The sequence below is a fragment of the Oryza brachyantha genome, chromosome 9 (assembly GCF_000231095.2).
Source record: "Oryza brachyantha chromosome 9, ObraRS2, whole genome shotgun sequence".
In the NCBI taxonomy this organism is placed as follows: Eukaryota; Viridiplantae; Streptophyta; class Magnoliopsida; order Poales; family Poaceae; genus Oryza; species Oryza brachyantha.
The window spans coordinates 9,279,341-9,351,429 of NC_023171.2; the positions used below are offsets into that span (position 1 = coordinate 9,279,341).

At 39.6% G+C, this 72,089-nt stretch overlaps 4 protein-coding genes and 2 long non-coding RNA genes across 6 annotated transcripts in view; 4 read left to right on the forward strand and 2 right to left on the reverse strand.

Annotated features, from left to right (window-relative positions):
- The first annotated feature begins 13,546 nt into the window (after positions 1–13,546).
- On the forward strand, positions 13,547–15,447 carry LOC102706966 (putative CBL-interacting protein kinase 27). The gene has a single exon (XM_040527642.1). It carries the CDS (start codon positions 13,828–13,830, stop codon positions 15,151–15,153), a length of 1,326 nt encoding a protein of 441 aa, XP_040383576.1. The 5' UTR covers positions 13,547–13,827; the 3' UTR covers positions 15,154–15,447.
- Positions 15,448–18,736: 3,289 nt separating this feature from the next.
- On the forward strand, positions 18,737–23,189 carry LOC107304939. Its single transcript, XR_001550997.2, has 11 exons — positions 18,737–18,809; positions 18,893–18,949; positions 19,032–19,368; positions 19,460–19,546; positions 20,403–20,544; positions 21,367–21,483; positions 21,838–21,890; positions 21,998–22,094; positions 22,243–22,415; positions 22,490–22,539; positions 22,678–23,189. It is a non-coding gene; the product is annotated as an uncharacterized LOC107304939 (long non-coding RNA).
- An 18,910-nt stretch (positions 23,190–42,099) lies between these two features.
- On the forward strand, positions 42,100–49,362 carry LOC102714764. Its single transcript, XR_423789.3, has 5 exons — positions 42,100–42,224; positions 43,129–43,188; positions 47,958–48,038; positions 48,649–48,722; positions 49,116–49,362. It is a non-coding gene; the product is annotated as an uncharacterized LOC102714764 (long non-coding RNA).
- A 4,649-nt stretch (positions 49,363–54,011) lies between these two features.
- Positions 54,012–55,809, reverse strand: LOC102707242 (anthocyanidin-3-O-glucoside rhamnosyltransferase-like). Its single transcript, XM_040527330.1, is given in 3 exon segments — positions 54,012–54,798; positions 54,801–55,656; positions 55,777–55,809. Coding segments are annotated over 3 exon segments (1,533 nt in total). The 3' UTR covers positions 54,012–54,154.
- A 4,828-nt stretch (positions 55,810–60,637) lies between these two features.
- Positions 60,638–64,875, reverse strand: LOC102714947 (cinnamoyl-CoA reductase 1-like). Its single transcript, XM_006660566.3, has 5 exons — positions 64,600–64,875; positions 64,366–64,520; positions 64,077–64,265; positions 63,233–63,585; positions 60,638–61,310 (listed from the first exon to the last, which is right to left on the reverse strand). Exons 1-5 carry the CDS (start codon positions 64,784–64,786, stop codon positions 61,118–61,120), a joined length of 1,077 nt encoding a protein of 358 aa, XP_006660629.2. The 5' UTR covers positions 64,787–64,875; the 3' UTR covers positions 60,638–61,117.
- Positions 64,876–71,535: 6,660 nt separating this feature from the next.
- Positions 71,536–72,089, forward strand: part of LOC102707520 (probable E3 ubiquitin-protein ligase ARI2) — a gene marked incomplete at its 5' end in the record, with an annotated part of 2,037 nt that continues 1,483 nt past the window's right edge. Inside the window, 2 exons of the mRNA XM_040527331.1 lie at positions 71,536–71,617; positions 72,045–72,089. The exon at positions 72,045–72,089 is cut by the window's right edge and continues 991 nt beyond it. Of these exons, the coding sequence (XP_040383265.1) occupies positions 71,536–71,617; positions 72,045–72,089 (127 nt within the window). The remainder of the gene's footprint in view (positions 71,618–72,044) is intronic.

Sequence of the window (72,089 nt, forward strand, 5' to 3'; positions counted from 1 at the left end):
TGACAGCAGTTCATATGCGACAAATTATGCGACATGATTACGGTACAAAATACTACCTCCGTTTACATTTTCATAATGTAAGATGTTTGACTTTTTTATTACAATGTTTGACTATTCCTCTTGTTAAAAAGTTTAGTACAAATACAAAAAATGACAAATCGTGCTTAAAGTTATTTTCTTAATAAAATAAATCACAAGCAAAATAAATGATATTTTTATAATTTTTTGAATAAGACAAATACTTAAACATTACAAATATAAAAGTCAAACATTTTTACATCATGAAACGACGGAGGGGTATGAACTTAAATAATACCTTGTGTTGACAGCATACATCATGCATGACATGAAGTTGCCATAAGTGAAGTTAGCAGGCTACGGTCTCCTCTCGCTGATACCATATAGTATTGTTTGTACATGTCAATCAGTTCACTGCGAAGTTTAAGTTAATACAATATTTGTAGTTTTTTAATATAAACTGTTTTAAATATCTTGTTTTACAATATACAATATTTGTAGTATTAGCTTACACTTATAGTTTATGATAAATGATATGCTAAATCTATATTTTTGCAGTTTCATAACATAGACAGGTGGTTTGTAGCTTTGTTATAATTGTGTCAAAATACCTTTATTTATTTTTGTGAGATTCACTATAAAAATGGCACACCCTTGTCTTTTCACTTATAAGCCAAAATTTGAATTTTCAACCTCAAATTTGTAGTTGATTTTAGGATTTTTTTACCAAAGATTATTTTATAGCATTGACTTTTAGATTGCCAAGAATATATATATATAATTTTTATTTTTTATTTGCAAATATACCATTTTGCTTTTTTCATAAAACACCCAAACAATTGCCCCCTAATACTTCATATATTTATATAGCATAGCCTAATATCACAAAATATGTTGACATTAAAAAATGGTAGAGACTAAAGGACAGTAACCTATTGCAACGGTATAATATCTGAGTGAATACATAGATGATACCTAGTTATCAAGTTAATACGTACGTGCAGGTGTCATCATGCCTTGGTGCTAGGGCTCATATATATTGTTGGAACGAAATATATATAGTTACGTATAGTATTTTGTTAGAAAATCATAGCGTCAACAATAACGACAATGCAAAAACTATGCCTCTCCATGCTCAGATGTTCTCCAAAAGTCCAAAGCCACCGCACCATTACATTAGCCATGCCGACATGTATGTCCCTCTCTCTCTCCCCATGCTACCTAAGAATCTAAATAATTTGGTTTCTCGTCTTTTCATTTATATTTATATTTATAAATTAAAATTTAAAATTGTTTTAAGTTTTTATTATAGTTTATTGTTATTTGTTTTTACAGCTAAAAACATGTACATATAAAGGGTTTACTAATAATTAACTAATTAATCGTTAATAAGTGAGGTTTTTTAAGCAAAACTCAGGCTGCTACAGTATCCACTATCCAATTTGCCCCTTCTGCCACGGGTTCGATGGGCATCACACTGCGCACTTCCGTCCTGCCTAAGTATAAGTGAAAAAGACAAGGCTCTGCGAAAATCGTAAGTCTAGAGGCTATCTACGAAAAATCGTAAAATTAGTGTCCTGTCAAACGGTGGGTATTTGATAGAGCGTTGTCGAACCGACAGGGCTCATCACCTGGCGCCGCAAGGCCTGTGCCGGTCGACAAGGCCCTGTCACCAGTTCGACAGGCTTGTCAGTTCGACAGGTCTCGTCGAACTCGCAACCCCCCGATCTTCTCGACCGTCGACTGCTGGCCGTTCGATAGGGAGCCTATCGAACTACGCCAGTCTGGCATAGCGTTAATTTTACGATTTTCCATGAATGGTCTCTAATTTTGTGGTTTTATATTAAAGTAATATTATTTCTCATAAAAATTCGACAAACACGGTGAAGTGGTCCATTCCTAGCCCTCTGGCTCTTGCCCGCACGACGGTGCAGCGACCGTCGCCGTCGGAGAGGACGGACGCACTGGGAATTATTGTCCGGCGAGCGCGAGAGTACACGCGTCCTTCTTCTCTTGTCGCCCGGCCCGTGAGATTCCTCCGACGGCGACGACGGGGCTCTGTCACCTCCGGCCACACCCCCCCGGCTAGCTGCATCTCTGTCTCTGCCTGGCTAAATTGGCCGTGGAGGTTGCCAGTTGGCGATGCCCGGTTCTCGCACGAATCGTACATGTTAGTACGTTACTCGTTCGATTTGGAGAAACTTTAACCTATAAAAATAAAAAAATAGAAATCGCATATATTAGTTTATGAGCAGTTTTACGGTGCTCCATCTTACCTCTTGTGAGGTAAGAGCTCTCAATTAATCTTGGCCATTGAATTTTGTCCTTTTATTTTAATCAACATAAATGATCCAACAACTCATTCATTTAGCATGCTCAAATAAGTAAAGTGCTATTATAATAATCACGCTAATCGTGCATGCATGCTTACGGTGGAAATAACAATAACGCCAAGCACATTAATTCCATACTAAAATATTAGGCAAAATTTTGGTAGACCAACGTGTCAGTCAAACTAAAATTTTAGTTTATACATATTGCTAAAAATCGTGCAAGCTCCAATTGATTCCCCAAAGGATTCAAATTTAACATGAAATTTATTACAAATACTTTTCTTATTTGAAGCCAAATAGATATGACTGAATTTGGATACTAGGTTCTGTTAAAACAAAAAAAAATTACAAAAGTGAAAATTATTTTTTCATATATGCATCATAGTTATTCTGAACTTAGTTTATAAATTGAAAGTATAAAGATATTGAGAGTATTTCATATTTTTAATTTTACTAGTATAATTTTTATATTTAAGTAAGGATATATTGTCTCTTTCCTTATTACAGTGCAATTTATGATCATATTTAAATTTGAATGGCAATAAATGACTCTTACCACATCTGAGGTAAGAGTATTATCAACCCTAGGATCTATGGACAATGGATAGCTCGTATTAACTCGGTGCACCTTAAAAAAATCTATTAGTTTATATGTATTCTTTTCCTAAAACGAATAAGCCATGTTATATGGTCATGTTGCGTGGTGTGTGAGCTGCTGGAAAGTGTTCTCGGAGAAAAAAAAAACTGCTGGAAAGGAACAGATTTGCATTATTGCGATTCTCCCTGTGCTTTTGGAGTTTGGACCACGGAATTTCTGAAGCTACGATAGGTGATGATCTGCAATAGACCCTTCCAAAGTCAATACTGTGGCAGATCAACACACGTACGGCGTACCCTGGTGGTTGCTTAAACCTGCAGTCTTTTTAATTATTCGGATCAAACTGTGACAAGAAGCAACATGGAGACAGCAGCAGCTGCCATGGCGAATCAAGCAAAGATCACAACATGATCCTTGTCTTGGCAGCTTAAAAAAACCGTTTGCCTGGAGGCGAAGCTAGCAAAAACAGTGGATAAGCTAAAAAGACGTCATATAAATTGAAACCACTAATTAATAAGTATACTATTTCAATGCAAGTATAGCCTGGATGGACCCACGTAACTATTCTGCTCTAGCTCCTGCTTATTTGCGGTTTAGCCGTTTACAACTCAAGCTAATTGTGTTTACATTTTTGTTTCGAACCATTCAGGTAGCACCTCAACTCAGAAGAAAGAAATACAAAAGAGTCCAAAAGCACTGTTCTCTCTCCCCAAAATTTTTTATTTCCTCCGTGGATAAGGAATTATTGCTACCACCCCTAGCCTATCACTGCCAGCAAACCGCCACTACTCATGCCAACCAGCGTTTTGCCTTGTCACCAACCTCCTCTCTATTAGGCTAGTAGCCCACCACCACTCATGTGGGATGTCCTAGTGTCTCGCTACTAACGGCCTATCATTCTGTCAACTCCGATCTTTCTCCTATAGCATCAGCTCGATCACTAGGGCTAGGAGGAAGACTTCATCGACAACCTTGATTTGTGGTGGTACCTAGCTTAATGAGCCATCACCATGTGCTCTCAAGACTCCATGTGCACCACATGTTACCTTTCTCTTCCTTTTCTTTCTTAATCAACTTCTCTCTCCCGAGGCTCCATGATGTGTAGAGGTTATTGTGACACCCTGCGAAGCCACTCCAAGCCACCAATGTGGTATTCGAGCCTAGTTGGATCTTGAAACCATGGGCTATCATGGGCGTGAGGCACCTCGTTATTTCTGCTAACTTATAGTGTTGATTCCATTAGCAGACCTCAGATGACCACCCAACCAGATCGATAGATATCTCCGCTGCTACATTTAGTCACAAAAGCTGTTTGCATAGATAACCATAATAGCTAAGCCAATATTGATGAAATAGTTATAAACAAAATGTGCTAAAGTATTATTTTCAATTGATTATTCTACTTAGGCTGCGTTCGCTAAGAGAGGGAAGGGGGGTTAGTTATCTGGCGCGGAAAACGTACTAATATATTAGTACATGATTAATTAATTATTAATTATTAAAAAATATGAAATAGACTAATATGATATTTTAAAACAATTTTTCTATAGAAAATGTTTGCAAAAAATACACCGTTTAGCAGTACAGAAAGCGTGCATGCGAAAAATGAGGGGATAAGATAACATATGCCCCTTGCCAAACATGGCCTTAGCCGATTAGCCAAGGTGTTACTAAATATGGACAAGCTCGATATGATCGATAAACAAACAATAATATCTTGTTTCATATTGATGATGGATAAACTGAGGTTAGACAATTATTTAAATGCATAAAAATTAACTAAATATTAAAGATTGAAAAGTTGGTTTAAAAGTTTTCAAAAAAAATACTAATGATTTTTGGAAAATCATACCATAACATCCTCGCCTGCAAGCCATAAACCAAAAAAGAAAGCACCTGAATGTAGGGATGATCATGGTCTAAGATCCATATGCCTTTTCACAGCCTCGCACAACCTTAATTTATATTGTTTTAGCTTAAGAAGCTATAAAATTGTAGTGCACTCTTTTTAACTCAGCCTTTATATATATTTCGTATGCTACAAACTTAGACTGACCACCCCTGCATCTGCATGCATGAATGGCTATCCTTTGAAACCTGGTTGGCAGCTGATTTTCCCTATGGTGAATTGACCATGTGAGATGTACGTTCAACTGTTAAAACTGGATATCAACATCTTGACCGAGGTTGCCGCGACAAACAGGATATGGATGGATGGATGGCCACCGGGCACAGGGCCGTCGGATGAGGTGTCGCCGTGCCGTGCCGGGCCGATTCCGCTGGATCAGACAGCGAGAGGCTCAGCAACACCTGTCCACAGCCCATTGATATGCTGCAAGAAAGAGAGGGTCGCCGTCTAGCTTCGCCGCATGAGGCCACGCACAACGACGGAATCTCTATAAATCAATTATTTTTCCTAAACAATACTTAGTTTCGAAAGATGTAGGGTCTAAAAAATACTCCCCATAACGTTATGATGTTTTGAAGTTCTTAGATACAAATGTTTGACCATTTATTTTATTTAAAAATTTAGTATCAATATGAAAAATGACAACTCGGACTTAAAATTTTTTATAATAATGTAAGTCACAAGTAAAATAGAATATTTTCATAATTTTTTGAATAAGATAAATGACCAAAAATTATAAGTAAAAAGTTAAACTTCTTACTTTATGAAACGGGAGAGTAAATTAGAAGCTATAAGCTAAAAAGACCTAATTTTTCCCATCTGGTACAAGCTACTCGTGAAAATCTTAAACTCTCCAAACATATCCTTACACACATTAAGCTTTGCACACATAATCTCACTGAGACAACAACATGGACTACTGGACTCCATTGCATCACTCACGCAGGCCTGTGGTTTGCCCCCAACTTGGCTTAATTTTATAACTAGCAAAAAAGTCTTAAGTTTAATTAACCATCTCATAGGTATAGAATACTAGAATTCAGCGGAAGTTGCCATCAGAATTTTGTCCCTTTGTACCGACTAGCAGATTGTACTCGATGGTGAAACTCCTATCTATTTTTTTTTCTTTTCGAAATTACGGACGGTTGAAACTCTTTCTCGGTGTTAAGTTATAACTGCTAACACGTGCATGTCATTGCCGCAAAAATGTTCCAATTTTAATAATAATATAAACGAGTTACATTTCTCAACCGCTATTCTTTTCTTTTGCAGAACATAATTTCATACGTATACACCCGTAACAGGTGCACATTCACCAGAGCACCTCCAAAAACTACCTACCGGTCCCATCTTTTTTTATGCTTATAATTAAAAATTAAAAATTTAACATTAAAGTTAAAGTAGATTTTAGAATTTTTTATCATATTTTATTTTAGCTTTGGCTTTTAGAACGTTAAGAACACGTATATAAAATTTTTATTAATAAATTATTTTTTATTTATAAATATGTTTTTTGTTTTTTTTCTTAAATAAACCAAGCAATCACTCTAAGTCGGCCACTTCTTAGGATTTTCCTTTTCTCTGTAAAACACGATGCAAACGCATACTCACCATAAGTAGGTCGAATGTCTTAAGATTTTCTTTTCTTATCTTAAGATTGACGAACACATGCACATTGTTATCTAGAACGCTCTTTATTTTTTTCCAAAATCTTAATGCATTTATCTCATACACTTTCAAATTCCGATATATTTATCCTCATTTTCTAACACCGATACACTAATTGCTTAAAAAATAAAGGTTTTTTGGGATAAGTGAGAAAGCCACAAAACTAAAATATTTATGGGACTGAAGTAGCAGTTGTTTTCTACATCATTCTTCTATCTGTGCTAAACCAGGCTAAATGACCTTGATTAGCGATGTCGTATCATACTAATACACCCATGAGTGCTCATTCATGAGACAGAATCTTGGGGAAAAAAAAAGTGAAGAGTGAAACCTGCAAACTCTCTGCTAATGACTGACTGGCCTAGCGACCAACAACATCAGCATCACCAGGGTCCCAGTTACAGATCGCCAGCAACAAACTGCACACGTTTACAGCTTCATCTGCAGTGTCTACACGCAATTTGCAAGTCAGTCGATCGCCCACAGCTAGCTCTAGCCGGTTCCGTCAATGGCGAGGCCAGGGCCGGAAGCAGACGTGAGACAGCTTAGTCTTAAGCCCTACGCTTAATTGAAAAATTTATTACATAAGTACTATATTAAAATTTATCAAAAACCCTATGATTAAGAGTTTCGCGGTTCTGCCCCTGAAGGCGTGTACTTCTTTCAATCGATAATTCATTTATAATTGGTTTGAGTAGGAAGAACGTTAGCTCTCCGGCCTAATGTCAGTAGATGACCGTTTGGTTTTTTCGACGAAAAGCTCAAACGACATATTTTCAAACTAACAAGTATTTATAAATAGGGGTAATTGCAAATCTGACCCTATTTTAAAGGCGAACTACGGATTTGACCTTACTTTTTCATTTTTACAGATTTGGCCCTTTTTTTTAAAAGTGAATTAATTGAGTGACCCTACTCCGTAAAAGTCATTTAACACCGTTAAAAGTAGGGCGACTTGATCGTTTTGTCCTTGTTGTTTTGACCCTATTGTATGTTAACTTTTAGGAAATAAATGTAAATATTTATTTAGAAACATTGGAATAAAGGTTGAAATATATTTGATATATTTGATGTTAGTTTGATAGATATAATTTCAAATTAGAGAAATTTGAACTTAAATTAACGCAATTCAAAATTTGATGTTTATTTGATAGATTTGAGGTTAGTTTGATATATATAATTCTAAATTCGATAAATTTGAATGGAAATTAATAAACTTCAAATTTTGAATTTTATTTGATAGATTTGAGGTGATATATAAAATTCCAAATTCGTTAAATTTGAACTTAAATTAATACAATTCGAAATTTGGTATTTATTTGATAGATTTGGGGTTAGTTTGATATATATAATTTCAAATTTGATAAAATTGAAATTAAATTTAATATAATTCAAAATTTGGTTTTTATTTGATATATTTGAGGTTAATTTCAGTTGTAGAGCACCATGGACGACAAGTTCTTGCACAGGTACATGGTCTGGATGGCACTATCCATCTTGGTGGGCTCGGCGGGCGTGTACTCGTGCTTGACGCAGGCGACGGCGAGGCGGTTGGTGGCAGAGGCGGGAAGGCAGGCGAGGAGGCCGGCGATGTCGGCAAGGTAGAGGAAGTCTGTGAGAAACCATAGGAGAGAAAAGGGGAATTCGATTGATCGACAAGAACACACGCAAACGATACAATCAGCTCTCGATCCAATGAGCAGCCGCCGCCGACGCCAACGCGTGATCCAAGCCAAGTGCTTCGTCTAGCTGCCGGACCCCTTTATACATGCACTGTTCACGCACGCAACTCTCCATAAGTTTGTTACATACGGACCCAATCTGGGCCGTCGTAGCGCTTGCTGGGCCAACACATCCTCACACGACGGCCCACGCTGCATGGCGCCTCACTCTACGACTGTAGCTTGTCCGGCACGATCCTTCCAGCCGCTGCCTCATCCTCCACGCCTTCTTCAGGTTCAGCAACGTAGTCCGCCACACCGTCAGGTAGATACCTGACAAAGTCACAGTCAACGAAGAGCGGCTGGCAATGTCGCCGTCCCCATCCCCACCCCCCGCGCATGGCTGGCAACGCCGCCGCGTCCCCCATAGCCCGACGGCGCTGCCTCCTCCCTCACTGTCGGTCGCCGCCGCCTCCTCCCCCACAGTATGCTGGCGCCGCCTCCTCCCTCACTGTCGGCCGCCACCACTGCCTCCTCCCCCACCGCACAACGACGACGACGACGCCACCGACGCCGCCCCTACAGCCCGCTGAGGCCGCCTCCTCCCTCACTGCCAGCCACCGTCGCCGCCCTACTGCCCGACGCCGCCTCCTTTCACTATCCGACGCCACTGCTGGCCGCCGACGCCGCCTCCTCCCTCGCTGCCGGCCGTCGCCGCCGCCCCACTGCCCGACGATGCCTTCTTCCACTTCCCGACGCCGCCCACTCTAGCTCGGTCGCCGCCTCCTCGCACCACACGGCTTAGATGTGAGAAAACACTAAGTTGAGAGAGAGGATGTAACATATGAATTGAGGGGTAAAATAGTGCACTCATAATTGAAATTTAATTTTTTTTTTATTTCATTTATCCTGAACCTAATGGCATGCATCAACCAGGGTCAGACGGCTAATTCACTTTTGGAAAAGAGGTCCAAATTTGCGAAGTTTAAAAAGTAGAGTCAGATCCATAATTAGCCTTCAAATTAAGGTCAAATATGTAATTACCCCTTATAAATATAACTTTTATATACATATTCGTAGTAAAATGATGTAAAAAACAAGATTTAAAAATATATTACGATGAGTAAACCCTAAAATTAATTTTAAATTTAAGGTCACAAGCGCTAGTCTCTTTGCGAGAGATGATTAGTCGCTGTTCATATCGATCACTAGCTAGGCACATCTCGAACCTAGCTAATTGCTGGCATTCTGCTGGTTGTCGTACGTACGTGCAGCAACAGCCCAGCCTGCAGGTTGCTTGTGTGTGTATGGTACGCGCGTGTACGTGGAAAAGATGCAAGCACGTACTTATCTTTCCGGCTTTTAATCAGTTCAGTTCAGCAGCGTACGCGACTAAAAGGGTATTCCGAATTAAGGTTGATGGAGACACTGTTGGCCCAAAATCGGGGAACACCGGCTCAACCGGAAGAAAACCTTTCTACGTTACAAAAGCTACCTCATGAGGTAAGGAACTCATCCCCTTTAAGTTGGTGCTACTCCTCCTCTAAACTTTTAATGTGGGACTATTCCCAACAATCTTTCTCGGCCCATCGCACATTGGTGTCCCTTAGCCCTGACCGGCTCGACACACGAACACATACGGGCCTCACACCCGCGGTCCACTGACCGGCCAAACACATAGGCACATACGGGCCTCACACCCGTGGTCCACTGGGCTTCAGGCTTATACCACTCGAGTGTGCACGTCACTAGAGAGATTGTGGGCCCAACTCTGATACCACTTGTTGGCCCAAAACCGAGAGACGCTGGTCCAACCGGGAGGAAGCCTTTCTATATCCCAAAAGCTACCCCATGAGGTGAGGGACCCTTCCCTTTTAAGTTGATGTCACTTTCCTCTAAACTTTTAACATGGGACTATTCATCAAATGTTAGCTTTACCTAGAAGTCAGTCCCTCACCACACACGCGAGGAAGAAGACAAACGCTACAACGACTACCTCGCCTGTATCTTGGCTTTATTACTCACTGAAATGGACTCGACTCGCTTCAAAATACGAGCCTACACAACCAGTTTTATACCCACGGCGACGCAACGCAGCGCCCACGCACCCACTTAGCGAGCTTCACGCGCACGTATGCATGGCAGCCCGGACGACCTGGTTTCACGCGTTCGTGAGCCACATACTCCTCCACATGAACGGGCCTCCATCCTTCTCTCGCATGGCGTGCTCCTGCATACGCTCAACCGCCAGGACTTGGCCTCTGGACTCACATACATCGAACACACACACCGTGTACAGCGCCACCACGATGCAACACACACGCACCCGCGACGCCCGCGGCTCGCACACATTCATGACAAGCTTATGCCTAACAGACACATCTTGCAAAAGGTGGACAGATCACAGGAAAATTAATTAAGGCAAATTAAGAAGAATTAACAGATCGATAGCACACTCATGGATGCTTGATGGATTGTCTTTTAGGGAAGGATGAAATGTTCTTGATGAGGAATTAATGCTAGTGAAAAAAAGGTTATGTTGGGTGAGAATTTCTGCATACACACTGCTACCTTATTAAAGCTAGGACTGAACAAACGAGAGCAATCACAGTAAAAGATGAACATACTCCTTTTTCTCTTCTTCATGTCGTTCCTGTCCTGCTGGCATCTGGCAAGCTATATTTCTTATCTCGTTGTAGTTAAAAGGCTTATTACTCTTATCAATTTAATAATTCTTATTGTTTTGTACAGTGATTTGGTCTACTAAATTTATCTTCGATTATGATATTCTACTAACATATATATAATAAATAAATAAATATTTACTTTTATTAAAATACATTTTATACTCATGTATATATATTGTACTATCAATTCGAAACTATGTATTTTAAAGTTATTAATAGTTAAAATTTTAAAAGATTGACTATAAATTTATTAAAACTACAAGAATTATAGAAGAAGAGAATATAACTTAGCACAACTCAACGAACGTAACCAGCAGTCCATCAACCTGTCCAGTGCATGGTATGGTGTAGGTGTCATCCTGTGACTGTGAAATGCAGCATGGTGTCAGTTCATTCACTCGCCCATCGTTTGCACCCAAAAAATGACATCGCTAGCGACATCACAAACACAAGGGCTGCATTGCAGTTTACAGGGTGCAAACGCCGGAAGGGAAAATGGGTCGACTCTATGTGCACCCCGGAACGCTCGAAAGCAACGGTTGATAGAACGAATTAACAACTCGATTGGTGCAGATCACCTAAACAGGTGGAGCTGTCAAGTGAAGGATGATGAAGGATGGTGGATTTATGGCGACATGAAACCGAGGGAAAATGTCATGCGAGATACCGGTTTGTGCTATTAGGTATTCAGATTTAGTGATATTGTCATGTAATATTCTCGATGACATTCTATCACTGACATGTGGGTCCTATATGTGTCTGGGCCCACATGCAACCCGCATATCAATGACAGAATGTCACCGAGAATATCACGGTGCAATGTTACTGACTCCGCGTCGGCGCTATTAGGCATCCAAGTGAACTTAGATCTTAGAGTCCTATATGTCATGTCATGGACCGATTAACGACACAAATTTATACGTTACTATAAAAGAATTAGTAGTGAACTGGTGTTGGTAGTCTCTCACCACCACCGTCACCGTAATGCTTTAGGCGTTATTCCTACTTGCTAGCTCTACACAACTCAATTTTCTAAGCATTGTATTTTTATTTTTACATCTTAGATGAATATTTTTATGTATTTTATAAACATAATATAGAACACGGGCGATGTTGTTTGAACCAATCAAAAAATTTTAAAAAAGATTTAATTTTACTATTTTCAATGACCTGTTGGAATGCTGATGCATTAGCTAGTACAGCTTTATACTGAGGACTTTTTCAAAATGCATGACAGAAAAATACATAAAAATAGGAAAAAGAAATTCAGAAATAAGATAGCATTGCATGTGGGAAAGGGAAAAATATGTAAAAATGAAATAAAACTGTATTCTTACCAAAATGCTAGACTGGATTCCTTTTGCCATATCAAAATGAAATAAAGATTGCTGGAACAGTGGGACTGGTTACCTAGAAACATAGTATCAAATTAGCATTCACCCCTCCTCTTCCCACATCGCACAGCACCCCTCCCCTCCGCACGTGCGATCTGTACACCCGTGGATCAAGTAAAGGGTTAATTAAATTAACATTCAACTAAACAATCAATTAGCTTCATAGCCCATCAGTAAGGTCCTCTTCTCTCTGAAGGTTATGACTTCAATTCTTTTAATTTTTTTTTTGATTATTGTACAAAGTTGACAAGAAAAAATTCTATTTTATTTGTGTTTAAATTTTGTGACTAGAAATATTTTATTATATATAATATATAATGTTTACGAATAAAAACATTTTGTTTATGAGGATGGCCGGAGCACGGCATCCCGTTGGATGGGATGCTTTAAATAAAACGGCATAGGGCAGCCCACGTCCGCGCATCTAACTGTCTCCGTACGTTGCTATGCGCCCCACGTCCGCGCATCGACCCGTCTCCACGCATCGCCCCGCGCATCGCATCGCCCCGCCTCTGTACGTCGCTATGCTTTAAACGAAATATCGTTCTTTAGCTTTTCTGTTTGTTTATTTATAGAGTTTATCGATGGAACCGATTTTTCCTATATGTCATTTAAATAGAAGTTTGAAATTTTTTGTTTACTTTTATTTCATAAGAGAACATAATCTAAGAAAAAAATGCTCAGAAGGTTTCATACTTAAATACGAGAAATTACAATTTTCTTTTCCATAGATTTTTTTATGGTACAAACAAAATGATTTTTAAAATTTTTTTTAATATTTATTGGCGCAAGCAACAAGTGTCTACCACTGCAATCTACCTGTATCTTTATATCTTTCCTCTTTATTTGTCATAAAAAATTTTATAGTTTGTTGCGAACCACGGCATATGGCTAGTATAAAGAAACAAACAATCCAATGCCTTAATAATCGGCGAGAACAAGAGGAAAGAAAGGAACTGCTTGGATTTGGATCCGATAATAATGGACCAGGCCCTGGCCCACCGGCCCAGTAATTATTGTGGTGGGCGCCCACCTGCTGGGCCTTCCCTGACGTGTGGATAACGCCCTCACTGACCACTGGGCCCCACACATCGTCACCCAGCCAATACCGCCATACCAAACCACCCACAAAACCAAATCCGTCGCCCGTTTCCCCTTTCCCGGGGCCCACAAGCCAGCACGCGCTAATCCTAGCCGTCGATCTCGCATCCCTGATCGCGCAAGCGTCCGCCATAATACGTCGTGCCGCTGCCGCGTCCGCCTCGCGTGGCAGGGAGCGGGACGGTGAGCTGTGAGCTCCAAAAGAGCTTTTTTTTTTTTTGTGTTCCTCGCGTGCCCGACGCCGCTCTCGCTGGCGGCGGTGGCTCTGCTCCTCCACGTGACGACGGCTGAGGTGCTCGCTCGCTGCTGCCTTGATCGAGGGAATGCGGAACAATGTGTCGGGGCGGGCGCGCTGACCTCGCCGGCGACCGCAGCCTCCGCGGCGGCCGCAACTGCCACCGCAAGCACGTCGAGGACGGGTAGCGCAGTTTCAGGAGGTGCGGTGTGCGGCAACGGCAATGGAGGATGCGGCGGCGGAGGGGAAGGGGGTGGTGTTGTTGCAGGGGAGGTACGAGCTGGGGCGCGTGCTCGGGCACGGCAACTTCGGGCGGGTGCACGCGGCGCGGGACGTGCGCACGGGGCGGGCCGTGGCGATGAAGGTGGTGTCGAAGGACAAGGTGGAGCGCGCCGGGATGGCAGAGCAGATCAAGCGGGAGATCGCCGTGATGAAGATGGTGTCGCACCCAAACATCGTGGAGCTCCACGAGGTGATGGCCACGCGCTCCAAGGTGTACCTGGCGCTCGAGCTCGTCCGGGGCGGCGAGCTGTTCGACCGGATCACCCGCCATGGCCGCGTCGGGGAGGACGTCGCGAGGAGGTACTTCCGACAGCTCGTCTTCGCCGTCGACTTCTGCCATGGCCGCGGGGTGTACCACCGCGACCTTAAGCCCGAGAACCTGCTGCTCGACGAGGCCGGGAACCTCAAGGTCGCCGACTTTGGGCTCAGCGCGCTCGCCTGCCACGCGCGCCCTGATGGGCTACTCCACACCGCGTGCGGCACGCCGGCGTACGTCGCCCCCGAGGTGCTCGCCGGCAGCGGTTACGACGGCGCCAAGGCTGACCTCTGGTCCTGCGGCGTCATCCTCTACGTGCTGCTCGCCGGCGCCCTGCCGTTCCAGCACGAGAACCTCATGTGCATGTACCGCAAGATGCAGCGGGGTGACTTCTGCTGCCCGGTGTGGATGACGACGGACGCCCAGAAGCTCATCAAGATGCTGCTCGACCCCAACCCCGGCACCCGCATCACAGTCCCCGGCCTCGTCGAGACGCCGTGGTTCCGGAAGACACCGCCCGTTCCACGCCCCATCACCGGCCCCGCACCGGCGCCGGTGGACACGCTCGGCAATGCTGGCGACGACAAGGACGAACCGCCCGAGGTGTTGAACGCCTTCCACCTGATCTCGCTGTCCGAGGGCTTCGACCTGTCGCCGCTGTTCGAGCAGGACCCCGCCGCGTCGCCGGGGCGAGCCACGACGCGCGCGGGCGGCATGCGGTTCGCGACGCGGGAGCCGGCGAGCGGGGTGGTCGCGCGGCTGGAGGCGCTGGCGACCGGCGGCGCCATGCGCGTGACGAAGAGCGGCGCGCGCGGGGTGCGCCTCGAGTGCGCAGAGCCCGGGCGCAACGGGCGGCTCGCCGTGGCGGCCGACATCTTCAGCGTGGCGCCATCGTTGATCGTGGTCGACGTCAAGAAGGATAGCGGCGACACGATGGAGTACCGGTCATTCTGCAGCGAGGAGCTCCAGCCGGCGCTGAAGGACATCGTCTGGTCGCCGGCCGCCACCTGAGCACACCACACCACACGGCGTCGCCGTCGTCACTGCCGCCATTATTGCTCGTCGGCAAGCGTGATCAGTTGCCAACCCTAGGGATGCATTATTGTTTGGTGTCTGTATCCGCGCGGGAAAGGCACAAGAATTTGGCGCGAACAATGTGCGTCGCGTTCTGCCCATGCCGATGTGATGGTTTCTGAACAGGCGTGTGAATGTTTTTGAAGTTGATCTGTCATTGTGCTGATTTCATCTCTGTTGAGTATTGAACCAAGCAATTTCTGCTTGACGGTGAAATAAACTTGAAAATATACTTTGGTAAAAAAAATTAAAAGTGAACTTTAAATTTAAAGTTAAAATTTAAATTTTAGGTTATAACCTAGACCCAAAGTCAAGATGACTCTTAGTATCTCACATCACAAGTGAATGGAACTTTGCTGATGCTACTACTTACACAGTTACACTCACCTGAATACCTGATTATCTCTGAGACTGAAGCTACTGCTAGCACCAACAGGCAGACCAAAATATCAATTCTCACATGTGAGTTAACCTTCTCTGAAGCTAGTACTCTCGTCTGATTATCTCTAGTGTTGCAATTAAGCTAGCAACAATCAATTATTGGACCGTGGATCGACAGGCAGGAAGGTTGCAGTTGCAGTGGTCACTGGTCACCTACTACTATGGAGAGTACCATCCATTACTCCGGATCAGCTGACGCGCGAGCGACACGTACGTCGCCCGGTTGGGACAGGGGACGGCATCAGAACCCAAACCAAACTGTGATTGCAATCAACATATTTACAAATAAAAAATAACTTATAAATAAAATATTTATATATATTTTTTTACCGATGTAAAAATAAAATTGAAAAGTAAAATATGATAAAAAAATCTTAAAATATACTCTAAATAAAATTCAACTCTTAGTTTATAAGCACAAGCAGAAAAAAAATCAAATTAGGATATGTCGCCGAATTGAGACCCTTTGCAGTTATAAGTATGATGCCTTTGTCACTTACACGAGGATCTAGCGGACCCTAAACCCATATTAGTGACGAAGACACGGCACATTCGACTACGGAGGATCCTAATCTCGTGTCGCCGGTGTTGGAGAGGTCTAGAGGACGACCCTGGCCGCGACACGCAAGCTGATCGTATTGATGGGCCAAGGACGCAGTGCTGCATACTGGTTGCAGCCGGCCCGTGCACATCTGCATGTGGGGGAATTTAACTTTTTGCCACCTTTAGATTTGGCAATTAGCCAAATACCCTTATTAGGATTACACTTATTATTTTTCTATTGGAGAGAGAAGTTTTTCTATTTTTTTATCATTTTATGTACTATAGGTTGCCACATGTGCATGCCAACATGGAATGGACGTGCAAAATTACCAATCTACCCTTGATTGAAATAGAAGCTCGGTTTAGTGGAGATAAAATTAGAAAATAAATTGAAATATAGAAACTGATAATATCATCTAATTATTTAATTTTAACACTATCATATTATTATTTAATTTTGACATTATCATATTATTATTTAATATTATTTAATTTTAACACTACCATATTATCATCTAATTATTTATTTTATCATATTATTGTTGTCTTACCAATTACTTTCTATATTTCAATTTATTTTCTAATTTTATCTCCACTAAACCAAACTTACATGATGTTTCAATCAGGGATAGATTCTTAATTTTGTACGTCTATTCTATGTTGGCATACACATGTGGCAGCCTATAGTGCACACAGTGGCAAAAAAATAGAAAATCTTTTCTCTCCAATGACAAAATAATAAGTGCAATTCTAAGAAGGGTATTTGGCTAATTGTTAAACCTAAAGATGGCAAAAAGTTAAATTCCCCCGCACGGGGATGCTGCGTTGCTGCTACATGTTGGACTGTTGGGGTGGTGGTGCAGTGCGATTTTTTTATTCTCTAAAACTTTTTTGTTTTCGATTTTAGAACTAAAGCATCTCAAAAAATTAGTTTCAACTCTAAACATTTTCGCTACGCTACCTCATTATGTTCGGCATGACCAATAACAATAACATGTCACCAGTCTCGGTGGTGTGGTGAAATAGTGTTGTTGATGTTATTTCGCCACGTCGACTAAACTGTCTGGACCAAAAGTTTTAGATATGAAAATAAGTTTTAAAAGGGTCTGGTTTTAAAATTAAAAAAATTAAAAAGGTTAGAAATAAAAAATATAGCACGGTACCTGCCGCGTTACCTGCATCCGAATTTGATTTACAGACAAACAGGACAATGGGAATGTGGAAAAGCTCTACATAGGTGTGGTGTTTGAGATAACTGTGATGAAATAATTATCTATTTTTATAGTTATTTGAGGATATAAATACATAAATTTATTATTACGAAAAAAATTAAAGATTAAAATAGAAAATTTTTATATAAAATGTTTGCATGAAAAATATCATTTAGGAGTTTAAGAATCACCTCCGTAAAAATTCAAAATATATAACTAGATTCCAATGGGATCGTAGTAGTATGAACCAATCAATTTAGTCCATTTTTAACACTCTGAATAAATCTCGGTCAAATTTACTTTGTTTTTTACTTAACAATTTTCGACATAAAATACCTCAAAAATCTTTTACATATAACTACAGCACGACTCAAATTGACATAGTTAACAGATTTTGCTTGCAGATGACCGCAAGCCGCCAAGACTTCATCAATTTCCTTTCCCTCCCTCTCACTCCTATCTTCTTTTTTTTTTTCCCGAAATCTATTGGATTTTCTATTGCAGATGACTGTATTTATTGTGTAATGTAAATCAAAATATAGTTTTATAAATTAATTAATAAAATACATGTACTCCCTCAGTCCAAAAACATAAGTATCTAGTCTAGAATTTAAATTTTGTCCAATAATATAGGCTATCTCCAGCAACCTATTAATTCCTGCTAATTTCCAGAAAAGACTCGAAACACGCTCACATCGAGCAACGGTGAGAGTATCTATACTAATATAAAAAGAAAGGAGGAGTTGAAATTTTTTTATGGCCACCCCACCAATTATACACAGGATTTACTAGATCCATTTTCAACCGTTAGATGCACATATCCAATAGCCCAAAATATTTTAAAACAGCTCTCTCTTGCACACGTCCTGAATACGCTTTCTGCCGTGAAAGCCGCCTAGCGAAGTTGCTCTCCTGGCCGCCCGCCCCGCTCCGACGCACAACGGCGCCCCCGCTCCCGGACGTCGCACCAACGCGCGCCGCCGCCCCCGCTCCCGGCTGCTGCCCCTGACCGACACTGCCTCTCCACATCCCGCACGCGACCTATGCCGCCGCCCACCACCGCCGCCGCCCCTCCATCGTGCTGCCGCCGTGACCGGCCCACGACCAACGCCGCCGATCCACGATCTCCACCGCCGACCACCACCCCTCCACCGCGCTATTGCCATGACCGGCCTGCGACCGACGCCGCCGCTCCACCGCGCTCCTCGGATCTCCACCGCCCTGTTCGTCGACCGACCCACTAACCTGGATGATTGTGTGCAGCTGTCAATTATTCAAATTAGATTATATCCTATAAAGACTACACAATGATCAAATATGTCATCATGCAGTTTACTTCCCTTTTTCATTCAGTTGCTCCTCCATCAAGAATCGGACAACTCTGCCCAGCTCTCCCAGGTTTGATTCTTGGTGCTCCATAAACTACTCATAGAAACTTATTTTGTGCAACTTTTTGCATCATAATGTCCTTGTCTTTCAAGATTGATACTGAGCAATTGTTGGCCCACTTAGTAGAAGCAGAAATGATAAAGAGAACAGTACGTTTCCCTACTGTTACTTTTTCTTGGTTTTTTATATTCCGGATTGTTTGTGTCTGATTCTAATGTTTGATTATTTCAGAAAGAAGGATCTCCTCCCCGTTTTCAGCTCTGTATGCCATTTCATCGATGATAAAAACTTATTTTCTATTCACCGTTTTCACTGAGTATGTGATATTGTCAATTTTTTTGTGATTATTTAATGTGTCTGATGATTTGATGACCAGTTACTGATTTGTTGGAATAATCTGATTTGCGTGCCATTTAGCTACATTGTCATTGGGATGGATTTCTTAAATTGCTACCTGATCAATCTAATTCAGCTAGCACTATCGTTTCTGAACTTATTCAGAATAGGAGATTGCACTAAATGAGGTACTGCCTGTGACCATTGCTCGTGATGCTATCCAGTACTCCCTGTAAGTGGCTATCAATTGGTAATCCAGATACTGCTTAGTTTGCATTTGTACTATCAAGATGACATGCAGTAAAGAGATGACATCTTTCCAGGGAGTGGACATCGTGGAGTCTCTACACCAGATTCGTTACCACAATCAGGCTCACTGTCTTGTGTTCTTTCCAAATTTTGTCTCTAATGTAAGGTGTCATCAAAGTATTCTCTTACACAATATTAACTATTTATTACATTTTGACATCAAAATATTCTCTTATAAGGTAGGACTGTAGGAGTAGTATATTTTTTTACAGTAGCTTGTCAATCTAGAAATCAAAACATACCCGCTTAATATTTGTATCAGCTTATCTTAGGGTTCAGTTATTGGCTTGACTTATGGTTCAGGCTGTCCTGCCCATAGCTATTCCTTTCTAATATTTTTGGACCACTAATTAATGTTATTAGTCTTCTATGTAGCTATTGGAAAACTTGTGTTATCAAGCTACGTTGCAGATCTTAAGGAACTTCAACTATGTAAATGTGTGATTTTTAAAGTTAATAGTCAAATCACCCGAGTATTTTCAAACTTAGGCTGCCGGTAATTTTTATTCTTGTCTGGGATCAGTTAACATTATTTATTTTGTAGGATGCACTCAAGGTTTTTGCTATAATATCCAGAACAAAACCTATGTATCTCCTCAAATATAAGTATGCCTGCAAAATACTTCGTTAGTTTTCCTCAGAATGTCCTGTAATCCTTCATGTGAATTACCTTAAGCATGTCACCTGTAGTAATTTTGTTGCTAATTACAACTCAATTGGCACATATGTTCAAGCACGGTATGAATATTTCTTACTGGGAAGAACATGGAACCACAATTTGTGTAGATGTAGATTTCTTTTCAGCATTAGTAAATCTTGCTACAGGTATTGGCCTTGATAGACTGTTGGTGCTGGATGTATGTGCCATTTATCAAATAAAGTTCTTCTGTTTTAAGTTACTGATGACAAAGTGCATAATTTTTTTTTCTTTGCAATAACTGCATTTCCATTTCTTAGCGACTCCAAGCTAGACAATTTCCTATCCAATATGCTGCTGCTGGAGGGATGGGATAAGAAAGGTTGACTGGTGTATGTCTGGCTTCTTAGTTTGTTCAACTCAGATATTCAGCAACAGTCTCATATTATTTTTGATACAACAGTAAGTCATATTTCTAACTTGATTCCATTACCATCATTTTGAATAGGACATTATGTTACTGTAATACAAATGCTTGATAATTAATTACTTGTGTTGGTAAAGATGACCTGAAACTCTGCTGATGAATATGAACGTTCGGACAAAAGCTGTATTCTGCAATTAAAAAGAACTTGTGTGGCTCCTTTGGATTGGATTTACTATAGGATGGTTCCCTTGAAGTCAGCTTACTATATTCCTTTAGCATAAGCGTGGATTTAGCACCAAAATTCAAAATGACAATAGCAAGATAATGTTGAAAACATGTGGTGTAACCTGCGTAGATTAATGAAAAACAACTGATCTAACATGTTTGGTGCGACATGATTAATTGCTTCTCAGTTTAATTGTATGTTCCCCACAAAAAAGTAGTATGGTTTGTATGACACCACCATGAACACATGATATGCAAACCCAGGACGAATGGCAAGAGCCAGGAAAGATTGCTGGTCGGGGTGGGAGAAAGCGAGAATAATTTTTCTACGTAAAGAGAACATGAACACTGACATTAAAACAGCATCCAAAATTCCAAATGTCCTTGGTTCTATAGAATGAAAGGTCTTTTTGTTGCCTGGTTACGCTTCTGTATTGAGAGCTCTTTTTTTTTTCATTTGCTGACACTATTTAGTATTTGCTTACAATTTCTATAATTGAAGATGGTAACTGTACCACAATTGATTGTTACCTGTAGAATGCTTACAGGAGAATATACCATATGTTAATGTTAATTCTCTTTGGAAGTGCACTGTAATTTAATATTTTCTTCGATAATATCTTAATTTTCAGGAAAAGAGTTTGTTGCTTCACTGTTCTGGTTGTTCTCGACATGTTCACCCTGGTTGTCTGACGCCACCTTGGACTGGGATATTAGCTGATGATTGGTCATGCTGCACATGCAATAAGGTCATGTTTAGTTTCCAAAAATTTTTCCCAAAAACATCACATCGAATTTTTGGATATCTAAATAAAACATTAAATATATATATATATAAATATTAAAACTAATTGCACAGTTATGGAGAAAATAGTGAGACGAATCTTTTAAGCCTAATTAGGACGTGATTAGCCATAAGTGCTACAATAACTAACATGTGCTAATGACGGATTAATTAGACTCAAAAGATTCGTCTCGCGGTTTCCAGACGAAATCTGAAATTTGTTTTGTAATTAGACTATGTTTAATACTTCAAATGTGTGTTTAAAGTTTTGATGTGATGCTTGTGCAAATTTTTTTTGCAAACTAAACAATGCCTTAAGTTAGAAGGAGAGGAAAATGAACAAGATGCTCATGTAGCTGATTTTTCACAGAGGTATGTTTGACAAATGACATGTTTTCCTGACCAGAGTTAGTACTATTTATGCATGCAGTCGATTGTTTCTCATATTAGTTGAGAGGTAACTGATGTTTGACCTTCAGATTTACAGGTAGTAAGGTGATAAGCTGTTGACAAGAGAAGCATTTGATCGAGCTCGGAGCATTAATCCTTCATTGGCCTTGCCATGGGAAGGCCTGGGTATTTCTCCAATAGAATTTCATAAAATATTCGCTACATTGTTGTAGATAATTTCTTAGTATATACTAAGTTGAGTAGTTGACTATACTATTTGGCGTGATTTTTAAGGAATGGCCCGGTAAATGAATCTTTTGAAAGCTGCTTGCAGGCTTTGCAGATACTACCCATAAGCATAGTTCATATGTATCATTCTTCTCAGGATAACACTTCCATTGTCAAAATAATTTGGGATTTTGATTTCATTATCATGATATTTTGCCAGAGTTCCAGATTGGTCTTGGAACAATTGCCGCTCATTCCGGTGAATTTCTATCACCTCAGGTATGCTTTCAAAATATTGTAGTACATGAATATTTATGAAACAATTATCCTTTAAACCATTGCTTTGACTGTAGGCTGGTCTTGCAACTGAGGTAGTGTGGGAGTGTGAAGAATTGAAAAGAAGGTATTTATATTCATGTAGCAATTGAAGGAATCTATTTTCTATTTTTATCTTGAATAGCAATGCATGGCAATAAATTCATTTTAAGTTATTTTCAACGCATTCAACACACAGTCTAACAAGTTATCTCAATTTCTTTAGGATTTGTAAGTACTGACAGATTGCATACATATGCTCTGTCACTGTGGAAACTTGATCGACATGATGAAGCTCTTTCAGTATCAAGAAACTTGGCTAAAAGCTTATCCAGTATGAACTAGCAGAGTGCAACTGTGGCTTTGGGGTTTATATGCACGTTGACTACATCTCTGGGAAGGACTCCGCAGCTGCGGTTATTCATAAACCGCCTGGTCAACTCAATTACAGCACAGAGGGAGGCTAGGGCTGGGACCCGGGGAGAGGGGAGTCCAACGCCCAGGGAGAGAGCGTTTGCACAAGTTCATAATAGAACCTTTGTGCATAGTTAAATTTATATTTTAATTAAAGAAATATTCAGGTAATAAATAATTATTGATGTATACTTATTGATTTTGTTTACCATGTGTAAATACTTCAACGCTATTGAGTTTGGTGATGTAGACGGAGCGTTTAGTGTTATTGTAATGGTAGAGAAGAAATTCTAGACAAAGACTGACGAGATGCAACACTTCATATTTATCGATGCTACTATAAGTTTCATACTATTTATACTTTATTATTATAATATTTAATATAGAACTTAGATCGATTTTAATCCTGATTGTATTTTATATAATAATAAATTTAACAATTTATACCGTTGACACCGTAGCGTTAGCACGGACACATTGTAAAAATTCTGTGAAGAACTCCTAAGTGCGGCCAGCTTCCCTGGTTTAAGCCTTTCAAAGGCCCAATTTGTCTGCCCTCGTGGGGTGGGGGGGGGGGGGGATATTGGGCCCAACTTGCTCACGTACTTGGTCCGGATCTTACGGCCCATATGGGTTAATGACCTGAGATTTTTTCAGCCCATGCTATAGTTTCTCTGCCACTTGGCCCACTGGAAGCCGTGGGAAATGAAACGAGTAAAAAAAAATATTCGATTCGTTTTAAGTTATAAGATTTTCTGGATTGACCTTAAATTCATATATGTGCTAATGAATATATATATGTATATATATATATATATATATTCACACACATTAATACAGACGATGAATTTAGACAAACTTACAAAGAATTAGAGCAGGTACAATAACATAATGTAAGCTAGATATAAACACATTTCAAGATGACAAAAGAGGATAGAGAAGAGCAGTGAGCTACAGATTTATAGCCAGCTGCAGCACGAACTCCAAGACACAATATGTATATGACAGATGAGACAGTGTAGTATATATTTTGTAAGTAACTTGTTAGAGATATGGTCCGAATTATTGTCTGTAGTGTATTTGGATTATATTACTAGTTTCTTACTAGGTTTCTTGTAACCGTTTCCTACTAGGAGTAGGAGTAGGATTAGTTTCCTAATGCGATTGTGCAATCCTTTTCCTATTAGGACTGCTTGATTTCTCCATATATATATATATATATATATATATATATATATATATATATATATATATATATATATATATATATATATATATATATCACTTGTAAGCTGCACGGGAAGGGTGCGACGGCCCGTTGTATTCCCCTGCTATTGTAATCATCACCTCATAGTGGATATTGCCGGTTGACGCTCGTGGTTTTTTCCCGCAAGGGTTTTCACGTTAAATCTGCTTCTCGGTTATGCCTCAATTTCCCTAACAAGTGGTATCAGAGCCAAGATCTGATCTACCCAGTTTGCAGCGTTCTTCGTCGAGTGTCTATGGCCAGCGGCAGCGTTCGTCCTCGACGTGAGCGGCGATACAGATTGCATGCATCTGTTCTGTCGGGGCGTCCTCACGCTCGTCCACTTCCTATCCTGCACGCATGCACACCATAGCAAAGGCGAGGAGCAGCAAATAAAAAGTACATCAACAAGTAGCATTGAAGTATGGCTCACTGCTCTCCTGTTCAAAACAAGCGAGATTCTCGTTGTCCTCAAGTTTGGTTCATGCTTGCTATAGTCCAAAAGACTATTTGTCGCAAGGTGATTTTATCTACATGAGGTTTCTGATGATTTTAATTTTTATGCTATAAGGGAATTCATCTCAAAGTGGAGATTGCTAGAGATATGATCCGAATTATTATTTGTAATGTATTTGGATTATATTACTAGTTTCCTACTAGGTTTCATGTTACCGTTTCCAACTAGGAGTAGGAGTAGAATTAGTTTCCTAATAGGATTATGCAATCCTTTTCCTATTAGGACTGCTTGATTTTTCCTTATATATATCCCTTGTAATCTGCACGGGAAGGGTGCGAAGGCCCGGTGTATTCCCCTGCTATTGTAATCCAAAACTCGCAATAGGATCAAATCCTAAAACTGTTGGTATAAATTGGGGGAACCCAACAGAAAGCGAAACGGAGTATTGAAATCTCTTGATAAATTTGATCAAAGTGATAAACGGAAACGAAAATCTTCTCGATGAATTATTTTTTCCTTCCAAACATCAGCTTGTAGAAGAAAAATCAGTAGATCGAAGGGCGCCAGACGTCAGAAATCGATTTGGTCTGACGAACGAGCCAGCGATGGCGGATTGCAAATTCTCATCAAAACCTATCATATACTGAAACTGATCTTGCCATCAAACTTCTCAATGTCTAATTTGGGGAAAGACTTCGAAAATAATTTTACAGATAAAAAATATGATAGGTTGAACAGAGAAAAAACTTCCTGATATGTTGGTGTGTGGATGAAGTGGCAATCTCTAAGAAACTTGAAGCCAGGGCCAGGAGAAAAAAAAATCCAGCGATGCTACTTGTTGTTGTATTTTTTATTTGCTGCTCCTCGCCTTTGCTGTGGTGTGCATGCGTGCAGGACAGGGAGTGGACGAGCGTGAGGACGCCCCGATAGAACAGATGCATGCAATCTGTATCGTCGCTCACGTCGAGGACGAACGCTGCCGCCGGCCATAGACACTCGACGAAGAATGCTACAAACCAGGTAGATCAGATCTTGGCTCTGATACCACTTGTTAGGGAAATTGAGGCATAACCGAGAAACAGATTTAACGTGGAAACCCTTGCGGGAAAAAACCACGGGCGCCAACCAATAATATCCACTATGAGGTGATGATTACAATAGCAGGGGAATACACCGGACCGTCGCACCCTTCCCGTGTCACCTCATAGTGGATATTGCCAGTTGGCGCCTGTGGTTTTTCCCGCAAGAGTTTCCACGTTAAATCTGCTTCTCGGTTATGCCTCAATTTTCCTAACATAACTAATTTCGATACTAGATTAACTATAAATAAATTGGAGAATAAATTGGAGCCGGTAGTCGATTATACTATTAAAATTGCTCTTGCGGTGCGAAGCGAAACAACCAAAAATAACGGCGTGGCGTCAGGTGGTCGGACGGTACGCTGAGGTGATGCGTGCCCGTGCGTGCGCTCGTCTCCATTTGAAAAGGGGGAGATTGTTAAGATCACGTACACGGGAGACGAGGAAAGACGAAAAGATACGCACTCCATCTGTTGAGAGACTATAATATACACGTGGTGGGCTGTACATGATCAGAAAAAACGACTTCGTTTTTAAGCAGCTGGGATATAACAACCTAATATTAAAAGCCTATACCGAAAAAATAAATTTAAGAAAAAAACCATAGAATCAATTTTAAATTTAAAATTATACAAGCCAAACGATATATTTATAAGCATTAGTATAAACGAAAAAATAGGATATTTATGTGTATGGCCATTTACAGGATGAGTTCGTACGCGTCCAAGTAAGTGAAGCGTTTATAGTGTGTTTCCAAAGGGAGAAATATAAGAGTTTCCATGTTAGTCTTTATTATGTATTTAAACGTGCTTTAGCGAACGAATTCAGATATATGTAGGTGTGCATAATGCTCGACACAGCATGTAGATCTGTCGGACTGCTTTCATCCTGCTCATCCATGTTTGGGCACCTGATCCCTATCGGTAACTTTTTTCCATTTTGACCTGTTACGTTCAGTTCCGAAGGCAAAAAAGTAGACTTTCCGAAGGCCTAAAAACTATTCTATTCTAAAGTGGAGAAAGTGGAACCTTTCTTTCCCAGAGCGTTGTAAGCCCTTCTGTCCCGCTTTGGGCCTTCTACCTGTCGAATCCAGACCCTGCTGGAAAATTAGCTTCAAACGAGGTTGCTAGCCCCCCATTCCAGTTCCCTCTGCTTACACCTGGTCAATTCGTTGATCGCCCCTCTTATTTCTTATTTTCAAAAGGGCCCTGCTCTCGTCTCTGCTGACGAAGCCTTTATCTCTATCTCTGTTATCCTCGTACCTGCTGATCAGATCTCTTCGACTCACACTAGACCACCACCGCCACATACCCCATCGGATACGTCCACATGGTCGATGCCCCTAATTCAGGGATGATCGCTTTGGTTTAAGAAGGTTTATTTTGGAAAAGTCAAACGATATATTTATAATAAAAAATAATTTATGAAAAACTTTAATATACATGCTCTTAGCGATGGACGCAGATTCGGTGATATTGCCTCGTGACATTCTTGGTGATATTGAGTCATAGATGTGTGGGACCCACATGGGTCCCACACATCAATGACTCAATGACACCGAAAATATCACGGGGCAATGTCACCTAATCCCGGCCCCTTAGCGATCTTAAGGCTGCAAAACAAACTATGATGATAAAACCTAAAAATTAGCTTTAAATTTAATATTAAAATTTTAAATTTTAGTTTATAAATATTTGCCGTAGCGAAAAGACGAGGCTGCCGGCTATCCCTCCTCGCGAAGACGTACCTCCTCACCTCGACACCTTGACTGAAAAAGCATATAATCCACATAGGGACAGGAACAAACGGGCAACAAAGCGTAGGCTAGAAACTTTGATTGTAGTAGCTGACCGAATCACATACGCACAGCATGCAAGATGCTCAACCACTCAATTGATCCGATGAATTACTTACTTAATTGACCTATAAATGGATTAATCCATTTACACCCTTACACACAGCATGCAAGATGCTTAACCGTTCGTCCCATCACGGGGGTACATGGTGGGGATGTGATCGATCGATTCTCCACCACGGATAGCAGCGGCAGATTGCTCCAAACAGAAAACAAACGGATGGATATGATCATGATGTTTTGGTCCATGGTTCGTCAAGGCCAATACATGCCACTTGAGAAGGACTCTAGCCGATAGTATGAATCTTGAAAGCTTACTCTCTATAAAGAGAATAGAGGAACGGTGACGGTGAATCTATCAACAATAACTTTTCAAATTTAAATAGGTAGGACCGCTAGCTTACCATTTTCTCCTAAAAAGCTTGATAACCAAATTCAAATTTGATTGTTTTAATTAGCTATGGAATTCAAATTTGATTTTACGTGTGCCGATTTGATTGTTTTAATTTCGTAATAGCTCACCTGTTTTACTAGCTAGGTTTGAATCTTGTAATTAAGCTTAGGTTTTGTTGTGTTTGTTTTTCCTGAAAAGAAAGAACCGGTGGACAATCGAGAAAGAAAATAGTGTGCCTTGGGGGCAAATAGCACTACTCATGCCAAATAATATCTTGTCGATGAAAAAAGTTTGGTTACGGTCTAAACAGTCACTAGCTCATGGCTTAACCGTGACTCATTTCCTATTAGCTCAATACGACTAGTTTTCTTATCCTTATCCTTACCCATGACTCATTTCTTATTAGCTCATGGCTCTATCTGTTTTGGGGGTTTTGTCATGCTATATCGTTTTCCCGCAAACTATGTGCACATATTGAGAATATCCTTATTTCTACACTAACAAACATAAGTTATCCACGTCTAATTTCCAGCTTTCGGTAGTGTCTAATTCCCCCTAAAACTTGAACTTTTGTTGTGTCCTCGAGCTAATTTCATAAAGTCCTAATGTCCTGTAGTAAAATTTCCCAATTATAAATGATACTTGCAAAGTTCTTTTACTAGGATAAATAGTTAAATGCCTTAGTCAAAAACTAATAGTGTCATGTATTAAAAGAAGTAAAGAACTTTCCAACCACATATGCGTATATAAAATATATTTTCTGAGTCCTAGCGTACGAGCATTATAACTATTTGTGCATTTCAACCACATATGCGAGCATAAAAAATTCATCTTATTAAAAGAACTTTTAGTAATAATCATTATTACTATTTGTGCCTTCCAACCAGATAACGAGTATAAAACATATTTTCCGAGTGCTAACATATACGCACTCTGGAGTTTTTTCACGGGGATTAAAGAGGGACTAAATGAACAGATATGTATAAAACATATTTTTGAGCCCTAGCATATCTATCCTATCCTATATCCTATAGTGCACAAACATGTTTTACTCATTAGACAAATCTAACAGCTCAAATCATCCGTATCAAATCAAACCGTCCATATCTCATCTACCCTCCCTCCTTTTATCGGCTCCCCAAATTGCGTGCACATTCCCTCTATCTTCCCAACATTTAAATCTCATACCTTAAATCCGAATTTTCAAACTATTAATATTTTTTTAAAACAACAAAGAACTTGTGCTATAAATATTTGCTAGAAAATTAGATTATCACTTAATATTTAATTTAAATACCTTTTCATGTAATATATAAAGACATGAAGAAATTTATTTTTAAACTCATAATAAATTTAAACTCAAAAGTTGCACAATTGTTTTATACGTCAGCAAAATTTTAATTATTAAAGGAAGATATAAAGTTATATGTGATGCAGATCATATTTGTGTAAAATGGTTTACATTAAATTTAGTTTTATAGAGTTCAAGTTTTATGTTAATATCAAATAATGTGAATAAATTATTTAATTAAAATTGTCCTTGCAATACATGAACTTGGTACTGTAGTGATTTTGAAATTAGTATATCAATTGTTCTTGCAATATATTAAAATTATCCTTGCAATTGTTGATGTCGTAGTGATTTTGAAATTAGTAGTTACAAGTTTTGTAATTATTGTCCAAACTTTAAAACTCTTAATTTATTACGATATGATCCAACCTATGATTAATTATACAAAGTTATAAATCACCGTTAACTGATGGTTTTCTGCTATTTTGTCAGAGTTTGTTTAAATAATCAAATTAACAAATGTTTGATAAACAAACAAATTCAAATATTTGGTTTATATATGATTGCATTAAAATAAATTTCTAATATCTTATTCATATTATTAAATTGTAAATTAGACCGTAGCGTTAGCACAGTTATGTTGTACAGGGATTAAAGATGGAATAAATGGACAAATATGGATAATTGTAATTGGTTAAGATAAAGATAAAGCAGTTTTCATATTTGTAGGCAAATTTTGGAAGCTAAAAATTACTATATTTTAGAAGACGAAATATTTGACTTTTACACACACACACACACGACGACTTGACGACAAGCAAGCAAGCAAGCACCGAGCCGAATATTGGGACCGGGGCCCTGCGTCTCTGCGTACAACCGTTGATCACCCTCTGGGATTCCACAGAGAACCCAAAAAAAAAAAATACAGGCCATGTCCGTCTCCCTGTACCAAATAAATGAAAATATCTCAGCGTTTGTTGCGGAAATTTTACAGGATTTTGCCGGGTGTTCTTTTATTTATTTTAATTCTTTTTTAGAAACATCATTCATTGTAAAGAAGTCTTGCTTGCAGTAATATGATTGAAAGATACAATTTAAATTTTAGCTTATAAGTTTAAGTGGACAAGAAAAGATAAGGGTGATGGTGGACGATAGTGACAGTGACCACTAACGATGAGGAGCCGGTGAAGTAAGGTTGGCAATTTCCCCCGCCGAGATAGGGCCGGGGGACATTTTGGTTTAGGGGGGACGGATGAGGGAGGCTTTATACCACAGGGACCCGGAAGGTTTATTAGACTTTTGAATGCAGTAAAATGAAGGCATAAAAGACAAAAACCTAATAAAATTCTAACATAACCCTAGTTGCAATGTCTCTCTTTCTCACTTTCTCCCTCCCATGACCAGGCGGCGGCAGCCTGGCGCGATGATGGTGACCTGGCATGATGCCGGGGTGACTTGGCGTGAGGGCACGCCGGCGACAACCGTCTTCACGCCCTCTTCGACGGTGAGAGGGACATCCCTCTCTTTTCTCTCTCTATACATGGCTCCTTAGGGGCATCGGGGCTCCGTACAGGTCCAGAGTCCATCGGGGTCGGAAGTCTGGACCGAAGAAGAATTTCGCCACCGTTTTCGATTTCGGGGCTGGGACCATTCTTGCTCAACCTGTCCCCAACACGCTCCACTGGTGGCATGGCAAGGATGCTACCCAGCGTTCAAGCACATCGCTTGGCCTTCCTCGACGTCATTCAAGCCTTTGGCATGCCGCATGCCGCTACGCCATGTACGTCCTCCATGCGCTGCTGCCAATCGGCGAGCTTCCCCATCGTTCGTTGGTGCTGCTTGGTAGCGGTGCCGGTGCCACTAACAGCTTTGATAGTTGTAGTGATCGTAAGATCTAGCCGCGATCGATTGATTTATAGCTCAGCTACTCTTCGATATTATCTTCCTCTTCGGTTTAACGTGATGTACATATATATATTTTGTTGGATACAATAATCACGTGCTGATTTCAGATATTCGGTTTGAGAAAGAAATAAGAATTGTAAGCTGTGGAACAACTACGGCCTTGTGGATTTTAGGCAACTCTTCGGTGTATTTTACTGATAGTATTATATTACCAGTAGAAAAAATATTTTTGTACATTGTTATTGACTTGATTAGCAATATTTGTAATTTTGTTTTTTTACAATAAAGACCACAATAAAAATGATGATATTATCCCTTCAAATTTCTACTACACCTAATATTGTTGGTACTATAATTTAATAACAGTCGTTCAATAAAAATAGATCAACGGTGTAAATTAAATTCTATACCGGAGTCAGCCCGTCGATTTTTGTTGACTATATATTGAATTTTGAGCCACCGATGTTCTCTCTTTCTTTAGCTGGTGTTCTAATCAGTTGTCTTGTTCTTAATCATATGGACGGAAAAAAAAAAACTAACGTACACTACAGATGAAGAATGCTCAAAAGTCTGATGGTTTATCTGCGTAACTACGGGGATATGTTTCATCAGGCAATGATTGTAAGCAAGAACAAACACACCGTCGATGCAGGAATAAAGTTGGCGCCCTTTAGGAATATAATATAATAATGAAAAAGAAACGAATAATTTTATGTTTTGACGTTTTATCACCTCCGTTCTTTCCATATACAATGAAACTACTGGAAAAAAGGGCTGTGATATCGATGTAGATGCTTAGGAGACTGGTCAGAGGAGCATATATAACCCTTTATGTATCGCACCTAGGGATGGTAACGTCTCCAACCTTTTTACCTAAAAAAAATTTGATTTAAAATAAAGGGAGCTAAGGATTTTATAATTTTTTGAGCTAAAAACTTTAAGAGTTAAAGTAGCGTTGTGAAAGGACTCAATGGTCTGAACTCGTTAAAACCAATTTGTAATATAAGATACTGGTAGTGATTTCTATATCCTTTAGATAATAAAATCCTTTAGATAATAAAATCTAAAGAAAACTAGTAATAGACAATGTTATACTAATACAAATATAATTAAGTCATATTTGAATTGAATGATATATTTATGTTATTAGATCTTTAGAAGTAGCGTAGAAAATATGTATCGTGTAAGACCTATTTTTCTATCTTTTCATTTACTTATTCGCCACGTCATATTTATTCTATATGTTAATTCATTTAATGGTATGAATATCATTGAGTCATTGTTTTGTAAATGCCATGACAACCCTTAATCACACCTAGCTTTAGGCGTTCTAGTGCTACAGAATAGTAATATAGTATAATCTAATTGTGTTTGTACTCATTTGTTTTATTACATGTATTTTAAACATGACCTATATTTTTGTGTATTTGCCCTAAACGTAAATCAGAGGAATGGTCAAACTCAATATAAAAAATATAATGTTTAACTTAGTAGTATTATACGATTATATATCAAAATAGGAGCAATAATTCAGTTAGCTGATTAGCTATTTCGAAGCGCACAATCTAATTAGCAGGCTCATGATTTCTACTTATGCTTATAATCTAAAATTTAGAAATTTTAACTTTAAAATTAGAGTTAATTTTAGATTTTTTAATCATAATTTATTTTCAGCATTGACTTTTAGATTGCTAAAAACATATATATTAATATTTTATTTATAAATTATTTCTCATCTACAAATATATCATTTAAAATCACTCCCAGCTAGTAAGTATGCAGCTATGATTGCAGGTACCTAACTTGTCATATTTTCATGGCCATATTGTTGCTATAAACCATACGACTTGTGTCATGTGCCAATGGTGTCATTTAATAAAATTAGTTGTTAGTTGACTGGGGGAAAACGAAGCAAGGGTCATATTTAAGAAAGCCAGAGATTATAAAAAAATATAAAAGTTGGCTTTTTAATTTCCGTTTTACTTTTTAGATTCTTTAACTACATATTCTTATAGGGAATCTTACTGTTTAAAGAGTGAATTTTTCGCAATCTAGCCATTTTTTTCAAAGAAATTTTATAAATAAACCTCTTTAGAAACATTATCGAAAAATATACTGTTTCTCGGCGCCAAGTAATGTGACGCTGAGGTATGACAACTCGATGCTAAGATGCATGGCGTCCAGATGGGATTGACTAATCTAACTCTGTACAAACCTCACCTTGGTGCATACTAGATTCCAATCAACTCCATGGCGTCCAAATGGGGTTGACTAGTGACAAACCTCACCTTGGTGCATATATACTAGATTCCAATCAACCCCAATCAACCCCATCTAGCGCTGAGCTGTGATACCTCAGTGCCAAAAAACGAGTTCAATTTTAGATAATGTTTATGGACAGATTTATTTATAAAATTACTTTGCGGAAAGGGTTAGAACTTGAAAAATTCATGTTTAAAGAGCTCAAGATTCCAAGTTAAACTTAGCTATTATATAAACTTTCTCGAAAGAGGACCGGGATTAGCCACCACCCACCAGCACACAACCTAGCCGTGAATCGATTCCAGATTCGCCGGCGCACAACATGTAGCCGTGAACCGATTGACCTCCTGCAACTGACATGGAAAGCCAGTCCCTCTCGTCATTCTTCCGACTCTTCATTTTATACCCTTTTCTTCTTATTTATTCTTATAAACTAAATTTTAAATTTTAAATTTAATGTTTGTTTTGATTTTTTTACTGTAGTTTATTTTTTGATATTTATTTTTAGATTATTAAGGATGTGTATATAAAAAATTAAAAAATTATCTATTAAATATTTTTTATGATATTAACAAGTGGTTTTACTTATGCTAAACAAATACAGGTACCTTGAACTGAATAGGGGTAGCAATTTTTCCGCGGGCCGGGGTCTAGGAGGATTTTTACCCCGCAGGGGAGTGAGGTCGGGGCCCCGGTAATTATCGAGGGTGGGGTCAGGGATCAGAATTCACCCGCGGGTTTCCCGCGGGGACCTGAAGTCTCTATTAGGTTCTTCAGAAATCAGCGCATGGCAAAAAAAAAAAACCTAACATGCACTCATATGGGATATATAAAAGACAAACCCTAACTACCCCTCCCCCACCTCCCACCCCCACAGCAGCCGGCTACACCAACCCCCCACAGCCACGAACTGCCCCCAGCCCCCGCATAGCGCCACCACACCAGCCGGCCGTCCTCGTCGGCGCCAGTTGCCATCGTCGCGCCCCGGTCGCCCTTGTCATCGACTCCGCCCCGGCCACCCTCGTCGTCGCGCCGCCCGGCCGACCTCGTCAGCGCTTCGCCCCGGCCGCCCTCATCCTCGGCTCCTAGTGCTGCCCGCGTCGCCTCCGCCCGGCCGCCGACTCCGTCCAGTCGCTGTGCCAGCCACGTGTTTCCTCCCCAACTTCGGCCACCGCCATCTACTCGCGGGCCCCGTTCAGGGTCGACCCCCCGCAAGGGTCGGAGATGGGAGGTGATTCAGCCCTGATTTTGACTTCGGGGCCAGGGCCGGGGTTAGGGGGAGGAAGTCGTGGGTGGGGACAGGGCCGTTCTTGGTCAACCTGGCTCCCACCCGCCGACTTGCCACCCCTAGAACTGAACGCGGTTTCGCTTGCGCTTATACCAGTACATTCTCTCACCATTATTCTCCCTAACCTTTTAATTTGGCTTTTGCTGGTACATTGAACTGAACACGGAATTAGCTAGGTTTGCGACAGTTACAAGACAAGATTTGTACACGGGCATCTGAAACTCATCATAGTTTTGATTTGTTGGCACTTCACAAAGCACATGTCGGCTGATAAGTCTAATCCCTTTTCCTGCATGTTGGACAGCTTTCCTTTCTTCGCTAACCACACTGCTACACGACCCCTAACATTTAACACACAAAAATACCTTTTCTAATACTGTAAATGTATTATTTTAAATGCATTTACATAATGCAAAGACACTTAACTGTGACTTTTTCAAATACCTTTACAATAATGTAAAGATGCCCTATTACAAAAATATTATATAAGTGTATTGTCTTTATAAATAAAGAGATAATTTATAAAATGTATTTATACTTTCCTTTGCACCTATCAATCCTTAAACTCAAGACTCCTCAACACAAGAGTTGTTTATCTTTTGCTTTTGCTTGTTTGTTAATATCTTAATTATATTTAGTTATTCTGTATGTATTAATTAAGTGTTTTTAAGAAGGTTAAAATCAATATATATGTGGCAAATTATAAAGTGACACAAATATGACCTTACAAGATTATTTTAGCAAAGTGGGCTAGAAAAATATCTATAAATTGTCTCTAGGGTAAAAACATTCTAGGTAATTCGTAAATGCCTTTACACGGTGTCTAGCTACAGAACTATTGATGAAAGGGTATGTAACCTAGTGATTGCAGTGACCTGAGGAGTAACACTCAAGGTTCTAGGTTCAAATCTCTATAGGAGCATGAATTTCAGATTGTGTATTTGAGGGGCTAAGTCTCCTAGTTGGGCTAAGTTCCCAAATTTAAAAAATGGTTGTATATATCCGGTTGGATATAGAGTCTAGGCCAGGTAAAAAAACCCTTCTCTAAACAAATAATAATAAAAACTCTTAATTTTATAGGCATTTTTTTATTTTTCCTTTAGAAAAGTGCCGCTTCACGGGTCAGAATGAAGTTACTTTTTTTTTTGTCACAAGAATGAAGTTACTAGGGATCGGGTATTGCAAGAGAAGAAGAGGCCTCTCCGACATAGTTTGCCATTTTAGGGTTGGCTTAGAACACACACATTCTAAATCTAGCGGCAAATAGATATAGCATCATGTCTCCTACCTCGTTGGTATTGCTAACCAGCCTGCCATCAACCTGATCAAACCACCCTGGTTATCGTAAATAAGCCTGTCAATTCATCTCTTCTCATTGCAGCTACCTAGCACAAAACAACGGTAGTAACTCTAGGCAGCCAGTAGATCGATCAGAATACCGTAAGAAATTAACACTCATGTTTTGTACGAGTCATACATGCATGTAATCATTTTTTGCTCGTGATAACACTGCCATTTGGAGATCAAGTGGTACTTAATTTTACGCTGCATTAACACTTATCTTCTTCCAGCTACTGATTCCGTCAATTATTTTAGCCGTAAATTGAAGAACACCTGATATTCCTCAAACATGCCCTTCCAGAGCATGGAAGGAACCTCATCGGTTTCAAACCAAAACTCTCTTGTCGCTAACTAACCCACATGCATTATTATTGCACTGTCACACAGAAGGCCAAAATTAACGAAAGAAAATTTGACCTCTTCACTTTTTTTCCCCTTCTCCTGGCTGTTGCCTCGTCTTCTGCAAGCTATTTTACAGTTAATAGTATTTTACAGTTATTTAGTTTCTACTAATTTTTGCTTATGCTAGTTTGAATCCTGCGGTCGAATTCCGTGCCCATGACTATAGCTATATGATCTTAACGAGCAAACATTTTATCATTTGTCTTATAAAAATAGTTATTAATTATTAATTACTTTATCACAATTTAATTTATTACCAAAATAACTTAAAACATGACTTATAATTTTATATATTTGGATGGTATTTTTAAATAGTACGAATATTACTTCACGTGTGATCGAAAAATATTCAACTGTACGACCTAAGAAAGATGGTGGAGTACCGAATTTGGTGATACCAAAACTTGATAACTTTTGGCATTATCAAAATTCTGGTGGCGCGCGCGAGACGACAAACCCGGGTTATTGCCTTGCATACGAGCAAATATAATAGTCGGCTATAAGTCGGCTAAATGCTCAGGTGTAGGAGAGATGAGAAGAAAGAGATGAGAAGCGGGCTATAAGAGCAAGTTCAATAGTATAGCCAACTACTAGTTCTAATTTATCTATAGTTAATCTAATAGCCAATTATACAATAGGTACCTACAAAGCATTAATATATGATCCCACATATCATACATACAATGTGTTTTAGAGCTTGTGTTGTAGCTAGCTACAAATTAGTACTCCACTGCTCTTTTCTCGTCTCTTTAAAATATGTTTATAGTTGGCTTATAGCCTGCTATTGTACCTGCTATAAGCTTGCAGCCAGCTCTGGCTCAAGAATAAAGAAAGTCTATGAGAGAGACAAGTGGATCCTATATTAATTATAAGAGATTTTAACTTTCTATTTACAATGTTTGACTACTCATCTTATTAAAAAAATAGAAGTATTATTTATTGTATTTATTAGTTTTTTATTATTATAAGTAGTTTAAGTAATTTATATTTATACTAAATTTTTAAATAAGACGAATGATAAAAAAATATAAGTGAATAGTCAAAGATCACATATATTATGAGACGGAGGGAGTATTAAATAGGCCGACTAAAAAAAAAGACTACAAGGGATATACGTGCTTAATACTACCTACGTGTTGCCTCCCCATTGGTGGTGGTCGTCCCCTCGATCTTCTGTGGCCAACACGGCTGCCGGAGCGTACGTGGCAGGCCTGAGAGGGCGAAACGTGTCGCGAGCTACCCGTAGCATAGGAGTTGTACTACTCGTACCAAAAAATGCAGTGTCCTCTGTGCTCTGCTCCTGGACAGGCCTGCAGGAGCAAGACGACGACAGTAGTGTCTCCTGTTTTTCCCCCTTTCGACATGAAGGTTTCCTGGGGAGGTCACGCCAAGCACTGACTGACAGCAAATGGATAAATCGTCCAAATACTTTAGGTCTTGTTTAGTTGCCAAAATTTTTTAACAAAAGAATCACGACGTCGAATGTTTGATCGGATGTCGGAAAGAGTTTTCAGACATGAATGAAAAAACGAATTTCACGACTCGCCTGGAATCCACAAGACGAATTTTTTGAGCCTAATTAACCCGTCATTAGGACATATTGGTTACTGTAGCACTTATGACTAATCATGCACTAATTAGTTTTAAAAAATTCATCTCACGATTTTTCCCATAACGATACAATTAGTTCTTATTTTTATCTATATTTAGTGCTCTATTTAATTATCCAAAAATTCGATACGATGTTTTTGGAAAATTTGTTGGGAACTAAACAGGACCTTAAGCTGTGTTCAAAGATGACAGATAAAATCTTATCTAAAGTAAATTTTCGTAGGCTATTTGATAGTGTAAACGATAAAATTAACCATTATAAAAGTAAAATAACAAATTTTATATATAAGATTTTAATAAATTGTGATGTTTAGTACTACCTCTGTTTTATATCGTAAGACTTTCTAGTATTAACTAAATTCGTTAATTAATAAATGTATATAATTTATATATATTTCTAGATTCATTAACATTCATATAAATCTAGGCAAAGTTAAAAAGTCTGAAATGGAGAGAGTAGTTCAGATTGTGCTGGTAAAAATCAAAAAATATGCCTATGGATGTTAATTTATATATTCGGTACTCCAGCACTACCAATAGTACATCGCTTTTTTTTCTTTCGGAAAATTGGAGGTGAACACGTGAAACACGAACAACTGATTATCACGCGTCGGTTCCCGTGATGGACGAAAGTGAAATCATTAAGTAATGCATTGGTCAGTACAGAATAACTGAAAACGCTTACGGTGCAATGTTACTCGTACTCCTTCCTTCCACAAATATAGGTATGGTTAGATCTTGGCAAAAATTTTATCATTTTAAAGCACTTTTGTAAATAAGATCTAAACACTAGAAAAATATCAACTTTGTATTTAAGCATTGACGGTCTGTACTAGCAAATTTCATTCAAAAGTGTATAGAGACACGGACTACCCCTCACGGCATAACTTTTGCAAAAAAATGATAACTTTTGCATGTCTCTAAACACCAACTTGTAAAAATACAATGCCAAAACTTTTACCATTACCGTTTGCCATTTTAAATACCTCTAAACATGACCATAGTGGCTTCTTAGAGCATCTCCAATACACTTGATAAATTTGACTCTCTAAATATCTATTTAGTCAACTTTCCATATCATTTGCCAAATCAAATTCATTGTTTACTCTAATAGCCTCTTTATCCATTATCTCTATTTTAAATCTATTAACGCGGGATCCATGTGTCAGCCTATATACCTCTTTTTCTCTTTTTCTCTCTCCCTTTTCTCTTTCTCTCCATTTTCTTTGAATCCATGCCGGACGACAACGATGACAGTTGTCAAGGATGCAGCAAGGGCGGGCGGAGGCCGACGGGCTGCAGCGAGCGTCTGGGTGGGCAGTGGCCTGCGGACAGTGACTGGTTCAGATGTGGATCTGGACGGTGACTTTGAAGGAAGGACGGCGGCGACAACGGGGCAGGCGAGGGGCGGGCTGGACGGTGGCGGCGGCTGGGTGGTCGGACGGTGGACGGCGGCAGGAGATGTGTAGGTGTCGGATGAGAGCTGCAAGGAGGAAGGATGGGATGACGGTAGGGAGGAGAGGTGGGAGAGGTGCAGCATGGGACCTAAGTGGGAGGACTCATTTAGCCAGTCGGATGACTTGGCTAGATTTTTATTAAAATTGCTAAAGTTTAGCTTGGAGAGCCTAATGACTAGCCAACTGGAGATGCTGTTAGGTACATAGTTCTTTTTTAAATACAGGAATTGAAGTGTTTTATGTGAAAAATATGTAAATTTTATGTATTCTAAACAGGTTCTTAAGATTTCCGTGAAAATTTAGAAGGTTCATTTGCATGCTTGACCCTGTTTTGTAGCCTAACTACCAATTTGATCCTATTTTACCTATTTTGCTCACATGACAATCTTTCTCCTAACCGAATCCATCGTCTAACCCTGTTCTGTTGAGCACAAGCAATAGAGTTGATTTAGGTCAAAAAAAATGTTGCTTTTGGCCTTGCTTATTTGACCCAACTTTTAAAACATACTTTTTAGTGTAATGTGTACTTCTATATTATATACAGTAATTTTTAGACATTCATAACATTAACTAAAATCCTATATTATATACAATTACCATTTTCTCATAAATATCTTAATTTACATCATGTCCATTAGAGAAGGTTATCTATTCGTGGCTACTCACCGTACACCAAATTGCATCTGCACATCAGCGCATCATTGCCTTGATTCCATGGCGTAGTACCAATATTTACTGCAAACAAAAAATTAGCACTCCAGAAGTAGCAATATTTAGTTCAAACAAAAATTTGTGTAACAATGGAAGTACTATCGCATAATAAATATGAACAAAACATGCAACTCCTAGTAATGATGTGCTAACGTGCATATACCTCCATCTTTCCATTTATGCTTATAAACCAAAATTTAAAATTTCAACTTTAAATTTAAAGTTGATTTTTTATTTTTCACCAAAGTTTATTTTTCAGTCTTGGCTTTTAAAATTATTGAAAATAAGTATATAAATTTTTATTGTTAAATTATTCTTCATTTACAAATACATCATTTGTCTTTTTCCATAAAACACCCAAACAATCACTCCCATAGACGACTCAATAAAATTTCTATCTATATATAAGGTGATCATATACCAATAAGAATAATTAAAAATAAAACCACTAAAGATAAAAAGAATCATAACATATAACTAGTTTTAAAAAATATAGCTAGACAGATATCCACAATAAATCTTATAATGAAAAATATAAACATTTGTTAATTAAATATTTACGATAAAAAAACTCTATATCTTTAACGTACAGATAAAACAAGATATGACTCTCCACCAACACCAACCGTTCATACCTTTGCCATCACATGGTGAAAGGATATTGGGATGACAACTCCGAGCAGAATCTCATCCTCCCTAGTCACTTCCCAACCCTAACAACCAAAGGCATACGGTGTGCGCAGGAATGCACGGCGGCCATCTCCTGCAATCCTCTATATAAGGCCGGCGGCGCGCGGTTATCCCACCACCGGAACGGTTGAAGAAGAAGACGAAACAGTGTAGGATTTGCCACCACGGTTCACAGATCTGGCCTCCCCCTCCAGACATAGCCAGCCATGGCTGTCTCTAGCAGCCTCGTCCTGTAGGCAGCTGTGTACTTGTTGACAGATGGGTTTGGTTTTTGCTCTTCCTCTCCATCGCTCCTCGTCTTCGTGTTGATCTGTAATTGGACGGCGGCGCGGTGGAGGTGGAACACGGTGGGGGCGCGGGGGGCGACGGACCGATGGCGGTGTGGCTGACAGAAGAGAGTGAGCACGCAGCGGGCAGACTGCATCTGAATACTGCCGCTGGCCGCTGGCCGCTGGGTGGGCGATGAACGTGACGCGGCATGGGTAGACGCAGCTGCCGTTGCGTGCTCACTTCTCTCTCTGTCAGCTCTCTCTCTCTCCCCTCCCGCCTCGGGACTTGCTCCTCCGCCACCATCGATCCATGTCCATCTCCCTGCTGCCGTTCTTCCCCGTCACCTCCGTCGTCCTTGCCGTCGATCGAGTGTGCGCAGGCGTCGCAGCAGCGAGAGGGGGGAGTGAAGTGAAGGTGGCACGGCTCCCGACCGGAGCCTTATCTTGTCCCGGAGCTCGGGTTCCGATGAGATTGGCTGCCTTTGCCTGCTGCATGCGCCCCTCCGTCTTTGGAACAGGATGCTACTCCTGCTGCTGCTGCTGCTAGCTGAAGTAGTAGTACACGGCGGCTCGTGAGCTCCCCCTCCTGACCTGACGCATGGATTATCGTTTTGCACTTGCTTTTCTTGGAGAGTTTTGTCCTTGCCATGTTTGTGCCTTCCAAGGATTAGCAGCTAGTACTTCTAGCTTGTCGCCTTGGGGAAGACGACGCGTGGTGGTTTTGATTAACTGGGATCTTTGCTCGCCGCCCCAGGTGTGGTTAACGGAAACCACTGTTTTGACCAGTCCTTGCATGCTTTAAGCTTCATCATCTTCCTCTCTCTCTCTCTCTCTCTCTCACTTGTTGTCCATCTGCCGCATCCCTCTCCTTTCCCTTTTCTTTACAGCCCAGAAATTAATCTCTGAAGTTTTCTCTCTCTCTCTCTCTTGTTGCTTTCCTCATCTCATGGTACGGTGATGGTGCTTGAGGTAGGTAGCTGCAGGAGACAGCGGCGGCCATGGCTTCTGCTTGCTGCTGGAGGCAGATCTTGATTCTTGCCACAAGTGGAAGGAAGACACGCCACGCCGCCTACCGGCGCCTTCCAGATCTGGAAACCTCCGGTGAGCTCCTGCTTGCTTGATCCTCCCCTCTGGCCTGGGTAGCTTCTTCTGAAGCGTCTCCATGCCTCCTCGTACAAGGTCTACTTGTGGTATTTCCGTCTAGTGCGTCTTGTTTGTTCTTTGCCGGATTAATTCCTGACAGTTTTGCCTCTAATGGTGATTAGTTGTCTAGGTGTACAATTATGTCCTGGATCGATGTGCTTGTTGAGCTTATAGGAGCATCTTGTGGTTGGTAATTGGTTCATGCATGTGTGCAATTTTGCTGTTTTCAGCTTTGGTTTCTCCCTTGCATGTCTTTATCTTTTTCTGAATTTGGGTTCATAGGTAGGAGCAATAATCTAGGACAAAGTAGATAGAGAATTAAGTTCAGTTAATCACCTCATATAATGGCTTTACTAACTCTCTATTGGCTGAGTTTTTGTTTCTATCTTCTTTATGATCCTCTTGTGCGAAATTGGGAATAATAGCCCAGTGTAACCAAAGGTCGTTTTATTGTATGCAGAATAGAGCTTGCCTTAACCCATGAACTAGTATTATCTCCGGCGTGATTCACATGTAACCAAATTAAGGTCGTTTTACCAGGTTCTTCTTTGCAGTTTGTAGACCTCCAATCGTAGTATTTCTTTGGGGGTTCGGAAAGTTATCACAAATTGATCGAAATTCAGACCATGACCTTCGTTTTTAGGTGATATACATAGTGTTGCAGTTGAGTATAGTCCTCACATTACCAATATATGCAATATTATTTCTAAATTGACAAGCATGAATGCTCCGTTTTCGCAGTATACTACTAGCTACTGGACCATTTTGTTCTATTTTCTGCCTTAGTTAATTAATCCCCCACTCCATCCACATGATGTACTTATTCATATATATGTTCAACCTGCATGTATGGAACATGCAGTTTTGTTTTTCAGCAAGACATAGCGGATGGATCTCTGCCTCAACTCAATTTTAGTTACAGGTGATAATTTGGTTACTCCGCATGTGCATAGACATAGTTAATTATCCCGCTTACTGATTCGATTATTGGAAAGTGCTTACAATTATTTGCTCTATCTGTTCTTATTAATGATTTTGCAATGCCTTTGGAAATCATTGTCATGATATGTTAGTATAGTGACACAATTGAGTGTGCAAGAATATATGAACATATTTTGCTTTTTCATTAGTTGAATCTTCCAGTACAAAACATAATGGTCCATTGATGAGAAGCGGTTTTGTATTTTGCATATGCTCTTCTTGATCGAGGTGACGTTACACTACATATCCTTACTGCACAAGATAGGGTTATATATTTAACCCATATGAAAATTCCACCGGTGGATCTCCCTAACCTTTTAAGAAAATCTGATGCTGCCTTAAATTAAATAATATGCAATTGGAATGGTTATATACAATAGTATTATTTAAGCATCTCATGGATTTGGCAGCAAAAAGTTGTACAGCTTGCTGCACAAAAGGAAATAAATTTTCTACATGTGTAAATACTTATGGTATGTGTATATGTGTCCTTAATAACTGATCAAGGAAAGGTGAAAAGTTAGCATTTCCCATTAGTACTTATCCCTACTATGTTTTTCTTAAGAACTTATTCTTACTATGTCGATTAATTAGTATTAAATTTAAAGATGCAAATTCATCTTATTGAATGTATAAACTTAAATTGAACGGTCACAAGTAACTCTGTTGATATATGTAGACTATTGTTGACGTAAAAATAGGATCCGATGATGTGTCACACACGAAGGCTTGGGAGTCACTTCTTAGAGCGCTCCGGTGCAGGACCTAAATTCTTAGAATGTGCGGGTGTGCCACTGATCAGTTTGATCCTACAACTGACAAGACGAAGAATAAAACAAGCCGATCGGCTATCGAGCTGATAGGTAATAGAAAATCCAGCTGATCGAATGTTGATATAGTAGCGTTTAGTCGATAGGCTGTTGAAAGCTTGGATCAGCTAAGAATCCGATACAAATATACTTGAATCATAAATAAATAAACAATGAGTACTTTGCTGCAAACGGCTAAACCCAACTTACATTTAATTCTCCTAAGCCGATGCAACACAAAATAATTACCGATCTAAATAAATCCAGCCGATTGGTATAAAAATAATGCAGTAACACAAAATATGATAAGCATGTAAATCGGCAAAGATCATCGATTATAAACGACTGACAAACGATCAAAATCTATAAAATATCTAGCCCAGATTGCTAAGAATAATCATAGAAGATCGGACCAAATCGAGGCAGTTTAGGATTACACCTAGCAATATCAGGATAGATACTAAAGATCTAGATTGCCATCAAGCCGATGAGTCGATGACTGATAACTTATCGGCTGCTACTCCGATAAAACAATGAACAAGATACATCAATCTGATATAAACTATTTGATAAACACAATCTAATAGATCAGACCGCGAACCGAGACAGTACGAGATTGAAGATGTCAAATAACAAATATCAAATCGACGTAAATTACTCAAAGTGGTCGACCAGATCAACCCAAGATACAGAAGTAACTCGAGCTGAAACTGATATGATAACTAACAATCGCGCGACCAAATTAGAACATCGAACTAAACCAAGACAATTCTAATCTAGCCGATACGACTACTGTGGCCGAGGAACGTAGGACTTACCCCTTCGCCGGAGATCGAGACGATGAAACCCTGCGTTAGGTGCCAAGTTTCGCCGGTGTTGAAACCTCGATGAAGAGGGTGATGATGCGCCTAGAGTAATTGATCTGTATTGATATGTAGATGATTTATAATGACCCCGGGCATACATATTTATACCCTTGGTTGGATAGTAGTCCACGTCGGACACAACACACGACTCCTGATAGATAAAAGGAAATAACAAACTCTATCTCTAACACGACACACGCTCCTAATAGATGAAAAGAAATAACAAGTCCCGATCGGACTCTAACTCTCTTAGACATATAGGAAAAATCCTAAACTAACTCTAACTACTAGATAAAATTACGCCACCAAGCCTTAGTCTTCACGATTCCTTCTTGAATTCGGACTCTTCTGGATAAGATTTTCATCTGCTGATGACGCCTTTCCTTAACCGAATCCACTAAGGAAATTTACCAAATTTTCGTGTTAACAACTACAGAGCGTATTTTCATCTCTGTTTCATTCAGTATTATAGATGTTTATATAATATGTACTTAAATAAAGTTGATTGATGTATATATAATAAGAACACCGGTATTTATATATCTTCCTTCCAGAAAAAGACAATACAGATAAAATTTCTGATGTAAATTTTGTCTTATAATGTGAACTATACATTAATTATATATGTAGATATAATTTTAAAATGAAATGTTACATTTCTACATGTTAAATATGGCAAGAGATCTTAATTCACTCATTTCTCTTGACTATGCACAAGTTTTCTTTTGTTTCCTTCTTTTAGATTATTATAGGTCAAAGGAATATTATGGATTTAATCTGTTTGAAATGAACTATACTACAATAAAAGGAATTCTGTTCAGTATGTGTGTGTGCGCGCGCGCACGCCCGTGCGTGCGACAATGGCTAATAATATATTAAATTGTCTTTCAAATGTGTGGGCAACAAATTTAGTGTTATTCATTGGAGGGAAGGAACACTTCCACACAAGGCTAAACATAGACAGTCCAGAATCATCTTTGATTCATCAAGTTTCTGATTTTATGTGTTGGTATTGATATGTGGTTATCATGATATGGTCATGTCATGCAAAACTGCTATTGTTGATGTTTTCTTGTGACTGTTGTCTGTTCAGGTCCTGAAGGAAAAAAATAATGGAGATGGATGTTTTACTCCCCTCACAAAAAGACTTGATTTCTAGCCATTGGTTGAGAATTTAATGATAAAGCGGACCAAAACCGCCCCTTATTAGTGAAAAACTAACCTTACCCAGTGGGAAGCAAGGGGCACTGAAGGGATATAACTTCTTGATTTGTAGACCAAGTCATGGATGTTTTACTCCTGTCCCAAAAAGACTAGATTTCTAACTATTGGTTCACAAATTAATGACAAAGAAATGACTAAAGCGCCCTTATTAGTAAAAAGGTAACCTTACCAGGTGGCAAGTAAAGGGCATTGAAGGGGTATAACTGCTTGATTTTTAGACCAAGTGTAGGTAAGAGTGAATACAATAAGGTGACATGAGCGGACTATAATAATTGTTGCATTACATTAATAAGGTGACATGAGCGGACATGAATACAATAAGGTGGAGGTGAGAGGAGAAGAGAAAACACTAGAAATCAAGTCTTTTGGAGACACAGTGGTTGAGAATGCAATGTGATAGATGTACCAAATATTAAGTAAGGTATACTCTCCATTAAGTTTTTCTTAACGTTTTGGAAATCGCTTGTCACAATCTCCAAAGCACACAAGTTTCATAATTACTTTCTCTAACTATATATCTATAAAAAATACAGAGAATATGATTATATGAATATGTTTTTCGTGATCTACTGATACCATTTCCATTATCAAATCCAAATATTTTTGGAATCTATTAATGATATAGGATATATAGAGAGGTTTGATTGCACCCTTCTAGGACATCATTTACAATGAGTATGGAGGGAGTTATTTGGAACAGAGGCATAACACAAAGAGCTAGCTTGGAGCATGGACAACATGGAAATGAAAAAAAAACATGAGACCAAACTTTGGAGGCTATGTTTTGAGATCCCAAATGCCCCTTTGTTGCGTTATGTGCTTTTGAAGCCTTTGCAAGAAGAATTTGAGTTGACCATATCCATGTCTTTTTTAGTTTCCAACATCCCAAATAATGTCAAAAGCTCAGCATTTTTGTTTAGTCATTTGACCTCCTACATTCAAACTGAATTGTATAAACTCAATTTTTTTACTTTAGTCCATACTCCATAGTTCTCACAAAGGTCAAAACTGGATTGGGAAAATGACTAAGGCCTCTGGTAATTAAGGACATGGGTGAAATATTATGGTATATACTTATTGATGGTATATTACTGGATCATTCCAAATTAATACCAGACGCATGTACCTAAAATATATCTGCTGATATGAGAGATAGATACGAGAGGGGAGCAGGATATGAAGGAATGGAGTGGAGGGAGAGTCAAGAAGTTGAGATAAAAAAATTTGTTCTAAAACTATAAGCGTGGTGTCGGTTCTTAACGTACAAATGCACTGTAAAATTCTCTAGAAACACTATCCTTTAATTAAACCCTTGACCACAAACCATATTAATGGAGGATTTTGAGACTGGCATCTGTAGGGATACTGTTTATCCTCTGTAAAATTCTAGGACAAATTTATCCCTATCAGGAAACTCTTTGTATCTTCCAAGTAAGAAATAAAAGAATTATTAATTTCTTGGGTTACACTATTTTCATTATCTTCCCTTTCTATTTTCTTAATTATAGCTGAATGGGGTGTTATTTGCATGCTCCCTGATATAGGAGTTGAAATCGGCAAAACCGTTAATTTTTCTATCTCAACTGAAACAACAGAGGTTTGGGGTCAAGGATGTTTTTTGAGAGCTGTGAAAAAACAAGCTTTCTCTGAAGACAAACAAAAGTTTATATGTCATATTTTAAGGTTGTAAAATGGTCCTTCTTGAATATATTATGTTTTAAGTTTTTTATATCCTTCATTCATGCATACTTTGGTCAGGTGTCACAAATTCTCAGTTTGAAGATGACATGCTTCTTTTCATTTGTGTACAGCTAGCGATTATATAGTGAGAGACAAAGTAAAGCTCTTCTATCGGTGTGTATCTGGACCTGCAAGCTTGTTCTATATGTTTGGTATGAACAGCATCTTGGTTTATTTCATCATTTCATGAATGTCAATATCTGTCTATGAGGTACTTCTGTAGCACATTATCCACAAAAAAAAAAGATATCTTTGCTACAGGATTCAAAGCATGGAAAAGGTGACTGTGTAAGAGCGAAATGATCCTATATGGTTTCTGTGTTGTGTGTCTCATTAACAGAATGGTAACCGGACAATTGGCAATAAGCATTAGATATTAGCTACTAGCTACCTATAATCTGGGATGTAAATGGAAAAGTTAATTGGGCAAAGTGAAATCCCAGAAAGGCAAGGTAATTAGCAGGAACTTGTTGCCAAGCCTAAGAAAATTTTTGCGTTGATCGAATGTTAATTAATCATACATAGAGAAAAGAGGCATGTCATGTGCCTAGCTTAAATCTAGAAACAACTGTGCATTTCTTCAAAAGTATGCTGTATTCCAATTCTGGTGGTGCGGCACTAAAACAAAATAGTGAAACATGCTTGCTACACGTGATTAATTTTGAATGCAAATTCCTTTTCTTGTGTTATTACTCTTTTGCCTCTGTTAATTGAATGGAATACCGAATAACATGACCCATTTTGTTGTACATGTGTTACTAGGCGACATCATCTCTTGATGTCTCAATGGAGAAACTTAATTACAAGTAAACTACTTGGTGTTCACGTTTAATTTGGTAAGCATCCTTTAATTGCTTCTTCTATCACCTCTGAATATGTAGCTTTGTACAACCTCCGTTTCATGTTTGACTTTTTTAGTTGCAACGTTTGACCATTCGTCTTATTCAAAAATTTAGTACAAATATAAAGAATGTCAAGTCGTGCTTAAAGTTCTTTTGATAATAAATTAAGTCACAAGCAAAATAAATGATATTTTCATAATTTTTTAAATAAGACAAATGGTCAAACATTACAATAAAAAAGTCAAACATCTTGCATTTGCATTATGAAACAAAGTATCTCCTAATGCTGTGTATCTGATGTAGCTAGATTTGTTTAATTTACTCGTGTCTGTTCCTTTCGTTCTTGCCTCAGCGACTCATTCCCTGTTTGAACTACTCTGGATGCAGTTTCTCTTGAAGAATGTTGATATATCATACATTCATACATTCCAACAAAAAAATTCCTCTCTCTGGATGTGCCTGTGTTCGCGTCGCCTGGAAATTCTGACCACATTTGTTCTCCGCATTTTAACCGTGTTGTTCATGTCTTATCTAGATTCATATCGATGCCAATGTATCTAGACACATTGATTGATTCATATTGACGCTAATGTATCGATGAATGAAGGCTAAAAAGTCCATGAAAATTCTGCACCTGGTCATGTATATATATCCTTGTGTCTGCTGACATTTCAGTTGTGCTAGCTGTGTGGGCTGAATTCCCCACGGGCCGCAGCCCGCTCGCTTCGTGGGCTGATTGCATCGGCTAATATTACGGCCCATTATTATGTTGAGCCCATCGGGGTAGGCCACGAGGCCCAATCGAATGTGGGCTCTCAAGCCCAAGTATTAGAAGCTTGTATGGGCCTGCGGGGATCCGGACGCTGGATTCCACTCACTCCACCGAGACGAGAACCCAAACACGCCTTCTCGGCGAGCGGCGGCGGCTTCGGCGGCGGGCGGCGGTGGCGATGGCTGGTTCCTCCGTCAGACCGCCCAACGAAGCGATGCCAGGTGACCGGCCTTTACTCCTATTTCCTCTAGACGCGTCGGTAGCCGTGGGGGAGTTGGGGTTAGGGGGCGGCGGGGGGAAGAACTCCGGTAAGGCGCATCTGTTCTCTGTCGCCGCAGCGTGGCCTTTTGCTTTGCTAGGGCGACAGCGAGATGCGAAGGCATGGCGGGGGGTGGCAGCGGGGGGAAGAATCGGGGGATGGGCGGGTGACGTTCTCCGTTGTTCGATTCGGCCGTGTTCTTCTGTGGATTAGAACTATTAAGATTTTACGATAGCAGTTTAAGAGCAAGTTCAATACTATAGCCAACTAATAGCTCCAATTCATCTATAGTCAATCTAATAGTCAACAATAGTTACTTACAAAACATTATTACATGACACTGTGTCTCTTGGAGTTCGTGTAGCCCACATCTTTCTCTCTCCTCTCTTATCTCTTTAAAATATGCTTATAGCTGGCTTATAGTCTGCTATTATATCTGCTCTAAATGGTATTGATGGAACTAACTTCTATAAAGTTTTAAAAATTACTATAGAAAAATGAGACGGCGAACTTCGAGAAGTGCACGAGTAAAAGCCGAGAAAAATGTAGGGATAACATGGTGCAACAAAAGCAGCCTGTGTCTCCGTTAGTGCCAATGCAGGAGATATTCGATGCCCAGTTTTTTGTCTAGCTTTGCTGAAAAGATGATTGGGACTGCAGTTGCAACAGGTTGTGGTTGGTATGATGGTTACAGCTCCCTGGATTGGGAGATTATACTTGTGTTGTCTCACGGCTGCTGATCAGTTTCGTGGCCTTTTGTTTTGTGATTAGTCTATTTACGAGGCCCACTGAAGGTTTGGTTTTCCTACTGGAAAATTTTGAAATAAAAGAGTATTTCAGGCTCATCGATTGGTTTTTCGTTGAAAAAAAATCAAACGGCATATTTGTTTACAAAAATAATTTATGACTAAACTTTTATATACATGTTCTTATTGATTAAAAAAGCTAAAGAAATAAACTATGATAAAACCCCTAAAATCCATTCTAATTTAAGGTTTAAAATTTAAATTTTTTAAGCATTTGTAAAAGTGAAAATATGATGTCATCAGATTCGATTTTAGGTGTTGCGATAAAAATTATACCTTTGTTCTTCGGGATATTCATTGTACATTTAGGTAAATATTCCCCCAAACGAATTAGGTGAAGAATAGCTCAGTCATATATGAGCTTCACAATTGCCCTCTTTATGCTTGCTGTGTGGTATATCTACATCGTTGTATCTATGCTCCTTTTTTCGTTTTACATTGGAAGCCAAAACGATATAAAATTTTGTGTGGAGACAAAGACGAAGCACGATATAAAATTTAAACCGTATCAGCATTTTCCGTTTGCCTTGTCGCTAACCACTTTGCTAGCCTGCTTTAAATATATTATCTGAGTTAATAATGCAGATACCGTTTGTCTAACCCACTGCTCTACGTGGTTGCTTTCTCTACTATCTTATTTATAATTATTGCCTGAAGACAGTGTTACATGTAGCAGCTGCTCTATATTTGTCGTTGAATACTACTGTTAGATAGTAAAACAGCTATTTCGTTGTTTGCTATGCAAAGCATCCTTGGTACTGGTACCTGTACAGGGAGGAAAACTCCCTTGTATTACATTTTCTTGGCATATGCCAATTTCTGGTTACCGAAAATCTATCATTTGGACTCCACTTTATTTTGTAAAACATAATACTCAATTATGTAAATTAATATAGAAAATGGTGGAGATGAATTATATATTTATTAAACAGGAAAAATATAGGCGAGGTATGGATCCTACATTTACAACAATTTTGGATGTAGATTCTAACTCATTACCATTGAATCGACTACGAAAGAAACTATTGAATGGTACTGTCACCTCTTATTTGGTAAAGAGTGACCCTTGCTGGTGCCTGGTAGTATGACTATTAAGTGCATGCATAAGAATGACTTCCAGCTATGATAAGTATGAGTGGAAGATGAAATGAATATAATTAGCGTCAGAGGCAAGCCAAATTTGGTACGTGTCAATCTTAGCAACATGGTCTTTTAATATGAAAACAACTGATAATATGATCCGGAGAGAAGAGGAAACGATGTTTTTATTGACATGGACATTACTACTCTTTTTTTTTTTTTTTGAACAATGCACCGGAAGGGAGAGGTTCTCGACCTGAATTTCAATTAAAAATAGTGCAATAAAAATTATGCGCCGCAACCTAAGAGTTCATTTGTTATGATCTAAACTTTCCAGTAAAAAGATGATCTAAACTTATGTAATTTCTACATACAAGTTAATGTCTTTCTTTTCATTGAGTCTCGTGTATGTTATGAGATCAACAATGGATCTGATGTTGGCTCAAACAAAAGCATAGGTTGTGTTAGGTTTTGTGTCATTTTCTCGTGGTTCTGATGTGTTATGTAGAGAAACAGAAGCATAATAATTGATCGTTTATGCTTTATCATACTTGACCGGATTCTCTGTTGTAGATCACTACTTTGTCGTATTTACTTTATCTAAAAGAAAATATATATGCAAAAAGGTTGAGCACGGAATGGGTTGGTATTTTGTAGTCCTGAGCCCTCTTGATATATTCTCTCCTTTCTCCCTCAGTAACTCTTACGCTAAAGAATTCCGGACTTATTAGGTGTTATTCGTAATGTTTTCTTTTCTTTTTTAGGGATCCTTTTAAAATATTTAATTCTCCTGGTGTGTGTATCTCGTAGTATGCTAATTTTTTCTATTTTTAGAGATTTTTAAGTATTTTTTAGAGATTTTTTAAAATGATACATGACACATTGATTATTTTACTAATATTATATACTCGCTTTTAAAAATCTTAAACAAATACTTAAAAATCTCCAAAGATAGAAAAATTTGGTGTGCTATAAGATTTTGATATGAAGAATGTATTGAGTTGTATAAATCGAAATTTATTGATAATTTGATATATTTTTGAACCTAACTCACGGAGCAGCCCATGAGTCGTGACTCACTGTAGCTAACCCTCTATGTACTACTAATTATATTATATTTATATTTATATATATATATATATATTATTATAAAAGGTGATAAAGTTTCTGCCGACAGATTGTGCCCGTCAATGCACAATCCGGATCGATAATGGACATGGGCGATGGACAGCATAGCCGGCTCAAAGCATTGTTGGCACAAAATCAATTAATAGTTGGCCGATGCTCTAATGTCCATATGACACCGATAGCCAATACACCAATAATTGATTCACTTGCTACACTTTTGGAAATTTAAAACAACTTTATTGGCATCTCGCCATAGACGATTTGGTATCATAGGAAGTTCTCAAACTTTCAATGGTGTTTATGTTTTGAAAAAAAAACATAATCATAAGATGATTTATTTAATAGAGAGAGTTACCCATGATTTTTTTTTCCTAAATCTTTTCTACGGCACTGAATTTTGTTCATCTCCTGCATGCCATTGAGTTTTAGTTTCCATCCCTTCTGTACCAATACAGTGCATTGACCATTAATTTTTTTTCCCAAATAATCATATTACCCAACTCTAATACTTGTTTGCTAGCATACTATAAATTCAAAAGATGAATAATAGATTAATTCGTAAAACAAAGAGAGGATGGAATTATTTGATCAGAAATTTAAGAACTCCACTTAGAAATTTTAAATAAATTTTAAACCAAATTTGATGAATTTCGGACAAGATTTTCACCAAAACCAAATAAAAGATCGTTTTGTAATTAAATTTATTGGTGAAATCTTATCTGGATTTAGTCATTTTTAAAATTGGTTCATTTCTTTTCAAATATGGCATAAAATAATTTTGTGGCATTTTATTTTATTGTAAAGGAAAAAATACACTTAGTCATCTACAAGTTTAACCGATTTTGTGTTTCCAACTCATCGGCTTAGCCCACATTTCCGATCGATCCAGCCCATCAGAGTTGGCTACCTCAGACCCTCAGTCCACGGAGCCAACCCTGTTGTTACCTGAAGGGGCGTGTGAAATTCGCCGCTCGGTGGTAATCACTTTCGTTATTCTCTAGACCGATGGCGAAATTATGAACTAATTTTAGATTTTTTTTGTGTTGCAATGCACCAGCACTTTTCTAGTTCAATCGTAAATCTAGAGTATGGTTTTCGAGTTTTTTTCATCGTAGTTTATTTTTAAAACTTAACTTTAACTTTACGTCAAAAAAATAACGTATAGACAAAATTTACTCATAAAAAACACTTTTGCTTTTTTTTTCACTTGAAACGCCAAAAGATCACCATCTTCTTCGTACGAGTTCGAGTTTTTTGAGCAAATCTTGGATTGGCGAGAGGTGTAAGCACTGCGAGGCGTACATTACATATCAATCCATAATTACAAGCAAAAACAAAAACACATTTCCACGCAAATCGTTCTTAATCCGCGCTTTATACGTTAGGCCGGCGTGACGAGCTTTCTCAGCCCGGCGACGAACTCCCGCGCGAACCTCCGCTACACCGCGTCGTCCATGAAGAACTCCCGCCACTTCTTCTCCTCGGCGCCCACTCCTCCGGAGACCGCCGCGGCCACCGCGTCGCGCACGTCGTCGCGCCCGAACCACCCGTCGGCGGCGCGCCGCGGGACCTCCCTGCCCACGCGGAGCTCGCGCGCGAACAGCGGCGCGTTCAGGTACTGGTCGCCCTTCATCGGCAGCAGCACGAGGCGGCAGCCGGCGACGAGGCCCTCCACGACGGAGCTGAGCCCGGAGTGGTTGACGAAGCAGCCCACGCTGCGGTGCCGCAGGATGTGCTGCTGCTGCACCCACCCGGTGTGGACGAGCCCTCTCCCCTTCACCCTCTCCTGCAGCCCCGGCGGCGTGCGCTTCTTGAGCTCCGCCTCAGCGTCCGCGCCCTTGGGGAAGTTGAGCACGGCGAGGAACGGAAGGTTGGTGGCCTCTAGGCCGAGGAGGAGCTCCGTCGCGGCGGCTGGTGATAGGAAGGTCTCGCTGCCGAAGGAGGCGAGGACGACGGAGTTGTCCGGGAAGGAGGAGAGCCAGGTCGCCCACCGCTCCTCCAGCTCGCCCTGCGGCGGATCCGGACGATGGGACCCGTGAGGAGCACCGGCTTGCCGTGCTGCGCCGCCAGGTAGTCGATGTAGGGACCTTCCATCTCGGCGCAGGTCTTGAGGACGAGGGCGTCGCGGGCCTTGATGCAGGCGGCGACGCGGTCATACACGCACGGCATGCCATGGAAGCTTTTGAAGAGGTAGCTGAAGTCGGCGGCCTGGTAGGCCGGCACGTTGACGAGCGGCGACGACGGCGGGAACCCCGCTGGCGTCGACGCGAGGTCGTCGACCGTCGGGCAAGCCCCGTGGAGGCGGCGCGCGAGGGTCATGGTGTACGCGGCGGAAACCGCCGCGAAGACGGAGAACCCCGCTGCCTTGACGCCGAGCGCCCTGGCGACGTCGGCGACCCACGGCGTGGCGAAGTCGAACAGCACGACGCCCGGGCGGAGCCTCGCGAGCAGCGCCTCCACCTGCGGCCGCGTAGCATCGAGAGCGATCTTGAGCAGCTCAGCGCCGTCCGCCGACACCTCCGCCGTGCTCTCCGCGCCCTCGGGTAGCCCCGGCACCCGCGGCAGGTCCAGCGCCTCCACGGCCGCCGCCGACGACAGCATGGCCTCAACGCGCGGCACGTTCGCCGCCGCCGACAGCAACGTGACGCGCACCCCGCCGACGCCGACGATCTTCCGCGCCAGCTGCGCGAACGGGCTGATGTGGCCGAACGCCAGGAACGGGAACATCACCACGTGCAGCTCCCCGTCTCCGCCACCGTCACCGCCGGCCGCCGGCCGCCGTCGCGCGCACGCTCTCCATATCGTCGTCGCGGCGATCGATCGATCGGGGCGCACGGAGAGACGTAGGTAGCTGGCGAGCAGACCTTGGCATGTTTCTTGTGACTAAAAAAAGAGGGAGCCTTTTGTATTCGGACGCGCACAGTTCGTCACGTCGCCGTCTAACGGCTGCCGCTGGCCCGCCGCTGCATCTACCCTCTCGATTACGACAGGCGTTTATCTTACCGGACAGCGTAGGGTTATCAAGATAGGACCCATTTGAGCAAGTTCAATAGTAATACCAACTACTGGTTCTAATTTATCTATAATCAGTCTAATAGCTAATTCATATAATAGCTACCTAGAAAATATATACTATTATGTCCCACCTGTCATACACACATTGTGTCTTAGAGTGGGTGCTACAGCTGGTTACAAATATATAGCCTACTGCTCTTCTCTCTTTTCTTATCTTAAAATATATTTATAGCTGACTTATAGTCTGCTATTGTCCTCGCTCTTAGTCGTTTGAGCAAACCTCTTCACACAAGTTCTTGTAATTTTAAGGGGTGAGTTGGAGAGAAAACATATCGCATATGCTTATTCTCATATTTTAAGTGACTAAAATAAAAAAAAAACCCCACACCTCATAAGTCCACATATTAGTGTTACACGACCTGACAGTAGGCTAGAGGAGACTTATTTGGAGGAGAAAGGGAATGAACTACTCCTCATATAAGAAATAACATTTGTACAAACTTTAAGAGGAAAAGAAAGACAATATTGACTAAGCGGTGGTTGAAATTATTGTATTATAGCTAGAGTAGAGTTGATGTGTTATATGTATACACTAACTAATTTTACTCATAGGATAAATCCTACGATCCAAAATCATACATATTAATACAACGGCTTGGACCTAAAGATCCTACGAGTTTAGAAATGGTGACACCAAGACCTCTGGCGATGGGATTTCTCCCGTGACGATCGCATTTGGGATGAAGCTCTTCTTAAGTTTCGATCTCCAGTTTACTTCTCCTCTTACTTCTCTCGTCGGCCTTTTACCTTGGTTGCTCTAGTCTTAAGGGCTTGTATTGGTGATTCTCTTGTTGATTTTCATGTCACTCATCTATATATCTGGTCGGTGCTATAGTTTTTTGGTGTGTTTTAAAGGAATTGGTCTCTGGATCTATAGTCTTCGTTCTTACTCCTGCAAAGATTTTGTTGCTTGATTTGTTTCTTTGGAGGGATGGAAGACCCAATTGGCAAAGAGAGTTTCAATTCTGATCTTCTGCCCTAGAGGCTGAATGGACACTGATTCGTAGAAAAAAGGATAAGAGGATCCCTGGATCCTAATTCGAGTTGGATCATGTTCAGAAATCTTTACTCCCTCCGTTTCATAATGTAAAATGTTTGACTTTTTTAATTGTAACGTTTGATTATTTGTCTTATTCAAAAAATTATGAAAATATCATTTATTTTGCCTGTGACTTAATTTATTAACAAAAGAACTTTAAACACAACTTGTTATTTTTTATATTTGTAAATTTTTGAATAAAATGAATGGTCAAATGTTACTAAAAAAGTCAAACATTTTACATTATGAAACGGAGGTTATTAGAAGATTTGACAATAAAGTTTCGTTGTCCCAATCCTTTAGTTTCTGTAAAATCGGTGTTTACTCGTATATCCACGGCTTTTCTAGCGATCGCCGGAAAGGGCAAGCCTCTGCTGGAAGGTAACGCCTCTGATGATCACGTCTGTCACTAATTTCGTGGTTTCTCCGAGAATTTCAAATATGAATGATGAAGCTACTCCTATGATTGTGTCTCAGCCCGCTAAATTCCTAAAGGTTATCCTCTTAGGGGCGTTTGTTTCTAGATACTTATTTTTAGTCACTATTTACATCGGATCGATGTTTGGACACCTATTATAAATAGTAAACGTAGACTATTAATAAAACTCATCTATAATCTTGAACTAATTCGTGAGACGAATCTAATGAGCCTAATTAATCCATAATTAGCCTATATGATGCTACAGTAAATATTTACTAATTATGGATTAATTAGGTTTAAAAAGTTCGTCCCATGGATTAGCTTTCATTTATAAAATTAGTTTTTTTATTAGTATATATTTAATACTTTAAATTAGTGTCCAAACATCCAATGTGACATGAGGCTAAAAAAAAATTAGCCTTATCTAATCAACCCTAGCTTACAGTGCACTAGATGTTTGCAAATGGGCCACATTGAAGATACCTGTGTTGCCAGAGTCCCATGTGCTTCATGTCTCAAGCTAGACCACCAGGCCAATGTATGTTAGCATAAAATTAAAAAAAAAAGGCCTGGATTTCAAGGCCCAAACATTCAGTGGCACTTGATTCGGCCTCGAATGGGACTTAGGAGAAAAGTAATAAAAGTTTCGTTGAAAATGTTCCGATTTCTTGCCCTGGTTTTAGGCGGTTTCCGTCCAATTCTTTGTCTTCCGCAGCTCACGCTCCCAACCTCAGCTTAGTCTTCTTCACAAACCCTAAGAGCAAGTTCAATAGAGCCAACTACTAACTCCAATTTATATATAGTCAATCTAGCTAATAGACAATTCATACAATAGTTACTTACAAAATATATACTATCATATTCTACTTGTTATACACACATTATGTCTTGGAGTCTGTGCTGTAGCTAGCTATAAATCTATAATCTGCTACACTTCTCTCTTCTCTCTTATCTTCTTAAAATATATTTATAACTGGCTTATAGCCAGCTATTGTACCTGCTCTAATGGTGAATGTCAATCTAAACCCTGCCCCATTCGTGCAGCTGATGATGGCTATCAATGCAGCTTGGATGCATCGTCCACCTCGTGCGGATCGATATGATCTTCAAGGATGACCCCCACCAAGCGACCTGAAGGTATTGCAGTAGCTGTTCTTGAGGCCCCCTCCGCCACCTGAGCAATACGAGCAGATGGTGCAAGAAATGGTCGATCATGTGCGCAAAATGTCCTTGGATATCATGTTTGGATACTAGTGTGTATGGTAGTAAGATCTAATTTCATATATAGTTTATGTCTAAGGTGTACAAACACATATATTCGTGTTTCTACTCTCACGTAACAGAAAGCATAGATTTTATACATCATTCATATAAAATTTAATGGTGTATATATTTTTTGTTGAATGAAAATAGAAACATATATGTATGTGTTTCTATACGTTAGACATGAGGAGAGTAGCTATAACTAGTGGATAAATAGAAAACTACAACCATAAATCATGATTTTTTGAGGCGTCACACGGCGGCATCTTGGTGCTCTGCTAGCTCCAGGGCGTCTGGCGCCGTGCCCAGCATACATATGGCGACCCCAATCCCACACTAGGAGAGAGAGGAGTGGTGACCCTAGCGCTGCAACAAGTTATTGAAAATAAAAAATAAGTATATTTTAAAAATTATTTTAAAATGGTTGAAACAATATCGCATGAGTGTTACAGTGTCTTTAATAAAAATCATCTAACAATGAAAACAAAATATCATGCTTAGAAAATTATAGTAGAGCTAGCAAGTATAAATAGCAGATAGAGCATTCACACATATGTTGTGCGGATATAATGGATATCATAGCCCACATTACAGTGATAGCGGTGGTGGTGGCGGCATCATCACTACTTTTTTTAAGATTTGCTCCGGTCCAATAAAAAGTATATCGAGATACCGGTATCTCGAGATACCAAATTATTTTTCATCATTGGATCTAGCTGAGTAGGATGTGCACGGTTATATCCAACGATCAAAAATGATTTGGTACCGCGAGATACCGGTACCGTACATTGAGGTACTTTTTGTTGGAGTGAAGCAAATCTCCTGTTTTTTATAATAATATATATATATATATATATTGTTAATAATGTAAAAATAAATGCTAGAAAGTAAATTACAATAAAGAAACTCAAAAACATTGAGCGTTTGTTTCGCTGCCTTCTGTTGGTTTTCTCCCGCGCGCAGGGGCGGATCCAGATCATCAAATTAGGGGGGGCTAATTGACTTCTTCCTCCTTTAACCTCGCTACTCTTCATATTTTCTCTATTTTTATTTCATTCATCCTTCAAATTTTCTATCGGAATCTAGCGGGTAGGGGGGCTTGAGCCCCCCAGCACCCACGCTGGATCCGCCCCTGCCCGCGCGTGGTGGCAGCTGTGGATATCTCATGCACACATGCCTTTTGGGCGGTGATGCTTGGCCAATAGGCTATTGGGCTTTGTGGGCCGGTACGGTAGTTGGTTTGATAGGCTATTTTACAATATTTTTTTACAAAAGATTCATACAAATTTATTACTACTTGTTTCTCCTCTAATTGCTAGCCCATATTCTTCGGCCACCGGCATGCCTGACACCACAACCGCAATAATCCAGTGCCTTAACTCGCCACACCGCCTTAATAACATAGCTCCATTTGCTGTACATTTTCTCTCCTTCGGCTGTATTGATTTGCTTTTTTTTTTAAATCATATTGATTTGCTTATTATTGGATCATCTCTGCAAGAGAGAAGTGAAAATGTTGGCACATAAATACATAATGCCATAACTTTTACAAAACTCCCCCCATTTTTTAGCTTTTACTTATGCTTATAGCCCAAAATTTAAATTTTGTCTTAAATTTAGAGTTAATTTTGAGGTTTTTTATTTTTTATTTTGCAGTTTTGGCTTACACGTATATAAAAGTTTTATTCGTAAATTATTTTCTATTTATAAATATGTCGTTTGTCCTTTTCCCATACGCAAATTCTTTAGTTTGAACGTTCTCTCGGTCATGGAACAGGTAAGGGTTATCTAAATGTTCATGACATCCATGACAAAAATTCATCCTAACAAAATAGGAGCAGTAGAGTGTTGCACTGCTATTACAAATAAGCTATCGACTTTGATTTTTGAACCCAGTATCTTTCAATAGTTATTAATAATTTTCCATATATAGATTACTATATTGCTATCTGGAATCTGGTGTTATTATTTACCCCCTTTTAGCTTCTTGTTTGCTAGGTTTCAAAATTGCGATATTAAATCTCTCTTCAGGAGATGGAACACCTGTCTAATACAATTCAAATATGTGACATCTGACATCGCTTTAGGATGCATTTTTTCATCTGTAATCATATATCTCTTCATAAGTGAGCTGTTGATAATTTGGTACATATGGTTAAGGAAATCAATTGTGATAAACTGGTGCCAAGAAGAAATTACTCGTGAAATCATATGGGTATACAATTTTAGAACTAGAAGGGCAGACTTCACGTAGATCTGCTGATCTTCAGATCAGAGAGTATACCTACCCTGTGTCTTCTTTGTTCCACTTAGTTTACATACGTAACAAGAGATGCCTAATTAAACGCTGTCGCAGGAGGACATACGTTAAATGTGTTATTTCTTGAACGAGTAATTTTACCATCTTTGATAAGGTACCACTGTTTTTTATGTAAAATTTTATATCTTTTTATACCTTAGACTTAGATATTAGAAGGTATCAAATTTTACGTAGAAAACAGTGATGACTGTTTAAGGATGGGAAAAATGCTCTTTAAACAGTGTGATCATGCTGTCACACCATTCAGTCCAGCTGCTGGGATCTCCTTGCCCAGCACTGGGAGGTGTCCCTTCAACTGGAGGCTCTTCACCGTCTCATGCAGCGAGTCGCTCACGGGTATGAACTGGAGGCCAAGATCCTGCAGCTTCTTGTTGGACATCTTGTAGGGCTGCTTCCGTGGGTTCACCTCGTCAGAGCACCTGCGAACAAACCATGGCCGGCTTCAGCGACGATGAAGCATACAGTGGTGAGCCGTCTCTTCCAACTTTGCCTAGATGCATTAATTATATTCCTAGATATATATTTACTACTCTCTCCATTTTATATTATAAAACTTTTTAAAATTATTTAAATTCATCAATGTATCAATGTATACATTTTATATATGTGTTTAGATTTGTTACCGCATAAATAAATCTAAACCAGACTAAAAAATGCATGTTATAATATGGAAAACAGTATGGATATGTTATTTATTCGTTAACTTTACAGCTTTCTGTCGATGTGTTAAGAGGAGTGGACAGATAAGCAGCTATCTTCAACAACATTGCCCCATCACGGTATAAAAGTCTTTTCCAGTACTAAGCTTAAGAAAGCGTTTGCGTGCCGTCACTCGTGTGTTGGTTCACCTGCACCCAACACCTACTTCTTATGCTTTACTGAACAGTAACTTTGATCTCTTATCCCTACTCACCAACCAAAGGTGGGTCCACCCTCTCAAATATACTCAACAAGTAATTATCCAAACTAATTAATTCTTATGGAGTAGTAGTTCGTATAAAGATAATAAGGTGTTCTGTTTTCTATAAAGTCTAACGTTTGTAATAGTTGTTAATTAACCATTAAACTAATGATATATATACCTTAAGTAACACGTACGTTGTATTGTATCATTATATTCATATTAGAAAATATTATTATGTTCTATTAATCTTATAGTTGCTGATAACACATTATAAACATAACTATTAGTCAAAGTATACTATTGGAGACCATGCCCAAAACATGCATGACGTACTCGATTCTTTTTGTATGGAGGGAGACAGGAAGTATCTTTGTGATTTCAGTTCAGTAATTTCAGTTTTAGTTTTTTTCTGAACACACCGCAGTTCTGCCTGCGTGTACAAGCTTATAAGACCTACTCTCTCCATCCCAAAATAATTCAGCTTTTCAGTTTTTAGTTATAATGTTTGACTCTTCGTCTTATTCAAAAAATTTATGATTAATAATTTTATTTTTATTACATGATAAAACATTAATAGTAATTTATATATGACTATTTTTTAAAAAAATTTCTTGAATTTTTTTAAATAAGACGGATGGTCAAACGTTCGACACAAAAACCAAAAAGTTAGTTTTTTTATGGACGGAGGGAGTATATAAGATGCACCTATCATCTAGGAAACTAGAAATTTCAGCTGTAGCACACATGGTTTTGTGTTTGATGCATCAATCGACAGAGGTTTGAAGTTTGGTGCCGGAGGCCGAAGTAACACATGTATTAAATGCCTTAATAGCATCTCTAACCGTTCGTCTCATATCCTCTATCGTAAAAATAGAAGATAAAAGATAAAGATTGAGCTCCAATAGAATATCCATCTTATCCTCTATTTTTAAATCTTGTCATCCATATTTGGAGAGAGAAACTCTATATTTGAATATTCTCTCTCCATCCTCTAAAAAAATATGGAGGATGTTATATATGGATGATTTACTGGAGTACAAAGAGATATAAGATGAAACTATTTTAGATTTTTATCCAAATGAAGATATGTATGACCAAATTTAGATAATGTATTGGGATGCTCTAACTAAGGCAATGAAAATGTTATAACTTAAAGGACGCTATCTATCCACAAAATCGATTAAGATACAAGGTCATGGCCAAATAAAGACATGGATGACATATCACTACTTCTACATAATGGATAGAAATCCGTTTTCTGTATCAATAGGTGGATGGATATACACACAGTTACTCCCATGTTTTATAATATATATTTTATATAAATTCACGTGTATGCTAATGATATATATAAACAATATAAATGAATTAATAGAAAAATCTAGACAGAACTGAAATATTTTATGATATGAAAATGGAAAGGGTGCTTGGAATCACCTTGTGGGCACAGGATACTCGGGGAAGAGCTTGGCGAGGATGTGGACGACGTCCTCGCGGTGCAGGACGCGCTCGGCGCAGAGGTACCGGCCGGAGGCGGCCGGCTCCTCGAAGACGCGGACGTGCGCGGCGGCGACGTCGCGCACGTCGACGTACGCCTGCACGGCGTTGGCGTACTTCCTGGCCGAGCCGTCGAGGTACTTGAGGATGTGCACGGCGCTGGCGTTCACCGTCGGCTGCAGCAGCGGCCCCACCACCAGCACCGGGTTCACCACGACGAGGTCGACGCCGCGCTCCTCCGCCGCCCTGCGCGCCGCCTGCTCCGCCACCGCCTTCCCGTAGCAGTACCAGTTCTGGTCGGTCGCCGGCCGTCGTGGCATGATCAGATCAGCAGAAAGATCGATCAGTCAGGTGCAGTGATGTCATGTTTATGCAATAATTACGTGTGATGTGACCACAGTATAAACCCCCTAGATTAGTTGGTCTTGATGTACGTCATTGTTACAATCATGATGGATTGATAACACTATTGTCCTCACGGAAAAAGGGGGTTAAAAATCAAGGGTTGGTGATGACAGGAACTCTTTACTAATCGATCGATAGCTTTTTGCTACACTGTAAATAATCTGCCAAATTGCCCTTGCGGTTCAGGTAGCTGATCATCCACGTGGTTTTGTTACACTGAATATGCAGTTCTTTTTTTATTTGTTATATCCAACTGATTATGCAAAAATTTCATAAAATTTGACATGATGGTAGTACGTATAAACCACCGCACAAATATGCGAAAAAGAAAAGGAACAAATTCTAGCTCCATATGCAGGGGCTTGTCGTCGTAGCTGACCTTAGTTTTCTTGCAGAATTCGAGGTCGCTCCAGCAGGACTCGTCGACGACCACGTCGGGGCCGCGGTTGGGGTCCATGGTCACGGCGCCGATGGACGACGTGAACACCACCCGCCGCACCGCGCCGGCCTCCGCCGCCGCCTTTATCACGTGCTCCGTGCCCCGCACCGCCGGCTCCACCATCTGCTCCTGCATGATCATGCACGCACGCACACAACCACAGCCATGAACACTAGCTACATGCACACCGATGAAAGCAGCAATAAGATGCATATATATATATACGCACAGGGTCGTCGGTGACGGGGGAGGCTGTGTGGAACACGCCGTGGCAGCCGTCGACGGCGGCGCGGATGGCGTCGTAGTCGAGGAGGTCGGCCTTGCACAGGACCAGCCTCTCGGCGGCGCCGTCCAGCGCCTTCAGATGAGCGTTCTTCGGGTCATCTACACACATCACGAGTTCATGATCAAATATGCATATAGATAGATTCATAGATATGCATGCGAAGTTAATTATACGAACCTGGGTTTCTCACTGTGCCCTTCACGGTGTAGCCCCTCTCCAGCAGCAGCTTGACGAGCCACGACGCGATGTACCCGGCGGCGCCGGTGACGCACACCGTCTGCCCGCGCCCCGGCGGCACCTCCTCCTGCTGCTGCGCCGCCGCCGCGCCGGCACCGTCGTCATCGACGACGGCGACGACGGTCATCGCTCGCTATACTAGCTTTCAGCTACTTAGGCAATGATCGAGTTCGATGGATCTGTAGTGGTTTAATTTGTTCATGGAAGGGGAGGAGGCGACGGTTGATGCTAAATTTATAAGCGGAGGAAGATCGAGAAGTGGTTGTTGCTGATGAGGTTCGCCGGCCGTGCGCGGTGTCCACTAGCTTACCGGCCCGGCGACGGCGACTTGGAGGTAGGTAAGGCTGTAGCACACTACCAATATTTGTTCGTCGCGTACGTACGTCCACATATTTGTTGGAATCAAAACGACTCAAACTTTGGTATCTCTTTTGTTGGCATATATATATACTCTATCGGTTTCAAAATATAAGAATATTTATAATTCTTTAGAACACGAAAAGACTCGGATTAATAATTATTTTTATAAAATGTACTATATCAATTTGTTTTATTTGATACTGTTGACTTTTAAATCTATGTTTTATCATTTGTCTTATTGAAAAGATTTTTATAATTATTAATTATTTTATGATAATTTGATTTATTACTAAAGATATTTAAGAACGATTTATAATTTTGTATATTTGTACAAGATTTTAAATAAGACAAACTATCCAAAAGTCAATGATGTCAAATAAAAGACGGTTTTGTGATGTAAAATTGATGTCATTAGATTCATATTTAAAGTACTGTCCTAATAAAATTTTTTGCAACAAATGAATATTAGTACTGTTGATAAAATACTTATATTAATAAAAAGGGTTTTTTTATCATTCTTGAAAAATACTTCAGGCTAACAGAATTTTAGTACAAATTTTTTTAGTACCAATAATTTTTGTTGAACTGGAGCAAATCTTTTTAAAATAGTGAAAGTACTTTTGCTGGATTTGATCGTAATGAATGGTATATGATCTTTAACAAGCTATGTGTAACCGTCTGTATATGTATATATGTTGATATATTTATATATGTGGGTATCTAGCTGAAGAGATATGTACTTTTTTTTTCTTTCTTGGCCACACTTGCACTCATACTTTCGTGACAACGAGATAAAGGGATACTGAACATGGTGCGTAGATGCTACACGTATGCCATGAGTGAAGATATTAGCAAAGGGACTGGGACTCAAGCTGTCATGCATGACTAGCTCATGGAGAGTGTTTGGTAAGTTTTTCACAAAGATTTTGAGTGCACATATATGCTACTAGTACGCTAGTACTTTCTCTCCTTATGTATACAGTATACTACGTACAAATGCATTTTTTTTTTCATGTCATTTTGCCCCTTCCACAGTGAACGCGTCGAGAACTAAAACGACTACATCGAAGACATGTAGTAGCAAGTATGATCCCCTTAGAAACCTAATATTAATATATTTAGGATTTAAATTTTATTTTATGATATGGTTAGTTATAGCACTACTCACAACACCACTTGTTCTAACCATCTTTTCATTTTAATTTTGTATACTGATATTATACTCGTGCTAATGCTACGGCTTAGTTTATTAATATAAATACGATATTCTGAACTCGTTCCAATGCAATCATACAAATCAAACATTTAAAGCTGTTTATCGATACGTAATCTGATTATTTAAATCAACTCTAACAAAGTACAGCAAGACGTCACTTTTTCATAGTTAATTATAAGTCGGCATATATTGCACTTATATGTTTTCAAGTTTATATGGTACTTTCAGAGCTTACAACCAAGTTTATATAGCAATTTTGGAAATATTTTAATAACAGATTTATATACTAATTTTAGAATCACTACAAGATCAAATTCAAATATTACCAGGACAATTTTAATTAAATAATTTATTTATATTATCTAATATTAACATAAATTTGAGTTTTGCAAAGCTAAATTTAATAAACCCAATTTACACAAACATGAATCATATCCCATACAACATTCCATCTTCTTATAATAAATAAAAAATTGTTGATGTTTCTATATATCAAATGAACAAACAACCGTGCAACTCTCAAATAACACATAATTCAAATTCTACTTTTTATGGTTTTAAAAACAAATTTTATTGCATTTCTTATATTATGTAAAAAGATATTTAAATCAAATATTAAGTGATCGTGTAATACCTAGAAAATATTTATCGCACAAGTTCTTTTTAGTTAAAAAAATATAACATAGTTTGTAATGAAGCGAAGTTACTGTATGTTTCTATTGGTTGTGTTTTCTGGTCACCAAGGTCGCTAGTTCTTTTTTGTAGGACCGCCGGCTTGGTTTTGCACTGTGCTCTCTAGCAGTGCTAGCCTTTAGGGGTCGAGCAGTGCAGTCGCTATGTGCCCCTAAATCACAGAGGCCGTCACTACAAATTTTCTACAAATTTTTAAGGCAACATGTATAATGTTCTCTATATAAATATTATTTTTAAATACAGTTTAAATATTTACAATAATAATATATATATATAAAGTATATACAATAATTATTATTATATTAAGATCTAAACGGTGAGGACCGGCACTGCCCCCTGGTCCTCTCCACTCACCCACCGAGACGCCATTACGCAGTGCGAGTGCTTCTCCTACGGCTCCGGGTGAACGCCGCCGCTCGCTGGTGCGCGTGGGGTCGTTGCACTTGCACGTCGCGTCGCCGGCCACGCGTGCGTGGACCGGCCGGTGGTTTTTGCGCGGTCCAGCCAGGCGCGCGGTGGTGGTAGCTCTAGTATAAGAGATTTGCCATGTTTTCAATAATAAAAAGTATCTCGTGGTATCGTATCTTTTAATAAAAATATCTCGTGGTAAGGTATCTCGAGGTACCAAATTATTTTTCACCATTCAATCTATGTAAGTAGGATGTGCGCTCATATATCTCTTTGTTAGACGGTAAAATTGCTCTTTTTTACCATTCCTATAAATTACCTCACTCTATTAGGAATTTTGAGATTTGCTTTAGTCTAATAAAAAGTAATAAAAAAATACCTAGCTGAGCAGGATGTGTACTGTTAAACCTAGCGATCAGAAACAATTTGGTAATGTGAGGTACCGATACCTTGAGATACTTTTGTTACTTTTTATTGCACTAAAACAAATATCAAATTTTTAGTATCTCAAAGTACGGTGTACCTCAAGGTCCTATTCTCTGTGCACTTAAAAAGTGATACCTTGATTTACTTTATAAAAAGGGTTAAAAAGCTCTTAATATATTTAATATATTTAGGTGTGACAATTTGCAAACAGATAGATAGGTGCAGAAAGAAGCGAGCGTATAATGACGACTGCGACTCGATCGACGAGAGAGGGACGTCCAACTTTAACCAACGTCGCATCGAACCTCGTACTCTATGTTACTCCCGTTTCTTTTTTTTTTTGTTTGGAACCGTGTAAAATAATTGTGAATTAATATATAACTAATTAATTATTAGTGATAAAAGTTTTAAAAAATAGATTCTTCTTATTTCTTAAAAACAACTTTTCTATTGAATTCTTTTTGGGAAAATAAACTGTTTAGTATTTTTGGTAAGTGTACCGGAGAAAAACAAAAGAATATACATGGAAAAGCGGGAAAAGAACATGGCCTATTGCATTGTTTTTATTAGGTGAAGATGACAGTTTTATATATAATTTTCTTGATAGCTATTTAATGTTATAGATGATGAAATTAACTACTGCAAAGTTAAAATCTACTTTAAAATTATGAGACGATGAACTTATACAATTTTTTAAAACGTATAGTGGTTCGAAGAATATACACATAAAAACCGAGAAAAAATCTACGTAAAAGAACACATCTTATGTAAGAGCATTACCGGCATTTGATCCAAATTTGATCATCCATGTCATATTATCATTTGGGTGGCTATCTAAAATATATTCTCTCTCTATATTATTGCGTATTAGTTATCACTCAAACACAATATCCATATTACATTATTTTTATATATTTATTAATATTTTACATCCACCTCGAATCACATTGTCCTATCCTCTTAAGATTGGATTTTGATTGATGAAGTGAGGAAACTCTTTCTAATATGAAAGATGCTAGAGTATCTACTGGAGCAACGCTTTTTCCTCGCGTACTCTATATTCAGAATGAAGTACTTACGGGATACTCTATGTATCCCCTCCCATTTTTATTTAATTAACTTTGATTAGTTCAATATTTTTAAACTAACCGTACGTGGAGGAAGCAGTATGCAACTAATGTGATTGTCGTACGTACGCCGGCCCTGCCGAATGGCGCCATTACGTACAAGCTAGGTTGGCCAGGCTTTAGTTGAAAACCAATGGTAAGTATATATTACATATACATCAAGCATTCCAACTGGACACTCGAAATCAGATGCCGATCGATATATGGATGATTTGTCAACCTATGTCAGATAAGGCTAATAATATAGCCAACAAACTCTCTATAGTCTTTTCTTAGCTCATTTATATTGTAGTTAACTCTTTATCATTAATGCAGTACCCATACGTCTCTCACACATAGTTTTTTGGTTTTATGTCTAAGCTGGCTATAAGCTTTTACAACTTGCTTCTCCTCTCTCTTCTCCACATCAGCATTTAGCTGGTTTATAGCATGCTATTATACTTGCTCTCAAGTGTCGACCGATGATGAGTTATACAAACCTTTTGTTAAGCATCTACGTGGACATCCATCGATCTTTTTTATCACCTAAATAAGCATTAAATTTTTTTTAAAAAAAAGCTAATATATAGGTTAAGAAATATTATTCGTAAAAAAATAAGTTTGAATTTGGCCTCTACGAAATATAAAAAAATCAAACCGAAACCAATATACGAACATTCACAATTATATTTATTTATTTTAATAATGTATGAGGCGAATTTAAACTTGCATATGTACGAAGTGAAATATCTCGTATTAATCTATATTATTAATTTTTTGTGTATTTTTAATAACTATTCAGGTCACATATAAAAACGGGTGGACCTGTTCCCTTTGAGGGCTAAAACCACTTTACCGATGAGTTGGTAAGGAGACGAAAGGCTGATCCGACTTTTCGGGTTGATTTCACCTGTCAATCAGTTGGTGGCCGGGCAGGTTAGAGACGCTGATAGCAGCTAGCGGCAAAGCTCGGACTCGTTTCCGATCGAAAAGGAGAAGAAAGAGGCCGGATGGGTGTACTGCAACTCGTAAGCGCCACAAAAACAAAGCCAGGCCAACATGGCGCTATTATATCCTTTCCTTTCCTTTGTCACATATATAGTTACAGGGAGTTTGGTGTATCGACCTACCCTTTCTTATCATGTGATTAGAGCTTGCAGTTAAAAACCGACCATACACGGAAACCTTGCTAGTATATCGAAAGACTTTTTATCGTACCTAGATTCATCTATCAATCGATGTATAGTGCAACTCAGAGCCTTGGAGAGGTAGTGATGGAGGTCTTGCTCGCGAAGGTCAAACTTAGGTATGGATGAGATGTTAGTGGCAATTGATGTGTGGTAGATGGTTCAAACTCAGAGGTATCGAGAGACGAAGAGTAATGAAGAGAAGAGAGGAAGTCGTGTGGTAGATTTTTATTTTTTTAATAAAACAAATATAGTTCACGACACTACCACATCATTGCCATATGGGTGAAACTACTATCGTTTTGCATGAAAGAGTAAATTGAAAGGTTTTGATACTTATTAAGTGGGGCCTAATACAGTAACAACATCATCATTTCGCTTCTACCTGTGATCATAAGCCAAATTTGATTTTTTAACTTTAAATTTAGAGTTTTCTCATTATAATTTATTTTTCAACTTTTGCTTTCAGATCTCCCAAAACACATATAAAAGCCTTATTTATAAATTATTTTTTATTTACAAATACATCAAACCCCTAACACTCAATATGACAGAGTTGACGCGTGCTTTTAGACCAACACCACAGTGTTGTTAAGGGCTAAAATGGACTTGTCACGATAGAAATAAGGGTGTGTTTGCTTTGTTGGACATCCTGCATGCGAGATGACCACCCATGTGTTTTGATGCGTTTGGTTTGTGGACGGAGCTGGATAGTATGGCCTAGGAGGAGAATGTTTCATGAAGATGCTGGATGGGTGTATTCGGTAAAATTGGTTAGATGAGCTCATCCACCTTCACTAACAATGATTATTAGTGATTGTTTAGTGATAATTAGCTTGTTTTATCATTAATTAGTAATTACCAAATTTAAATTAGTGTTAATTAGTGACTATAGATGTATTCCATCGTTAATTTATACTAATTAGGATAAGGTCAACGTTGATTAATTAATATTATTATTTATTAGTAATTAAATATGTCCATCTCATTCATCATTATCTATCTAACCAAATAAAACATTGGATCATCTCATCCATCCAACCAAACATAAACCTGGTTCATCATATCTCTACAAATATGACGAATATATTCCATCCCACCTTAACCACCAGCCAAACACACCGTAAATATCAAAACTTCGGCCCAGGTCTAAACGAATGGGCCAGCCCAGCCCGATCTGTCGGGCCTGGCCCAGAATCACCTCGAAATCGTTCGGAAGATGCACCCGCATCGTCTACTCAACGACTAAAAGGCCGCCGCCGCATCGAATCCGACGAAACCGAACGCGCGCCGCCCGCGGCCGCAGGTGTATTTCCGATGGCCGCCTCCTAGCCAGCCACGACGCGTCGCCGTCGCCTCGTCTCCTTCTCCTCCTACTTCCGCCACGTGCGCGTCGCATTTCCCCCCCGTCCCGTCCGTTTCCCCTCCCCCCGCCCACTACTTCTTCTTCCCCCCTCCCCTCCCCTCCCCCACCCACACGATAGGATCGCCCATCTCGCGGCCGGCGACTGCGGCCCGGAGAGCGCCAGGAGGTCCGGCCCTGGCTGTCCCGGAGCCCCAAGGTACGTGCCCGCTCGATCCGCCCCGGCCGGCAGAACAGCTTAAGCTACTGTTGGAAAACCCTAGGTACTACCCAGTTGAGTGGCGCTGATGTGTGATGGTGACAGTATGATCGATGCCAGATGTGAACAATTCTCTCCTGGCAAAAAATGTGGCCAATGTGGTTGGTGCTACGACCGTGTGGACACCATGTTCGATGAAATGCTTGCAAGGAGTTGTCTTGCTTGCGTTGCCAAGTGATTCCGCGTTGCCATAGTGGATTGGAGTGGAGTAGCAGGTGGCAAGAACATGGTTTCCGCGTTGTTTTCTGTATTTTTGTTGCCTATTCATATGCATTAGGCTCATGGTTATTATCGATCATTCGGTGTTAAGATGACCTCACGTGAGGCATTTCTTAATCACTGTCTTTTGATTGTTTCTTTGCACCAGAGGCCATTGGTAGTCCCGCCTTGATGTGCCAGGCCATCGAAGATC

Coding starts and splice junctions, on each gene's coding strand:
- LOC102714947 (XM_006660566.3), bottom strand. CDS start 64,786: ATGACCGTCGTCGCCGTCGTCGATGACGACGGTGCCGGCGCGGCGGCG. Junction 63,586..64,076: donor AATTCTGCAAGAAAACTAAG/GTCAGCTACGAC, acceptor GCGACCGACCAG/AACTGGTACTGCTACGGGAA. Junction 61,311..63,232: donor GAGTATCCTGTGCCCACAAG/GTGATTCCAAGC, acceptor GTTTGTTCGCAG/GTGCTCTGACGAGGTGAACC.
- LOC102706966 (XM_040527642.1), top strand. CDS start 13,828: ATGGAGGATGCGGCGGCGGAGGGGAAGGGGGTGGTGTTGTTGCAGGGG.